The sequence below is a fragment of the Diceros bicornis genome, chromosome 14, assembly GCF_020826845.1.
Source record: "Diceros bicornis minor isolate mBicDic1 chromosome 14, mDicBic1.mat.cur, whole genome shotgun sequence".
Taxonomy (NCBI): domain Eukaryota; kingdom Metazoa; phylum Chordata; class Mammalia; order Perissodactyla; family Rhinocerotidae; genus Diceros; species Diceros bicornis.
In genome coordinates, this window is record NC_080753.1 from 40,515,350 (window position 1) to 40,587,438 (window position 72,089).

At 39.2% G+C, this 72,089-nt stretch overlaps 6 non-coding genes across 6 annotated transcripts; 5 read left to right on the forward strand and 1 right to left on the reverse strand.

Annotated features, from left to right (window-relative positions):
- Nucleotides 1–3,946: 3,946 nt before the first annotated feature.
- TRNAI-UAU (transfer RNA isoleucine (anticodon UAU)) lies at nucleotides 3,947–4,040 on the reverse strand. Its single transcript has 2 exons — nucleotides 4,003–4,040; nucleotides 3,947–3,982 (listed from the first exon to the last, which is right to left on the reverse strand). It is a non-coding gene; the product is annotated as a tRNA-Ile (tRNA).
- A 17,399-nt stretch (nucleotides 4,041–21,439) lies between these two features.
- Nucleotides 21,440–21,512, forward strand: TRNAR-ACG (transfer RNA arginine (anticodon ACG)). Its single transcript has one exon. It is a non-coding gene; the product is annotated as a tRNA-Arg (tRNA).
- Nucleotides 21,513–26,055: 4,543 nt separating this feature from the next.
- On the forward strand, nucleotides 26,056–26,128 carry TRNAV-AAC (transfer RNA valine (anticodon AAC)). Its single transcript has one exon. It is a non-coding gene; the product is annotated as a tRNA-Val (tRNA).
- A 15,935-nt stretch (nucleotides 26,129–42,063) lies between these two features.
- Nucleotides 42,064–42,136, forward strand: TRNAA-AGC (transfer RNA alanine (anticodon AGC)). The gene has a single exon. It is a non-coding gene; the product is annotated as a tRNA-Ala (tRNA).
- A 4,002-nt stretch (nucleotides 42,137–46,138) lies between these two features.
- On the forward strand, nucleotides 46,139–46,211 carry TRNAM-CAU (transfer RNA methionine (anticodon CAU)). The gene has a single exon. It is a non-coding gene; the product is annotated as a tRNA-Met (tRNA).
- A 14,261-nt stretch (nucleotides 46,212–60,472) lies between these two features.
- TRNAM-CAU (transfer RNA methionine (anticodon CAU)) lies at nucleotides 60,473–60,545 on the forward strand. The gene has a single exon. It is a non-coding gene; the product is annotated as a tRNA-Met (tRNA).
- The last annotated feature ends 11,544 nt before the right edge of the window (nucleotides 60,546–72,089 follow it).

Consider the following 72,089-nt stretch of genomic DNA (forward strand, 5'->3'; position numbering starts at 1 on the left):
GGAGAAGCCAAAGGAATAGAAAAACTCACCAACAAAAAATTAGTCAAAGGTCAAGTACTGTTGAGTTCAAGTTAGAAAAAAATGTGAACGTGTCAGTGGGATTTCTGTGAGGAGGTCACTTGAGTAGCCTTAGTAAGAGCAGTTTTAGTAAAATTGTGGGTGGATGTCAAATTATAGTGGGTTGAGAACCGGAAGGAATGAAGAGGCTTTAATTCAGATTTCTCCTTCTGGAAGTAAACTTTAAAGGAAAAGGGAAAAAAAGTATGTTATGTTGAGAGTGGCAGTGTGGATCTTAGATCAAGCAGTGTTGGTGTGTGTGTCCATTTAAAGATGGCATATTTTAAGGTTAAGTCATCAATGGGGAGTTGGGATTTGGAGGTGCAGATGAAGAGTTTAATCTTTAAAAGAGAGAGAGACATCTTCCCTGGAAAGAACAGGCAAATAGTGAAAATTGGGAACTGATGCAGATGAATTATGAATGTGTATAGAGAGGAGGGAGGTGATGTGAATCAGAGAAGGTTCTAGTTTCTCTGTGAAATAGAAGGTAAGATCACCTGGTGAGAATGAAGGCATTATTGTGGAGTTGGGTACTAAATAGACTGGGGAAATTTTGCAAAAACTGCTCTGGGTAGATGGGAGTTACCAGGCCTAAGATTGCCCACAGGCTTTGAGGTTATAGAGCACAAAATTGCAAAAGGTGTGAAATTAGCCTTGCTTCCCTTTGATCCTCTAGGTCAGGTGCAGAGCGTGTGCTCTAGGGGTGAAAACTGGAAAAACATGGACAGAGTGACATGATGCTTTACATATTTGCTATTCTTTTTGTAATGACCTTGTGATCACGCCTCAAGAACTGAATTGTGAACTCCTCTTAAGATGTCTGTAATACTTCAACAAAGACAAAGTGAAAGAGTTAGCAATTACCGCATAACAAACTACCTTCAAAGCTCAAAGGCACCCAGCAATTAGCATTTATTTCATACAGGCTGGTTGGAGAAGTGAGCTGATCTAGGCCAGGTTCAGCTGGGTGGTTCTGTTTCAACTGTAGGAAGCAGGAGCAGCCAAAGAGCTTTTTCCTGTATATCGTTCATCCTCCTCCTCAGACCAGTGAGTTGTTGGGGCTTGTTCTTCTTATGACAATGGCAGAGGTATAAGAAGGCAAGTGGAAATAGGCAAGGCCTCTTATGGTCCAGGCTAGGGATAAGTACACTGTCACTTCTACCCTATTCCATTGGCCAAAGCAAGTTGAGTGGCCAAAACCAAAATCAAGGGACCATGTGTTTTTGTTATCTATTGCTGCATAGTAAACCACCTCAAAGGTAGTGGCTGAAATACCACACCCACATGTAGTGGCTTAAAACAATAATGCTTATTTATTTGCTTATGATTTTACAATTTGGGTAGGGATTGACAGAGATGGTTTTTCTCTGCTTCCTGTGGTGTCTGCTAGGGTTGGAATATCTGTGATGGCTTTTTCATTCGCATGTTTGCTGTCTCAGTTGGAATGGTTAGAATAGCTGGGGGTTGGCCAGGATTGTCTCAATGTAGTCTTTCCATGTGGTTAGCCTGAGCCTCCTCACAGCATCACAGTCTCTAGGTGTTTGGACTTCTTACGTAGGCTCAGGCTTCTCCCTGAATGCGAACTGGAAGCTGACATGCTTTCTTAATGCCTGGGCCCACAAGTCCTGGAATGTAACTTTTACTTCATTGCATTGCTCAAAGAAGTTACAAGTCCAGTCCAAACTCAAGGGGAAGAGAAATAGATTCCTATTATAGATGAGGAAGTTCCAATGTCACATCGTATAGGAGAATGAGAGATATTTCAGAAGTACAATCTACTGTAGACGAAGACAGACTCTACCCTCAATAAGGGTGTGGATACAGGGAGGGACCAACAAGTCAATCAACTGCAGTGTAACATAAATGTGTATATTAAAATGATTCTAGCGTCAGGCCATTGCCATGGTATCACAGTCTGGAGGATGGTCAGCTTGGTGTCATAAATATAAACCAAAAGTGCAAAACTAAAACTACTTAAGTTTTCTTTATCTTTGATAAACACCAGAGGCTCTGCTAATTAGCATAATGGAATATTAGAAACTGGTTTTCCTTAGTGAAATTTTCCCTAGTTAATTAGAATATTAGAAATGTGGTCTCACTGGGTAAATTAGTTGTGCTTAAGAACTGTAAGTTAAATATTTAAGAGAGCTCTCGAGTTGTGTATCACTAAATTGGTTTAAACCAGTTCACAACCGTTCTTTATGGAAAAGGTCACTTACCATTTTAAAACACCATCTACATTTTAAAACAAAATTATTGAGCAGATACTCAATAATATTCTCATTTGAATGAGGGCAGAGACAAAAGAATTGAATTAAGATGCTAGCTATGTTAAGAAAAATTATCCAAATCTTGAAAATAAGGTAAAAGATTATAGAATGTGCTTTCAAAATCATACTAAAGCATTGCTTAACAAGCTCACTTAAGGGGCAACTGATTCTCTGGTTAACGCAACTTTTTATTTTTGTCACTATTTACTATTGATTAGGGCATAGACTCTGTAAAGTTGAAGGTTATTCTGTAGAAGATTGATAAGTTGCAAATAATTTTTGCCCAGTAGAAATACAACTAGTTTCTGTCTTTTAGAAAAAAATAACCCCAAAGATTATAGTTTTTATTGCCCTGTAAGACATTAGCTAGTTTTTTACTCAAATTTGCAATCTTATTTGAGCATTCTTTTTTCCCACTGACTATACATTTACCAGTCTCTTCTATTGTCATTTGAACTGGTTTACCATACTGTTGGTTTCCTCATTAATAACTTACATAAATCTTTGACAATTAATCACTATATATATACATATATTTGAAGATTATACTTTGACAGCTCTTAGCAAGATCTATGAAGTGAGAAAGTGTCCACTTTTATTATTACCTGGAGCTTTCCTGGATGGGACCTCCCTACCCTTCCCAGGGAGACCACTCTGTGAACGGACAATGTCCAGATAAATGTGGGACAGATTTAGGAGTCCAGATCTCAAGAGAGTTCTCTGGACCCAGCTGCATTCCACGCACCTTCTGTGACCTGTCACAGGTGGGACACATGTGCTCTCATGTTTGGGATAATCTTTACAGCTAGGAAAAGTACTCCAAATTACTGATAGTTCAGTTCACCCTCTTAGGGCAGAGTGGGGAGGCATGTGATAAGATCTATGACCAGGCAGACTCCTTGTGTCATTGTGGAGGGGGGCAAGCATATTTTTAAGTCAAAATCATACCTGCTTCCTGTCTACCTCACACACAACAATATGCTTTTCCTGTAATGTTGTTCTACGGATTTCTGGTTTCTGGGCATCATTATCACTCATCCTTTCCAGGCCCAGACAGTTGGATCATTGGGGATGTCAGGTTCTGTTTCTCACTTGGTAAAAGCTGCTAGATCTTCCATGGTTGTTGGTTTTTCAGGGTAAAATTAAGCGGAGGAAAACACAAGAGGTGATGCTATTTTCAGAAATCAGTATTTTATTTTTCCCCCAAGCAGGAGATTTAATCAGGCAGGAGCCCCATACAAGTTCCCACTTTTGAGTTGCCTCTAATGGAGGTCAATGCTTATCATCTCAGGAAACTTAGCACTTTCTGCGTTTGTGTCAGGGGCTCCCCAAGGAACGATGATCATAAGAGCACAGTGCGAAGGGGAGCGTCAGGAGATGTTCTTTATTTGAGACCGGCTTGCAGGACAAGGTGGAGATAAAGAGTTGGAGAAGATAATCCACTACAGCACAACAGATTCAGCCTGTAGTTGCTTGACGTTGCTTGGTTCCAAAAACAGTAAGGAGACTGGGAAGAATAAATGCTGTAGAAGAAATTCAAGCACATCAAAGATGGTGGAGTAAAGGCACCAGGCAGAGAGGGTCTCTTTCAAGAGATGCTGTCTCCGATTGGAAAACAATGCTCCAGGTGAGGATCGAACTCACAACCTCGGCATTACTCGCACACATACTGCCATATAAGTACCGCGCGCTAACCGATTGCGCCACTGGAGCACACATTTCCCGCTTCCGGTCACTTATGACACGGTCTACACGGGAACATCCAACGTCTTTGTTCTGGTCGCGACGGCCCAGGTGCCTTCCGCTCTCTCGAAGTCCCGGGGCTGCATCTTGTGCATAAAGGCGAACTGGGTTCAGCTGTGGACCTCACCGGGCCACCAGTACTGAAGGCGCGAACTGTGTTCTGCTAGCAGAAACGTAGGCGGATGTTTCCAAGGCGACCGGGGAAAGTGCAGACGCCTGGAAGATTCCGACTGCCTCGGGCGTTCCCAGGAGGACCTTCGGTGGGCCGAGTGGGCGGGCCAGCCTCCTGCTGCTGCGTGGGTCCCCGAGCCTTTCCATTTGCCTCTCTCCAGGATGCTTCTCGCGGCGTCTGCGGGAGGCTTGCTGTCTGCGCTCTGGGAAGGGGTGAGGGTGGCAGGACCACGAAGCCCTTTCGAGTGGGATTTACCAAAGCTATTCCCTTTCCTTATCTCCTCTTCTCCCCTAACAAACACGTTAGACACCAAAGGATGCAAACAGTTATTGAGAGGAAGTAGTGCTGGGCTGTATTTTCTGCAGCTAAGTGGTCTCAGAAGCAGTCGATGGAATGGGGGACAGCAGCGTTTTTTCTTTCCTCGAGCATCTTTGCCTGGGACCTGAAAGTCGAAACTATACAAGGGAAAACAACTGAAACAGGCCCAAGATCGAGTCTCTGAAATTCTGGGTGTATCTATGCTGGGTTAAACTAGGCTTTTACAAATATCTAGCTAGGTTAAAAACCTCATGCTTGGGAGAGTTTTGGGATGCGAGAGGGTGGAGAGGAGCTATCTCTAGAAGTGGATGTGTGTGTGTGTTTACACGGAGTGTCGGGGTCTCTCTTTTGGGTGGGCGGGGTGGACGAGAGATTATGTACAATTAGCTGGTTTTTCTATCCCAAACAGTTTCTTTTCTTAATTCCCTCTTTTTTATTACAATTTGCCATATATACGTGTATATATGTAAAAAAAAAAAATCCTGTAATGTAAGACAGAAAAATGTTGTCATATATGAAAAGTACCGTGTACATGAAGTTCAAAGGAGGAAACAGAGCCCCTGAAGTCTTCTTGAAGCCTCTGGTATTTGCCCCTGGAGGAAGACTATCTTCCAACTCGGATAAAAGATCACCACCCAACTAAAGAGCACCAAGTAAATGACCCACTATCTTTAACAAGACTGATAAAGGGGATTGTCGCACACGAGGAAAACTGTACTGAAGCTGCTAACTCGAAGAATTATTTTCTATAGATACACAGACCCTGAGAAAATCCTAGTCACAAATCTTCTGATGTGTGAAATGTGTAGGGCACTCAGCCTTCGTACATCTTTCCTCAACCGTAACCCAGGTTCCTGACACAATTAAGCCCTAATGCGTCCACTGTATGTAATGAATTCACTTCTTTCCTAGAATGGAACTAGTCAGGTACCATCCATTGAGGAAATAGTGACTCAAGTCATAACCTGTTTTCTGTGGGTCAGCTGTAGATCCCTGGTTGAGAAAGGTTTGGAATCTATCTTGCGGACTCCACTCCAAGTGTCCCGAACTACGCCCAAGCTTCCGGGGCGATCAAGCTGAGAGGCTAAAACAGTTGTTCTCAACGTATAGTCACCACACATCAGCAGTATCTGGGCGGGGACGGGCAATGTGATTTAACAAGCCCTCCAAGTGATTCTGATGCACGCTAAAGTTAGAAAACCACTGGGCTAGACTGTACTCACTAGAAGTGACGGGCACTCCGTCCAGACCAGCCGGCCGGCCGGGGAAGGCCAAGCCGCGGGGGAAATTGCCTGGCGGCGGAAGGGGAACCACTGATGTTACAAACCCTCCCGATTTCCTAAAGCGTCCGCCCCGGAGCTGGGGGAGTCTCGGGGTTCTAATGGCTCAGAGGACCAGATGTTGGCGAAGCACTTGCGCTTTTCCCGGCCAGGTTCATTTTTTCTCCTCTGGAAGTTGGAAAGTATTGTGCCCTGATTGTGATTTGTGATCCTGAATCCGCGATAAAGTCCGCCGTAGAGGCGAAGGGACTCGGAGTAAAATATGCAGATCTCCCCAGCGGCGGAAAGCACCGTACTGCCCTCGGACCCGGGAAAGGGGCCAAAGTCGGGTGTCTGTTCCTGAGGCTTGGATGAGGAGTCAGCCACTGCTTCTACTCGTTACTGGGGGCAGCAAATCCTATTCTGGGCAGGGGCCTCCTTCTGCCGGTTGGCCACTGGCCAGACTTACAGGAGTCCAATGCCGAACCTGCCCCTCTTCCTTTTCCTTTTTTTTTTTTTAAATTTAAATCTCAGTCTCGTAGTCTTCCAGTCACCCCTAAAAATCGTATTTGCGTAAGAATCCAACAAGTAAGCCCCTTAGAGATCGTTTAGCTCAGTTTTTCTTATCCCTGTCTGCACATTAGAATAACCAGTTTGTGGTCATGCTAAATCTGACCCTTGCAAAAGGTCATATTGGCCAGATCTTTCCATGGCAAAGGTAACACCTTTTGTAATTAATAAGTAAATCTGAAGTGATACTTTGAGATCTTTTAATAGTATTTTTGTTTGATAAAAATAGAATAAAGTATAAAATGCATTGGCACTATATATACATACACACACAAATACACACACATACTCATACATCTATTAGGTCACAATGTAAAACACATTTCTTTCTGTAGGTTGCATTCAAAGTGTTCCATCTGGTGTTGGATTGTATATTTATAGCCCTTGAGGCTAGAGTGAGATGTATCAAGTCTGGTTCTGAAAGGAGAGTTTCTGGGCCTGTTTGCACTAGACTATCTTGGAGTTTTATCTTGTTGGGGCACTCTGCTCAGCTCTATGTTAACTAAGAGAATTGAATAAAACCCAGTTTTCTCTCTGTGATCCTAAGTCTACTTCTTATGTCAGTTTTCTCACTAAATTATCTGTCCCTGATGGTCTCTAGGTTGTCACCTGTGTGGTTCAAAGGGAAGTGCCCAGAGGTGAACACCAGTGAGCATGGCAAAGGAAACAGTAAGCATCCCGCTATGGTCAGTAGAAACTCAAACATCGTTGGACTTTTTGGAATCTTGTCCTCTATAAGATATTGATGAGAGAAGTGTCTTTTGGAAAAGGACTTGAGAAGATGGTAAATTATACCATCCAGTGTGGATATGTCCCTTCAGTAGTTGTATCACATTTTTCTGAAACTTATTTCTATATATATATATTTTTTGCTCTGGTCCCATCTCTTTACTCCCTTCTGTGATGAAATTTCTTCTTCAACTTAACAAAAAATCTTTATTTTTTATTACAAAAGTAATATGTGTTAATTCACATTTTAGATAAGCAAAAAGAATAAAATAAAAATCAAATGACTGACTGGCTCTCTGATAACTCGGGTCCCTTTAATACTTGCCTAAAAATCACCTTTAATCACCTAAAAGGCATTAAACAGCATCTGAGAAGTGTAATTTGGATGCTGAAATATACTAATTCTCTGCTATTTCAATATTTTACAGAGGCAGTAGGTGAGAATATTTGAGATCAGGATTGTCCGAGAAAAGATTATAGTATGATCTTAGAAAATATTATTAATCTCCCCATTGCAGGCTCTCTCAGAGTATGTGAGCATCTAGAATTCCTGTGAGCTTCCAGGGCAGGTTATTTCTGACTGATTTCTGCTTGGATGAAACAGAGTGATTTTCTTATATTCCTCCTGACTACTCCCCTTCACCAGCTTTCCTGGCTATGAAGATGCAATCATGTGTACCTTTTCAAAAACCCAGACCAAGAACTAATCCTAAGATCTCAATACAGATATCTGCTATGTGGAAGTTTCCCTGCAAAAGCAGAGGGCAGCTAGATTACATTCTAGGCCAGATATTTATTTTCTAGACTCTTTCCACCTTGGCGTGTATCTCTGAGTATCCTGTGGGAGGTCTGTCTGAACTTTCCAAATATCCTCATTTTGGATATTATTTTTAACATTCATCTTGCTCCTTTCAAGTACAGGGAAGGTAGCTCTTTTGAGATAAATTTCCATTATCACCTTTGAATTTATTCAATAATGTTTTATTGAGCATTCTGAATGATTGAGTGAGTTTGGGAATATCCAGTTCACATTTGTCTATGAATCATATCAGTAGTCAAGATAGTATTTAAGAAGCAGGTACTTAATCAATTTGTATTGTGTGTTGTTTAGGTAAAGGGTATTTATACAGTCACGGTTTTGTTTGTTTCATTTGTTTTTAGAATGAGGCTTTGAGTACGTGGAGTCATGTTTGTTGGCAGTGCTCATTAAGCATAGTTGTAGTGTAACAAGCATTTCTTGATAGAGGATGGGTTACTTGGATCTATGAGCTACTGTGTTCAAAGCATAATTAATTGAGTTATTCTAAAGTGATTATACAAAAGAACAACCAATCTAGAATTCTGTACCAACCTGGTGAAATTATCCTTCAAAAGTGAAGGAAAAGTAAAGAGTTTCTCAGACAAATGAAAATTGATGAAATTTATAGACAGTAGATCTGCTTTGCAATGAATATTAAAAGAAGTTATTCAGAGATAAGGAAAATATGAGTCAGAACCTTGTATCAACATAAAAGAAAGGAAGGGTGTTAGAGAAGGAATAAATTACGGTAAATTAAAACCTTTTATTTCTCTTATTCTTAATTAATCTAACAGGTAACAGTTTGTTCAAAATAATAATAGCAACAATGTATTCAGTGCTTATAGGTTAAGGATAAGTGAAGTGAATGACAACAATGTTGTAAAGGACAGGCGGGAGGAATTAAGTATACTTTGTTATAAAGTACTTGTACTACTTGTCTAGTGGTGTAGTATTATTTAAAAATGGACTTGGATTACTTGTAAATGTTTATTATAAAAACAAAGGCAACCACTAAAAAAAAGAAGTATAATTGATATATCCTAAGAGAGGATAAAAATTGAATCATACAAAATAATTAAAACGAGGGAAGGCAGAAAAAGAGTGGAAGACAAAAAAAAAGAAAACAAACAAACAAAAACCAAAGAACAAGGGCAATAAATAGAAATCAGTAAGAAATATGGTAGATATTAATCCAACATGTAGACCAAAAATAAATGGGTGGAAGAAAATATACTATGCTAACACTAATCAAAAGAAGCAGGAGTAGCTATATTAATTTTAGATAGAGCAAACCTTAAAGCAAGGAAAACTATCAGGGATAAATAAGAGCATTACATAGTGATAAAGTGGTCAATTCTCCAAGAAGACATAATGATCCTTAATGTGTATGCACCTAACAATAGAGCATCAAAATACATGAAACAAAAACTGGTAGAATTGCAAAGAGAATTAGGTGAATCCATTGTCATAGTTGGAGACTTCAACACCCCTCTATCAGAAATGGAGAAATCCAGCAGGTGGAAAATCAATGAGGACACAGGTGAACTCAGCAACACCATCAATCAACTGGATATACATCTACAGATTACTTCATCCGACATCAACAGAATATACATTCTTCTCAAGCTCACATGGAATATTCACCAAGATAGACCATATTGTGAGTCATAACACAAACCTTAGAAAATTTAAAAGAATAGAAATCATACAATGTCTGCTCTAAACCACAGTGGAATTAAACTAGAAATCAATAACAGAAAGCTGGAAAACTCCAAAACACTTGAAGATTAAACAGCACATTTCTAAATAACACATGGGTGAAAGAAGAAATCTCAAGAGAAATTTTAAAACATTTTGAACTAAATGAAAATAAAAACAAAACTCACCAAAATTTGTGGGATGCAGTGAAAGCAGTGCTGAGAGGGAAATTTATAGCAATGAATACATATATTAGAAAAGAAGAAAAATCTAGAGTCAATCATCTAAGCTTCCACTTAAGGAAACTAGAAAAACAAGAATAAATTAAACCTAATGTAAGCAAAAGAAAAAAAATAATAAAAACTAGAGCATAAACCAATGAAATTGAAAAGAGGAAATCAATAGAGAAAAATCAACAAAACCAAAAGCTTGTTCTTTGAAAAGATCAATAAAATTGGCAAAACTCTAGCTAGTTGAAGAAAAAAAGAGAGAAGACGCAAACTACTAATATCAGAAATGAAAATGGAGACATCGTTCTTGATCCCATGGATATTAAAAGAATAATGGAATAAAGGAATATTAGGGATAATAAAAGAATATTATGAGCAACTCTACGCTCACAAATATGATAACTTAGATGAAATGGGCTAATTCCTTGAAAGATGAAATGCACCGAAACTTACACAAGGAGAACTATATATTCTGAATAGGCCTATATCTATTAAAGAAATTGAATCAACAATTAATAACTTGCCAAAACAGGAACCCTGTGCCCAGATGGGTTCGCTGGTGGAACATATAAGGGAGAAATTATACCAATTCTCTACAATCTCTTCCAGCAAATAGAAGCAGAAGGAATACTTTCTAACTCATTCTATGTGGCCAGCATTACCCTAATACCAAAACCAGGCACAGGTATTAAAAGAAATGAAAACTACAGACCAACTATATCTCATGTACACAGATGCGAAAGTCCTGAATAAAAATATTAGCAAATTGAGTCCAACAATGTATGAAAAGAATTGTGCACCATGACCCAAGTGGGATTTATTCCAGGTATGCAAGGCTGGTCCAGCATTCAAAAATCACTTAATATAATCCCTCATACCAATAGGCTAAAGAAGAAAAATCACATAATCATATCAATAGATACAGAAAAAGCACAGGAAAAATCTAAGAAGATTACAGCATCTTGTTTTTGCTTAATCTTGATGAAAAAAAAAAATTGTAGTTCTTCCAGCTGTGTAGAAGAGACAGAACAGTGACGTTAAACACGATTTACGTCAGTGAATGAGTCATCGTTTCCTTTTTTCAAAATTTAATCCTTCCCTCCTCCTGCATACACATCTCAAGTACCCCTTCCCTCAGTGCTGTTTAAGCCCTCAGTGCTTGCCAAGATAGAGTGTCTTGGTTAAGGGTATTCAAGCATTGTTCTTGCAGGCTATTTGTGCTGAAAACGTTTTTATTGCTTGTGTTCCCTTGTAATGACTTTATACTCATTATCGTATTACATTTGACTTTGATAGTAACTAGCCTATAGGAAAAGAAAAACTCGATCTGCTGACAGTCTTATTTCTCATTATAAATTAACAAAATGTCATTCTTATAATTGACTTCTGGTGCAGCATTCCTGTGGGCATAGAATGCATAGGTCAGCCAAATTTAGTGTTGAAAACCTCTTGACAATTTTATTTTTCATTGCAAATTAATAGATTTGTAATTGATTTGTATCTATGAGCTTTATTAATGTACCCCTAGAGACAGACTTACTCAGTGATTTGATAAAATCATATGTCAGAGCTTATGAGAGAGAACCAGAAATGGCATCACTAAGGGAATTGTCTAGGGAGCATTGCTCTTCCCCAGGGGGCATCGTCTCTGTCTCATTGAACAATACCAATAATTCCTATCTCCAAGGATTACTGCAGGGCTTAATTTAAATAAAAGGGTATATATAAAACACCTGGCATGATTCTGATTAAATAACATTTCTTTATTATTATCCATGTCATTCTTTCCTTCCTTGTAAGCTAGCTAGCTACCTGAGAATCCCTATTATCAGAGGTTGTGTAGTCAGCACGAAATGAGAGTAAGAGGACTCTCATGACTCATGGTGCCAAGTTTTAATAAATGAATACATCTACTCCTACAAAAGAGATCTCCCTTGTAAGTAATAGGTTATTTTATTTCCATAACCTAAGAAATTCAACCTGTTGACAGTCATGTCTCTTACTTACTTAGCATCTTGTCTACGGAGGAGACAACCATATTTTCAGGTTAAACTTATTATCTTTGCTTTGATGCATTTTACCTTGATTATGTATTCTCAGAGAACAATATTTTTCCAAATATTTGAGAAACACCTTCCTTGTTTTTCCTCTGTATTGCCCGGGAGTACAATGCATCATTTGTTATAAAATGAGGTACACCTCTAACTGAATATTTTTCGAGTTCATTGCATGTAATATTTGGATTACTTCAGAAAGCAGTATTTGAATCTAGAATCCATTTGTATCATTGGCAAGTTGTGGCACAGCTGACTTTTAAATATCCTGAATCCAGGCAATAAATATGGTTTCAAATATGTACAATGATAAGTCATCCTAGCCTGTGTGCTTCTAGATTTGAAACTTGGGCAAGAATACAAACTACTTAGTGTATAAGTTTTTAGACTGCTCTAAGTGATTCTTTAATACATTTAGTCTCATTCCAGTTACTTCTTTAAGTTACTTAGTTTTCTTAATGTGATATTAGGGATCTCTGTGGAGTGATGCTTAATATCAAATTTTGGTATAATGTTTAAAAATGGAGCAAAGGATTCAAATTTCCAATAATAATTATGATGATGATTTAAAGTAGTATTTATATGGGGCTTCTTTTTTTAAGTACTTTTGCATTTATTTTCTCTACGAAGTTCTATAGCAGTCCTATAGGAAATATTTTTATCGAAATAATGCATTGACATTCCTTGATCGCTTACTGTGATTAATAAAATGATGAGTGTAAATAAACAGTCAATCCCTTATAGAATGTATATCTGAGAGACCCTGAAAAGTCATATAGTTTAAAAATTATCAGTGAGCACAATTGAATGTAACAGAGAACAGGGAGCATTTTCAATCATGTAAGCAGAGGTTTGCAAAAGAAAGAGAAACTAACTTCTAGCCCTTTAGGTGACCGAAATGTCAAATGTATATTTTTTAAACTTCTTATTATGGAAATTTTCAAATATATGGAAACTTATATAATGAGATAATGAACTCCCATGTAATCTGTCTTACACTCAGTAACATTTTGCCAATCTTGTTTCCTTTATCTTTCCACTACTTTTTTGTGTGGGGTTGGGGGGTAGAGGAAAGTGTGGGAGTATTTTAAAGTAAAACCTAAACATATCATTTCACCCTAAATTCTTCAGTTTTCACATCTTAGAGATAACAACTCTTTTTATTTTATTTCACTTTATTTTATTTATAGAAGTACAATATCATTATCACATTCAGTAAATTTAGCAGTAATCCCTTACTATAAGAAGAGACTTGGCCAAAAGTAAGTTGTGAAAATAGGATTTGAATCCAGGTTCTCTGGCTCCAGCTTCTCCTACTTGATTCCTTTTCCAAGCCATTAAAAAAATTGATTGTGTTTTTAATTCGAGGATTGAGGGGTTGTATATAAGGGAGGGAGGAAGTGACCACTGTTGACAGTGAACAGCTTGCTTGCTAAATATATTTACAGTTTCCCTTTATTCCTTTTTTGACACCAGCAAAAATCTATTTGCCCATCTGCTTTGTTTTCCTGGGTCAGTTCAAAGCTCAGGAGAAAATATGGTGCTTTTCTTTTTTTTTTTTTTTTTAATTTTTTGTTTACTGCAGTAACATTGGTTTATAACATTGTAAAAATTTCAGATATACATCATTATACTTCTATTTCTGCATAGATTACATCATGTTCACCACCAAAATACTAATTACAACCCATCATCACACACATGTACCGAATTAACCTTTTCACCCTCCTCCCTCCCCTCTTCCCCTCTGGTAACCACCAATCCAATACACAATGGAATACTACTCAGCCATAAGAAACGATGAAATCCAGCCATTTGTGACAACGTGGATGGACATTGAGGGTATAATGCAAAGTGAAATAAGTCAGAGGGAGAAGGTCAAATACCATACGATTTCCTTCATTAAGTAGTAGATAATAACAACAATAAACAAACACATAGGGACAGAGATTGGATTGGTGGTGCTTTTCTTAATGGGGCTCTCACCAACCTTGAGACTTAAAGATATTGCCTTGCAATATCTATTCTTCTCAAGTCTCAGGGATGGGTTTCCATGTGCATGTGATTGTCGAAAGCAATCTTTACTTTGTTGAATTACCTCTGATTTCCTGCCATGAATGTCCCTTCTTTCCCCAGCCAATGGCATTATCATGCTATCCTCTTTTAATAGTACAACTGGTGGGCACATACATCTACAGTGCTAAGCTGGAAATGTATTATTGCTGCATACTCTAACATCTTAGTTAGTCCTAGAAATATGTTGGTATAGTACATACCTAATGGAAATAGTCAATTGAGAGAAACTGACAGATATGCCAACACTCTGTCATAGGGATGAGCCTTTTGTTCCTAGATCAGTCATTCATTCATTCCACAAATATTTATGTAGCACCTGCCTTGCGTTGTCAGACAATATTTTAGGTGCTCAGAATACATAAGTGAATACAATAGATAAAGATAATCCCTGCCTTCCCAGAGCTTACATTTAATTAACTTCTAAATAGAGGTTCTTAGCAACCCTTTGCTTTCTCATCACATTATTTTCATTTGTTTGTTAATTCCTCCATCAACAAACATGCAGAGTGTCCACCATTGGCCAAGCAGTGTGCTAGACTATAAAGTTGGGGTCAGAAGGCATTACATGTCTTAACATCATTCTGATGAAGGATCTGAAGGGTGCAGTATGATCCACTGTACCTTTAACACAAAACTGGTTTCCACTTACATCTTCCCAGTTATTTCCCTGATTATCCCGTATTCTCTCTCAAGTGTCCTTCAATCTTGTACAGGCATACAGTACTCCTGCCTATTGAGTATTAGAAGGTAGAGCTAAGGGCACAAGCCATAACTTTTGAGGCACACATGTGCCAAGAGAAACAAATGGATTGCTGGGTGAAAGGGTATAGGAGATGTCATGTTTTTAAAAAATAGGGGCAACAGTGTAGGATCTCACATTTTTATTGGAAGATAGAGTTCACGTACTTATGATGTCACTAAGAATGTTCTGGCCAATGGGGACACAGGAGGAGACTACAAGGTTCTACTCTTGAAAAGAAGGCTAGAATGGACCTCAGTGTAAAAAGGCGCTATAGAAAACAGAGTGTAATCAGGAGATGAAAGCTGAAAGAGAAGAGTTAAAAGAAATAAGAGAAAAGGTAAATTGGGATCATTAACAGTAAGAGAAGGAAAAAAAGGGGGCTGTGATTCAAGGGGAGTGATGATGAGGAGGAATGTTGAGGCTGCAGAGTATCAGAAAATAACTTACTTCTCTGACATCACCAAGGAACGTATTTGGTATATCCTATGTTGTTGTTTTTTTTTCCCTTTCTGTTAACAGATATGCACTGAAATCCTCCTACATGTAAAGCACTATGTTAAATGTGGTGGGATGTTAAGTCAGGGCTATTGTCCTCTAGGACCTTCTAATCTGGGAGGTGAGACAAGGTACCCAGACACCTAGCAAAGCATAGTAACAATACAAGTTGTGGACGATTGTGTACAGGTGGTTCAGATAAGATGTGAAGATCAAGGAGAAAGATCTCAGTCCTTGCTGGTGAGGGACACAGGGTCAGTCTGTGGCCTGGAGAGGATTTGGTTACAGGATGAGGAGGAGGGAGAGCCCTGCAAGCTGAGTATGAGAAAAGGCAAGGAGGTTGAATTTGTATGGGTATTTAAGAATGGGGGGAGAAATCCCAAAGGAACTGAGGAAATCTAACTCATTTACCTTTTTTTTGTTGTTGTTCCTGCAGTCAGCACCCTTTTGTACGAAATGTGGGATAATTAGACTATATCGCGTTCTTATCCTCACCTGCACTTTCACGGGTTCTGCCCTTCTATGGTGGGCCTTCAGCCTCTCCACCTGGGTAAAGATAGAAATCCCAGGCAGTTCCCAAGTCCTGTTCAGTGCTCTCTTCGCAATCTGCACTGGTGAGGTCACATGTTGGATGCCTCTATCAAAATCAAGTAAGTCCTGGTCTTGAAAGGGAGGGCCCTTCTCCAACCCTGTCCCTTCCAGGAATTGTCAGCTTTTTTTTCTGCCCCAGCACACCTGAAGGAGGCAATTACACTCCTTCCAGTAATAGTGGCTCATTTCAGAATCTATAAGGATCAGGCCTCTATAGGGATACCAACCCAGCCAGAATCAGTATTCCAGATCTTTTTGTAGGTTACTTCTTCATCCATCCCTAAGCTTCCCACCAGTTGCCATTGGTTCCTACCTTAAAATCTCTGCACTGTTTCTTTAGTATTCTACGGATTCAGCCCCAGGATGGAAGGGGGCCCTAGAGGGAGCTTCTGGCCTTTCTCCCCTCTCCTTCCCTAATTCAGACTACTTCATGTTTGGTCGAATTTTCATGATCAGCGCCCTTCTTCTCTCCTTCTTCCTGAGCTTTATACTCCTGGCCTTCCCTCATGCCCTTCCTGATACCTGGAAACAGTACTTTGTCTTCACAATCACCTTCTTCATAATAGGTAAGGGATGGGAGGAAGAGGATTCCCTCAATTGTTCTGGTTCTGGGTTGGAGTGGTGGTCAATTGGGCATAGCCTCTTAGAAACTATTCAGGGACTGCTAAGGAAAATGATAATCCAATGAAAATAAAAGGAAAAGAGTAGGGGGAGCTAAAGGGACAACTTAAGGTCTTGGGAATTAGCCCTAAGGCCATAGACTAAGATAACCAGATGGCTTGTTGCCCTTTTGTTCCTGAGTAACAGGTATCTGCGTGTTCCTTGCATTACTACTGCACTCTCTGCATATTTTGAAAGTAATTCACTTACACAAGGAAGCGAAAATCACCTTTCTCTACCCAACATTTATCCTTTTGTTCAGCGCCACACTATTTTTCATATCTGGTGAGTGTTCTTGGAGCTTTGTGAGTTCTTAGGGTAGATCCTGAATTCAGAACAATCACATCTATGGATTTCAACTATTTCCTTTGAATACTGTTAGTTTCTGCCATGGATTTGGTGTAGTGATGTCTCATTTGCTCATTGCATCTGCTCCTATTCTACAAGGTTAGAATTTTGCCTTCATAGAAGATATAGAATTCATTTCTCCTATACATTCTGTAAGAACCGTGTCTTGGAGATGAGAGAGAATCTGTAAGACAGATTGTAGTAGGGCGAGGGGTAGGTGGAGTAAAGAAATGGTATTGACAGAGTAATCTGTCCTTTAGGTTCCTCATTTGTTAAGCCTGTTTAAAAACTGTAAATTTCTTAACAAATATCAAATGTTGTAGGTATTTTCATGTTCAACATCATCATTCTTTCCTCAGGAATTCTCTGCTTCTTCAGCTCCCATCATTGTTGGCTTCGGTGTGTTTTACTGCAACCAATCCAAGTGAAACCTCAGCAAATATCAGTGGCCAGTGGGAACAGTAACAATCACAGAGAGGAAACCAGGTAGAGGTGGTTGGCCTAACCTCACTGGCGGTGAGAAGACTGCCTTTAGCAGAGACATCATGTCTAGCCTGTAATTCAAGACTTCACAGCTAGACGCATGCTCTTGTTCAATTACTGTGTAAGACTGGAAAGAGTTGGCCTGTTACTAATCATTGTTCAGATATAGATTAGGATTCCAGGAACTTAGGTTTTCACAAGAGAGTAGACATAGTTGGGGTGCGGGGGTTGGGGGATGAGTGTGTTTTAGCTCCTGGGCACTCGGAATGAAAAACTTCTCACCTTGAGGATTCCCTAGGCCCACTCCACCCTCTCACTGGTATTCCTGGTCTCCTGGCAGTAGTTTTCAAACAGTAACAAAGCTCTCCACCTACCAAGCCTGAGTTTTGATAAAAATTCCCTGCCCCCTGGGAATTTCAAGTGTAGTATCTTTTCACTATTGTATTTTTCGGGACTCTTTATTGAAGGTAACAAAAGCTTATCCAAACTACCTTAAACATCAACAGAAGAGTGAGTTTATTGGAAAGATGCAGGGGTAGCTCATAGACTCAAAGGAAGTTCTGGTAGAATCAAGAAAAAAAACTCTGGAGAGTAGAACCTGGAGATCATTTCTTTCAGGTTACTATTTTTTTTTTTCCACTATTCAATGAAGGTTAATGGAATTTCCTGGTCCATAAATGTAATCACTATCCCAAATTCCCCTTACTCATCACTTCCAATGAATCATCAAAACCTGTCTTTTCCACCTCAGCCAGATCTCTGTTCCCCCCTCTGAGCCCTCTTCATACCCAGTGGGCCAGACCAGGTGTTTGTCATCCCTGCCCAGACTGTGGGGTCTCAAAATGTGGCTTCTCCCCCATTGCGGTCTACCTCTACAGTGCTGCCCAACTCAACTTGATCTTTCTAAACACAGAACTGAGAATGTTCTCCTTAAAAACCTATTTTGCCTTTTTCTTGCCTTTAGGATAAATTCCCTATTTTGATAAATAAAGTTATTTGCAAGTAGGCACCAACCTATCTTTCAAAATATTTTAATTTTTTTATTGTGATGCATGTCATACATGAAAAAAGTATTAAAATGTATATATACAGTTGGAAGGATAAGAAATGAATCACCAGGTCTAGAAAAAATAATATTGCCAGTATTAGAAGCCCCTAGTGTGCCCCATCGACCTGCATTTCAAGCCACTTTTCCTGCTCCTCCAGCTCCTCTTCTCCCTGCCAGCTGAAACCATAATTCTACCACATGAAACTGCTTTCCTTAAAATATGCTAGGCATCATTTGTAACTTTAGTTTTGCACATCCTGAACCCCCTGGCCCTTTATTTTCTTCTTCACAAGGCCAAATTTGTTTTTCCTTCAAGATTAAGCTCAAATGTTATGTCATGGAGAGCTTCCCCTGACTTTCCCTCCAGAGTTAATTGCTCTACTTCTGTGCTGCTAGTGCATTTTTTTCTTTATTTATGGGGTAGCACTTCTGTTTCATTGGAATTATGAGTTTAGATTTGTCTCTCTGGCTAGATGTTAGTTCCTTGAGGAATGAGGATTAAGCTTTATCTTTGAATCATTAGGGTTTCACATTTTGCTTGGTAAATGGATATTCAATAAATGACTTTTGAGTTATTGAGGTTAAGCTTTAGAAGATTGGGAAGGAGTTGGACATTGTTATCAATGACGGCTACAGTTTGATTGCCTAAATATCTGCCAGGACTCTACCTGCACTATGCCATTTAATCTCACAATAAACTTGCAAAGTATCATCCCCATTTTGCAGATAAAGCAACAGAGTAACTGAAAAGTTATGTGATTTGTCCAAATTCACATAGCTAGTAAAAGGCAGAGTCAAATTTTTAACCTCGGTCTGTCTCTAAGGCTGCCCTTTCTTTCCATATCGAGTTTCTTCAACACGAACAATGATAAGAATAGAGAGTAAAAGTTAAGACAAAATGTTAAACTATGGTTATGCTGTGGATGAACAGATCATGATGATGAACGAAATTAAAAATATCAACTGTTATTAAAGAAACTGCAAATATATGCCTGGGTACCAATGAGAGTTATGTATTTCATCGACAAATTTAGGTAGCATAAGTTACTGATTTCCAGAGTTAGAAATTTGACTCCTGCCCTGTCCTGGAGAGGTGGATGGAGGCAGCTATGTCAGGTTGAGCTTCAGATCTCTGCACTGTGATGCACATTTCAGCCTCTGACACCTCAGATTCAGAAACTGTAGTGTCACTTTACTAAGCAATCATAAATATCTCTGATGTATGGCATTATTAATGGCCAAATCCATACAATTCTGAATTCTAACTCAATATGTAATCATGTACAATTAACGCCATGTACAATTAATGTACTTGTAGCTAATACAAGTACTGAATACAAGCTGTAGGTCAAATTACTTCTATGATGGTTAGATGTGGAAATCTAGCTATGGTCAAATGTGGGTTAATGTAAAGAACAGAGCTCTCAACTCTCAAAAATGCTAGAAAATTTACTTATTTCATTTTATTTCAAATATACGGATGGAGTAGGCGATAGCAGCTAATACTGTTTGCCTATCCCACTACCAATCACCAACACCACTTTCCGCATTCCTCCTTTTCAACAGAAAAATGATTTTATTCACATAACCTTCTCTATACTACCTTGATTTAGAAGAGGTGGACCCCATTCTCAGCTCCAGAGGCAGAATTATGATTGATATAATTCATCATTGTGGTTCCACTCTTGGCAGTAATTGGATTAGGTAAGAGTATGTGATACAAATCTAGCCAATGTGAGGGGAAATCTACTGGGGAGCATATAGGAGAAGTCATCCTCAACAAGAGATACAAGAAAGAGGTCTGTTTGTTTTTCTTCTGGGCTTTATCTTGAGATTGTGAGAGTTTTAGGTACTGCAGGGGAAACAGCTGGAGTATGAGATCCATATGCTAAGAATGAACAGATTACCAAGATTCAAAATATCTGGGTCCTGATGACATCATGGAGCTGCTGAATTAACCAGGCATGTAGCCTCCCTACCCTCTGGACTTGTTATGTGTGATAATAAATCGACTTTGTTTAAGCCAATTGAGTGTTGTTTCATTTGCTGTGGAGCTATTGCTGCAAGTTTCCTGTAACTGGGGAGGGATCTTTGGGCTAGATATCCTACAAGTTTTGTAAGCACTGTGTTCTAAATCCTCCTGATTACTGGCATTATGAAAAACTCAAATAATGAAAATATCGATCTAGTATGCACTTGGTTCACTAATCTTTTGTTTTCATATCAGCAGACTAGACAATCTCTTCATTTAGGAGGCCTACTTCTCAGCCACTATTCCTGTCTAGCCCTACTATCTGACTGTCACTGGCTTCAGATTTAATGGACACATGCCCAGCCCCAACCCCTGAGCACATAAACAGTTACTGTGAGCCTCAAAGCCATATTCAGGAAACTAGAATACCGCTGCTGTGTATAGCACTCCACTGCTCTCACATTTAAACATCTGGGTTGGGATAGCATGGAATCACAGATTTGTGATGGCTACCTATACCATAAGTTAAACCTTTTCCTGATACTTGCATGCATTTTTCTCACTCAACTTTTCATTCAAGCATGCAGACTTTTAATGTAAAATTAGTAATTGTACACACCAAAGGTGCTCCTCATGAGAGATATACAATTGAGTGGGAAAGGCCACTGAGCAAACAGCTGTTTACAACAGTGTGCTAAATGCCACAATTGAGGGGTGTGCTCTGCACCCTAGGAGTACAGGAAAGAACACAACCCAAACTCAGAAAGAATTAATAGCCCAATTGGGTTTGCAAATGTTTCTGTTATTCTATTTGTTCATCCTGGTCCCTGATTCCTGGTTTCCTTCTGTTCTTGAACAGCAAAGACCTAAAAATTCCCTCCATAATTTGCTGCTTGCAGGTCCCTCACTACAAGGTCAAGGACCTGAGGCTGGCAGTATATTGAACTAATGAGGCTTCAAGGTAGACCAGGAATCTTTACATTCTCTCAGCTGGGAAACTGGAGAGTGGACAAATGGGAAAGAGGCCAAGTGCATTTCAGCCACATCAAGAAATTCTATGGTATAAAAATGCAAGAATCTCATAAAAGCTAATTAACAATGGTTCCAAGAATGCTAATATGAGTAGGGCCAGTAGCGCAATGGATAACGCGTCTGACTACGGATCAGAAGATTCCAGGTTCGACTCCTGGCTGGCTCGAGGTCACTCCTAGTTTTCTGGGGATATGGCATGGTGTGCTGTGTTATTTATAACCCACATGTATCAAAAAAAATCCTTGTGAAACTTTTATTTTGAGGAGATCTTCATAAAACTTGTGTTATAACTTGTTCCATCACCACACACCTAAGAAGGATTGAGGGAAGGAGAGGGAAGCTGGAAAAGATTTACAAAGGAATGAAACAAGAATCTGGCACAAATCTACTAATAATATCTTCGATACCAGCCCATTTTGCATGAAAATCTCCCATTTGAGACTGCTTGGCTCTTTGTTAATGCTCTCTTGAGAATTAACATAATCATCAGCGAATCCTGCTTAATTTCCCCTAATGTTCAGCTGGAAAATTCACACCGAAACAAGCTACAGCTATTTCATAACCAGCAGAGGAGAGAAGCTTAAGTAGGCAGGGCAGAACGCACGGGGATCACCGGTCAGGTTTAAAAAACAGCCACGAGTGAGGAGAAGCAGCTCCTAAGCGATGAGACCTTCACACAGTAATGGGGACGATCTGGATCTTCTTTCTATCAGGTAACCGCTGGATGGGGTGGGGATCAGGTGGGAGGAGGCAGCAGCACAAAATTCAGCTGGCTGAGTTTTACCCCGCAGCTATCTGCAGAACATCAACCCAACGCCGCGCAGACCTCGCCGCTTCACGGGTCCGCGGCTCAAAGGGACAAGTCCCTGGGGTCACTCCCCTGAGCCCTCGTCCTCACGGAAGGAGACACTCCTCGTGAGGGTCACGGACGCACAACCGGGCAGGTCGGCTGGCAGAAGGACAGAGGACAGAATCCTGGAGCAGTAAATGGAAGAGTTCTTCTATCCTAGTCTGCCGAGACCGACGCTGAAAGAGCGCGGGAGGCGGCTGAGAGAATTCTGAAGACAGAAAAGAGAAAAGAAGGAGCAGGGAAGAGCGGCTCCTTTCATCACGGCTGTGTTGCAGCCTTGTGAGATAATGTAGCTCAAACTTTTTCTTTACAAGTTTGGAAGATGAGATACATTCCTGGAGTCAAAAGACAGACGCCACCAACACCACCACCCAGGTGGCCTCACACATGACAACCACTATTAATAGCACTTGTGTGTCCCGTGTAAGAGAAAAGTATTTACGAATTTGCATTGGCACTCCTTTCCTACTTGCAAACTCATTGGTGCCAGACCTTTGGTTGTAGTTATGCTTCATTATGGGGGATTTCTAACAAGGTAATTGCTACCTGTATGACCCAGATTACTAACATGGTACTCTGTTAGCAGCATGCTGTAACCAACAGAACTACAAAAAAAACTAACACATCAATCAAATCTCTCAAGAGTTTCTCTAAATGGTAAACAATAATTCATATTCCAGAGTTACTTCTTTTCCCCTTCCAATTCCTTAGGAAGACAAGAAGACTTTCTCATCTCCTCTTTAGTTTTAGCCTGAAACTTTGGTCACTATGAAACTCTGCATTGGGAAAGTTCAAATGTCCTCTGTGTAGTGTGATGACCTCAGTTAAAATGCAATCTACCCTGCTACCTCTGTAGCTTGACCTGTTTCTAGACCTACTTCCTGCTGTATTTGTCTCTGTGGTACCTAGATGACCTTCCCAGGCTGACTGAAAACAAAATTTCCTCATCTTCCTCTCCCAAACTGTCAAGTTGATCAAAGGCAAGCAAACATGCACATTCAGCCCCTTTGCTCCTGGATTCTTCCCCATTCCCAATCTCCACTCCACGCATTTTTCAGAAAGGGAAGTATTTTGATTCTCCTAAAATTTGCATCCTAGTTCTGATTACAGTCCCAAACCTGCTATTGATAAAAGGGACTGTGGAAGTATGTTTTCTTAACGTCTCTCTTGGTTGCATTTTCTTCTTGAAACAGAAAAGTCAGTTGATATTTTGTACACAGAAAAATAAACTCACTTTGAACACCCACATTAGGATCTTCAGATTGAGAGAGGAAAGCTCCACCAATCACCCTGCCAGATGAGGTTGTTGTATTCAACTTCAAAACTAAGACTTAATTCCTCTTCTCATGTGCCATGCTGCTTTATGGAATGCCATTTCTCCATGTGCAGAAGCACTGGTTCATTCAGTGCTCAGAAAGGAAAAGCAGAGAAGGTTTTCTTTATATATCTTCTGAGTAGAACAAAACCTAGCTTCCCATTAAAGCCTTAGATTCAGTTTCCAGGGGCGTGGGGCAGAAAATGAAAGCAATAGATTCCAGACTGCCATACTCACATTCCCACTGATGGTGCTGCAGCCACGATGCAGAATATTAACCACTATATGATGATGGTAGACCACTGGGAAAAGCTGATTACTTCTATTTCTTACAAATTAGGCATGGCAACTGCCTTTTCAATAAACCAATAAGAGCTCAGACAGGCATACTGCACGGCTGCAAAGCAGAAATGATTCTTCAAAAACTTCGTAGGTGGACTAATCTTGCTTCCTTTCAACTGTGCCCAATTATCTTGTCCATCCCAGAAAACCAGAGGGCCTCACAGCTTGCCACGTTTCCTCAGTTTAAGAATTGTTTCTCCTTGAATTTACCCTATGAAAGAACACAGCAGAGAGGAAAGCTTTTCCCCTCCTTATCACTAATGTCTGAACAGGCAGTAGCCAAAAGTAAATAACATCATCCAAACTATAGGTACTGGGGGGATCTAGACTGTTGAACTTTCAAGAAGCTTATACTCTAGAGATGAAAAATAAAACAATAATTTAATATACTTTTCAATACAGAAATTTATATAAAGGATGGAGAGACAGGTAAGGCATTGATTCAGCTAGAGATGTCAGGGCAGGGATCTCTGAGACAGTGACATTTGAGTTTTGGCCTCAGTGATGAAGATTCAGCTGTATTAGGTCTGGAGCAAGAGTGGGAGAGTTCAGAGGCTGACAGCTGGGGCCAGGGCCTCTGTGGGCAACAGGAAGAGGAATGAATGGAGGAACCCAGTTACCAGCTCCATAGCAGAGCCAAATATGAAAATTTTCTTTTCCTCCATCCTCAAGACTGTACATCATAGTCCCAAAGAAGTCTTGGGTTTCTGAAGGTCCACTCCATTTCCAAAGGACTCTTGTTGTCAGAACCTCATGTCAGATGCTTGGTGTCTCTGAGGCTTAGGCACAAGGTGAAGCAAAGCAAAAGCTGTCAGCATGGGGTGAAATGCAAGGACCGTCCTGCTGCTCAGCCCAGTGGGCATCATGGCCTTCCTGCCCTTCCTCTCTTGCTCAAATTCTCACCAGATTCCGAGAACTTGTGGGGAAGGAATTACTTTACAGCATTTTCTGCTGGGCTCTCACTGCATGATTGGGTCAATCTCTAGCTGACTGTGTACCTAGAGGAAAAATCTGTCTCGGGGTTCGGGTGTGGCCCTGAAAAATATCCTCATTGAATCTGTTTATAATTTAGCAGGCAATCTGAAGGAATTTGCCCTGGATGTCATTTCATTGAAAGGTAGAGGCAGTACTATACTACAATTGTGAGGCCTAAGGCATGTGGTGACAACCACATTTGACTGCCTGCTGCCACACATACTGTTTCTGATCTCCCTGCAGGAATTTTCTCTAAGAATTCTGTTTGGTGTTAGAACCTTAGATTTCCTCACTTTTTGATTTTCTATAATCATCTCCCAAGTGCTGCCCTATGTAGAGGCCTCAGACTCACAAATTCTTACCTGTATGTGACATATCCAGGTATCAGGCTTTGGCCTTTATTATTTCCCAGGCTAAACCTCCACATAAATTTCAGTCTCAATGAGCAGAAAGCCCTTCCTGTCCCACTGAAATCAGCTTCTCATGGTCCAGAGACTAGGGAATGGATTTTCCCTGTGATCCGCTGGAACCACCACGCATCTCCCAGACAAAAATGCCCAGCCCAGACTGGCTGGGACCATCTTCCTCACTGAGGTTCAGCTCCTGTCAGGGTTTTTTAACCTCAGCTCTTCCTCGGTTTCCTTCACCTTTTACAGCCCTTAGCTTGGGGTGTTAAGTGATCATTTCCATCCTTGTCCCATATGTGCCCATAAAGAAAAAACAGAAAGATTCAACGTCTGTTGTTATCTAGATTTGAACTTGCTGTCCTGGGTGAAAGCACTGGGGTCGTCGTCTGGAGAGTGGAGATCGCTACCACAAGTAAGGGAAAGGATAGCACAGAAGTGGAGAGAAGGCTGGCTTAGCTGCCGCTACCTCTCTTGAGCAGTGTGTTCGCTCTGCCATTACATCTAAATGGCCCCCAACAGTTTCACATGCCCTTTCATTTTTAATTCAAGTAGATTAAACAAATATCCCCCCTCCCAAAAGGAATTCCTATAACCATGCCTGCATTTTTCACCCTGTGTTCTTGCCTCCTCTTCATCCCTCAAGGTTCATTTTTTATTCCTTCACTCTGACATAATCTTGCATCTTAACCCCCTTTCTGTAAAAGACAGTTGTGTTTTTTACTGTTCCCTCATATAGCATAGGTTGTGACTGCTACATGACACATATTAACAGTGATTGAACATGTATCTCAGAAATAAGAAAAGGCACGTAGGCCAAAGAGTTTCTGTAGTGTAGTGGTCATCATGCTTGCCTAACACACAAGAGGTCCTTGGTTCAAAACCAAGTGGAAACAGCTGGTGCTTTTTGCCTTTCACAACCCCACCGCCTGCTCTAAGCTGCCAGACCTGCAAGGAGCAAGAGATAATCCCGCCTTTCCTAAAAGCAAGATCATCAATCTGTATAGCTGTGCCACATTATTAGCCAGGACGTTCTGAGTGAATCCTTCCCAGCTGGGAAGCGCTCTCTTCTCTTCCAGCAAATGTGCAACATGATGTTTTGGCGGAACCAGAGCTTTCTCGTGGTGACTTTCTCCCCCATTACCTTTTCTCCCCCATTACCTTTTCTCCCCGTTTCCCTGGCAGAGGAATAGGTGACCACCGTGCTGTTGCCCTGGGCCCTCTTTGAGAAGATGTGCTTAGTTGAATGCTGGTTCTGCATTAATGGCCTTGTCTTTATGTTCTGGGCCACTAGAAATAGTGAATAATGAAATGGAGGCTGGCACATCTGCTCCTGAAAGAAAATCTAGAGGAAAAAAAACCAACATGTGGCAGGTGGGAAGTTAGTTCAAGTGGTAGAGTCCTTGCTTAGCATGTGAGGTGTAACAGGATTGATGCCCATGTTCTCCAGCTCTCACTGTTATGATCTTGGTTCTCCGGGTGACAATCTCAAACCTTCTGACCCCTTTTGAAGAAAATATGGAATATTTTGAAAACTAGTAATTTGAATGCTTCACTGGTTAATGAATTATGGATGTGGCAAGACAGAGTTGGCAATGGCCTCACAAGCAGGCTGGAGATAAGTCTACCATCTTATAAGTTGTTTTCTCTTTACTCAGAGGAACTGTGATACCAAGACGGGGTGCCAAGGGTGGGGGTAGGGGGCGGGTGTGCATACCCAAATTCTCTTTTTCCCCCGTTTCCTCCTGCAGCTTGGCCCTAAATGCAACACAATACTGGAAAGTGCATGCTGAAGTGGGGTAATTAAAGCCCCAGTTTTCTGGCCAGGGAACTGTAAAGTGGAGTACCAAGTAACCTGAAAGTACCACTGAGGTTTTGGAAAGCAAATCCGTCAAGTGGTTTGTGAACGTTTTGGGCACAACCTTGCTTTGTGTATACGTGGCTCTGCCCTAAACAATATACTATAGACTTTGAGAACTGAACTAAGTGGTAAGACACTACCCAAGTCCACATTGCCTACTGGGTTACAAACGCCCCAGAAAGGTCTGAATACCATTGCAAAGGCTTTGAAAATGGAACTAACATTGAAACCACAATACAAAGAAGGCTGTTGAGTACTTGCAAGTTGAACAAACCCAGTGTATTGCCTGCAAAAACAAAAGTAGTAAGATTATCCAAAAGGATTTAAAGAAGAAATAAATTGTCATAACAATACTCAAAATAGCCAGAATATAATTCAAAATTATCCAGCATATAAAGAACCAGGAAATTCTAATTCTTGTGGGAAAAGACAATCAATAGACGCCAATGACAAGATGACACAGATGTTGGATCATCTGACAAATATTTTAAAGCAGTTGTAATAATGCTCCAAAGAAGTAAGAACAAACACTCTTGAAATGAATGGAAAGCTAGGAAGTCTCAGCAAATAAGTGCAAGATAAAAAGAAGACCAAGTTCTAATTTTAAAACTGATTATTGCATAAACAACAACAACAATGCCTCCTCACTGGATGGGCTCAATACCAGAACAGAAAAGAGAGAAGAAAGAGCCAGTGAACTTGAAAAGACAATAGTAATAACCCAATCAGAACAATAGAAAGAAAAGTGTTTTAAAAAGTGAACAGAGCCTCAGGAAACAATATGAAAGTAATAAAAGATCTAACATTCACAACTTTAGAGTACCAGAAGAAGGAGGAAAGTGGGTTAAAAAATTATTTGAAGAGTTAACGGCTAAAAATTTCCCAAATTTGGCAAAAGACAGAATATACAAATTCAAGAATTTCAGCACACTTCAAGCGGAATAAACTCAAAGAAATCCACATGTGACTTACCAAAATCAAACTAGTAAAGAAAAAGAAAAAATATTGAAAACAGCGAGAGGAAAATGAGGGGACCAATGATTTGAATGTTTGTGTATTTCTCATCAGGAACCATTGAGGCCAGAAGAAATGGAGTAACATTTTTAAATGCTGAAAGAAAAGAACTGTCAACCCAGAATTCTATGTACAGCAAAAATAGGCTTTAGGCATGAAGTTCAAATAAATACATTTCCATTTAAAGGTAAAGTGAGAATTACTAGTGGAAATTATTTACACAGAATGGAAATAATACCTGAAGGAAACTTGGAATATCAGGAATGAAAAAACAACAGAAATGATAAACATCGGGATAAATATAATAGACTATTATTTGTCTCTCAAGTCCTTTAAACTATGTTTGATGATTGAAATAAGAACTTATAACATTGTCTGATGGATTTTCATAGTATGTAGGTATTTTATATGCATAAAATAAAGGGGTTAGGGTAAAAGGACCTAAATGGTGATAAGGTTTCTATATTCCACTTGAATTATAAAATATTTATTGTAAATATACTGTGAAAATTTAAGTATTTATATGGAAATCCCCAGAGCAAGTACTAAAAAAACCTATACATATAGACATAATAAAAAACACAGTACATAAATTAATACAGAATACTAAAAAAGTCTAAATCAGCCAAAAGAAGCCAAGAAGGGGGGAATATAAGAATGAAAATAGAAGAAACAAAAGAGTAGACATATTCAAAAATATCAATATTTACCTTAGAGGTAAATAGTCTAAACACACCAATTAAAAGTCACAAATTGTCAGAATAATTAAATATAAACAATGACCAACTGTATGCTGACCATAAGAAACTCACTTCAAATATAATGATAGAAGTAGGTTAAAAATCAGAGAATAGGGGCCTGCCTGGTGGCACAAGCGGTTAAGTGTGAGCATTCTGCTTCAGCAGCCTGGGGTTCATGGGTTCAGATCCCAGGCGCACACCGATGCACTGCTTGTCATGCCATGCTGTGGTGGCGTCCCATATAAAGTAGAGGAAGATGGGCACAGAAGTTAGCTCAGGGCCAATCTTCCTCAGCAAAAAAGAGGAGGATCAGCATAGGATGTTAGCTCAGGGCTGATCTCCCTTAAAAAAAAAAAAAAGAGAATAGGAAAAGACACACCATGCAATCGCTTATCAAAAGAAATCTTAAGTGAATATATCAGTATCAGCCAAAGTAGACTTCAAAGCAAGGAAATTTACCAGAGGTAGTGAAAGATGTTACACAAATTATAAAGGGTCAATTGACCAAGAAGACATAACGATCCTAAAGGTGTATGCCCCTAGCCACAGAGCTTTAAAACTCACGAAGCAAAAGCTGATAGAACTGAAAAGAGAAATAGACAAATCCCCAATTATAGCTGGAGAGTTCCACAGATCTCTCTCAGTAATTGATAGACCTAGTAGACAAAAATCAGTGAGGATATTGAAGAACTGAGCAGCAGGATATTGAAGAACTGAGCAGCAGGTAATGTTGGTTCATCAGTGATCAGAACCAGACAATGCTCAAAACAGTAAAGGGAAGAAAAGGAGGGTCATGATTCCGCTGTGCTCAGCAATGGGACAGTCGTTGAATTTTACCCTTCACTGGCTGCCTTTCTTCTCCTTCAACTTGAGCTAAAACCCTTCAGTCACCAAGAATCCTATGGGTGATGCTCTTGGAGACTGTGAGAATGGGATACTCCTTCAGCAACCCAACGTATACTTAGGTCAGTGGTGCATGAACTTGAAATAGGATGAAAAATTTCTCACATTTAGGTTCTGTTGTGACTCTCTGTTAACTGAGCTGATTTTCCAGCTGTCCACAGATGCTCTTTCCTCAGCTGCCAGCTGCTTGACTCAGATTTCTTCTACTGTTTTTTGGGGGGGGGGGGGGGATAAAATACACTTAACATAAAATTTACCACCTTAACTAGGTTTAAGTGCACAGTTCAGTGGTATTAAATACATTCACATTGTTGTGCAACCATCACTATCATTCATCTCCATAATTCTTTTCATCTTATAAAACTGAAACTCTATACCCATTAAACACCACTAAACCCAAAAAAACGCCATTTTCGCCTCCCCTCTGACCCCTGGCAACCACCATTATACTTTTTGTCTTTATGATTTTGACTACTCTAAGTACCTCTTAGAGTATTTAGATAAGTGGAATCACCCAGTATTTGTCTTTTTGTGACTGGTTTATTTTATTAAGCATAATGTCCCCAAGTTTCATCGATGATGTAGCACATTGCAGAATTTCCTTCTTTTTAAAGGCTGAATAATATCCCATTGTATGTATATACCACATTTTGCTTATCCGTTCATCCATTGATGGACACTTGGGGTGTTTTCACATTTTAACTATTGTGAATAATGCTACTGTGAACATGGGTGTATAAATATTTCTTCAAGACCCTGCTTTCAATTCTTTTGGGTACATACCCAGAGGTGGACTTGCTGGATCATATAATAACTCTATTTTTAACTTTTTGAGGAAGTGCCTTACTGTTTTCCACAGCTGCTGTGCCATTTTGCATTTCTACCAATAGTGCAGGAGGGTTCCAATTTCTATACATCCTTATTATTTTTTTTGATAGTAGCACTTATTATTTTCTTTTTTTTGATAGTAGCAATCCTAGTGGGTGGGAGGTGATATCTTTTTGTAGAGTTAATTTGCCTTTCCCTAATGATTAGTGATGTTGAGCATCTTTTTGTGGGCTTATTGGCCATTTGTATATCTTCTCTGGAGAAATGTCTACTCAAGTCCTTTCCTATATTTGAATCAGATTCTTTTTTATTGTTGAATTTTAGGAGTTCTCTATATATTCTGGATATTATTCCCTTATCAGATATACGATTTGCAAATATTTTCTTCCATTCTGTGGGTTGCCTTTTTACTGTGTTGGTAGTATCTTTTGATGCACAGAAACTTTAAAATTTTCATAAACCTCAATTTGTCTATTTTTTCTTTTGTTACCTGTGCCTTTGGTGTCATATCCAAGAAATCATTGCCAAAATCAATGTCGTGAAGCTTTGTCCTATGTTTTCTTCTAAGAGTTTTACTGTTTAAGTCTTACATTTAAGTCCTTGATCTATTTTGAGTTAATTTTTGTATACGATGTTAGGTAAGGGTCTAACTTCATTCTTTTGCACGTGGCTTTCCAGTTTTCCCGGCACACACACTCATGCACCAAACAATCCAGTCAAACAGGTATGTACCCCTACAGAGGAATTCTTTCATTCATGCCTGTTCCTTCCACCCTATGTGCATCCCTCCTCATCTGCATCCTTCAAGGTCCATTTATTATTCCTTTATTCTAATATGATCTTACCTCTTAATCCTCATGGTTCTTGTCTGTAATACTTTTGTGATTTTTGCTGTTCCTTCATATGGTGTGAATAGGTGAGTTTTATATGTTACACCTTAATAGGAATTGAATACACATCTCAGATATAAGAAAAAAGGCACTCAAGTTTGAGAGTTTCTGTAGTGTAGTCCTTATCTCACTTGCCTAAAGCACAAGAGATCCTAGTTTCAAAACTGAGTGGAAACAGCTGGTGATTTTCGCCTTCCAGAACGCAGGAGCGGCTGCCTCACAGCCTCCTCCTAGGCGGACCCAGCTGCAAGGAGCAAGTGATAATCTCACCTTTTTTTTTTTTTTCAAGAAAAGGGCCATATATCATCCTGAGATAGGTGTGCCATATTAGCTGTTCTGGGCGGGACTTCCCAGCTGAGACGTTTCTGTCCCGGAAAATCTGAAACGTGTAATTCAGACGGCGCCCGAGTTTACCCATGGAAACTTTCTTGTCGTTACGTTTTCTACTCCTTTCCCTTGCGGAGGAATAGGTGGCCATTGTGCTCATCACTCGATCTGTCTTTGAGAAGTTGCGCTTTTAATCCAGTCCTGATTCCGCGTTAATGGCCTTGACTTTCCTTGTGCTCTGGACCGCCAGAAGTAGTGAATAATGAAGACCGGCACATCAACCGCAGAAAGAAAAATTGGAGGGGAAAAAAAGCACCTAACAGCTGGGGGATTAGCTCAAGTGGTAGAGCGCTCGCTTTGCATGTGAGACGTAGTGGGATCGACGCCCACATTCTCCAGACTCTACTATTTTGACTTCGGTGCTCTAGGGAGCAACCTCAAATCTTCTGAACCCTTGAAGAAAACGAGAAAATATCGAACATTTTGAGCGCAGTGGTGATTTGGCTGTTTCTTTGGATTTTGGCATATGGGCATGGACATGACAGGCTGGTGACGGCTCTACCAAAATTCAGTATATAGATCTGTCAATTTATCATTCATTCTATTTCTTCAGGGGAGTTGTGATCCCAAAAAGGTGAGGCATACCAAATTGCAGTTTTTCTCCGTGTGTCCTCCCGCAGCTTTATTTGGCCCTAAATTTGACACTGTCTTGGAAAGTGCAAAACGTATAAACCAGATTCAAGAAGTTCAGCAAACCTTAAGCAGGATAAACCCAAAGAAATTCACATCCAGACATCACAATCAAACTGCTAAAAATTAAAGAAAAGAAAAAAATTTGAAAGCTGCCAGAGGAAATTGAGGGAGAAACTACAATATATATGTTTGTGGATTTCTTATCAGAAACTATAAAAGCTAGAAAGAAATGGAATAATATTTTTTAAATGCTGAAAGAAAATAATTGTCAATCTGAAATTTTATGTATAACAAAAATATCCTTCAGACATAAAGGTGAAACAAAAATATTCTCATTTGAAGGTAGACTGAAAAATTTCATTGGCAGAACAGCTAAAAAAGGATCAGCAAAGACTTTAGACTGAAGAAAAATGATAACAGAAGGAAATTTGGAACTTCAGGAATCATGGCAGAATAGGAAATATCTGGGTAAATATAACAGACTATTATTCCCTGGAGTTCATTATGCTTGATGATGGAAAGCAAAAATTGTAACATTGACTGAATTTTCATTGTATCCAGATATACTATATACATAACACAAAGGGGCTAGAGTAAAAGGAACTAAATGGTGATGTTTTCTATATTCAGCTTGAATGGTATAATATTGATTCTAAAATAAATTGAAAAATGTTAAGTATGTATATGGTAATACATATAACGATTGTTGTTACTTACCCAGACAAATTGCTAAATAACCATACACATAGATATAGTAAAAAAAAGAAAAAGAAAAACCACAACAGATAAATTAATATAGAGTATTAAATATGTTTTTAAAAGCCTTCAAAAGGAAGTAGGAAGACAGAAATAGAAGAATGAAAAGCAGAAGTAACAAACCATAAACAAAGTATAAAATGATAGATCTATGTACAAACATATCCAAAATAACATTAAATGTAAATGGTCTAAACACATGAATTACATACTACAGATTGTCAGAATGTATTGAAAAACCATGGCTCAAATATGTGCTGAATATAAGAAACTCAGCTCAAACACTGTATATATAATGATTTAGGTAGAGTAAAAGATTGGGAAAGTTAAATGACTCACCCACTAAGAATAAAAACTGAATTGGACATGTCAATATCAGACAAAGCAGATTTCAAACCAAAGAATATTTCCACATATACAGAGAGATGGTATATAATTATAAAATGTCTGTTAACCAAAGAGATGTAACTGTCCTAAATGGGTATGCCTCTGCCACAGAGCTCTAAAACTCATAAACAAAAGCTGATAAACCTGAAGAGAAAAATCCACAATTACAGTTGTAGATGTCAACACTTCTCTCTCATTAATTGATCGATCTAGAATATAACAAATGGGAAACACATTGAGGAACTAAACAACATCATTCACCTATGGATCTAATTGACCTTATAGGGCAAAATCATGAGGTAGGTAGCAAGAAAGGCGAAAGCTTGAGAGAAAAGCAAGATCAGATGAAAACTAAGAAATCAAGAATGGTCAGAGAGCAGAAAAGTGACATGAATGAAACTGATATTTTAGAAAGAAGTATTTAGCTATAAATGCCAGGGAGACTGAAAGTGGTGAAAATGGAAGTGGATGATCCCTTGTTCATATTTATCCTTCCATCTCTTGAAGTCTGGGGCCATCAGATTCCTTCTGACTCACTTGAGCTACTGTAGTACCTGGCACCGAGCAGCTCTCCAATGAATATGTACTGAACGAATGGAAGAGAAGTGATAGATTCAAAAGAGTTGCACAAGAACACTGTTCTGTATTTGGCAAGTCATGGCTGTGGTGTTTGAAGGAGAAGAATGAGTCAAAGTTGACTTGGAGCCTAAGTCTAAAAGGCCAGTGGAGAGGAGGTTGGGAATTAGATATTTGGTATATGAATGAGTGGGCTATTATAGAGAAAAACAGGCAGAGAGATCACAAGCTGGAACAGAGAAGGAGCTCACGTTTTGGAATCTAAATACCTGCCTCTTGGTTCAGATTTTTCCATTTAGCAGCTCTGCGACCTTATGAACTACTTAACTTACCTGAGCCTCCATTATACTGCAATGTGCAGATTATGATGCATAGTTTTGTTGTCAAAATTCAATTGGACTATATGAGATAATCTCCACAAATCTCTTAGTATAATTAATGCATGTAAGTCTAAAGAAAAAACCCAGGGAGACTTTTGTTAAGTTCAGTTTGTGGTTTTTGTAGAGACAATGTCCCCAGTCCTGCACTTGCAAGTAGAGACATAGAGTAAGACAAAATTAGGGACTGTAGACAAATTTGAGGACTATTTATTTGCTCCTTCATTCATTCACTCAGTTCGTCAGTTAGTCAGTGAACTAATACGTATTAACTGCGCACTTCCTATGTTTCTTTTCAACAAAGGAGACCATGGAAGCTGTAGGATCTACTGAGATCTCAGACGGCAGGAAAAACTACATAATTGGAACACAAGAGCAAAGACAGGCACTATTGTCCCCAGTCTTGCAGCCCAGTTGGTTATATCTTTGAGTGAATATCGGAAAGGCATGGACTCCATCGCTCTTGGATGTGAAATTCTTCAGTTGCAGCAGTGGTCTCCATAGAGAGATTTTCAAGTAGTACTCATTGTATTCTTTAAAAGTTAAGAACTGATCAAGCCACAGTGTTTGGAAAATAATACTTCATATTTCCCCGTAAATGTGAACTAGCTCTAGAGGCTGCCTTCTTGGTGCAATTGGCAGCGCATCAGTCTCATTAATCTGAAGGTCCTGAGTTCAAACTTCATAAAAGGCAGGATTTTCTCGTGTTTCCACAGTCGGCCTGCCTTAATGATATATTGATAAAAACAAAGGTTACCTCAGGTGCGCTAATAAAACAACACAAAGTAAACTGCCAGATAAGGATTTGAAGACTCATCCAATATTTGCTGAGGAGCATGAAATCAGTTTTGCACTTTGTTGGGCTTCATGATGCTTTGACTAAAACGAGCAGAGAAGATAGTTACATTACACCAGAAACTACTCTTTCTCTACATCAAATGGAAGAAGCAGGAGAAATTTCTCTTCTAACTTCATGCTCCAAAGATCGCCCAAACACAATTAACGGGTGAAAGGAGTGTAAAATCATTGATTGTTTTGATCACCCAACAAATATTTCTTGAGCACATATCTTATTAGCGGACTGTTCTGAGTGCAGTAAATCCAAGAGTGATTAAAACGGAAAAATTCCTTTCTTCATAGAGCTACATCCCACTTGAAAGGAGTGGGAGAAATAGACAAGAAGCAAAGAAGAAAAATGCATAATAAACTAGGTAATAAGGTTTCCTGTGGAGTAATTGTTAGGCAGTAAAGGGGGTCTGGAGTGTGGAGGTGGAATGTTCAGCTTTCAGAGGAAGAGTCAGGAAAGACATCACCTTGAAGATACCTTCTAGTCTCTCCTTCCTTCTTGCATGCTGAGATCCTTGTGCACTAAGGTTTTCCAACACTGTCACTAGAGTAATTTTTACCTATGAAGGCAACTGGGGGTTATGAGAGCTGTTTGCACATCAGGCAGGTGGGCTTAGTTGGATGAATTGTGGTACCTGAGAAATCCTTTATATGTTTCTTCACATGGAAAGTAAGAAGTGAGGGATTCTCTAGGTGCATTCACAGCATGTGGAGCAGGGTCAGAGCAATAGTGACTGATTAGTAAGGATTAGATTTTGCTTTGGTTTCCTTTCCCTGTGGAATGCTGCACTGCACTGCAATGCTTACACTGTGCTTGTATCATAGATGCTCATTAGAAGCATAAAGAATGGATTTATAGATTGAGGTTAGACCCCAACAAGGTTCTCTTCTTGGAAAAAGCAGACTTTCTCTAAGGTTTCACATAGTCCTTGGGTAAGGAAAGAGCCCTTAACAAGCTTGAAAATTTAAGTGTTCTCTGGGACAAGTAGGAAGCCCCACTGTTGAAGAGCATAATTTGAGGATATATCAGTGTCTCAGTGCACAGGTGAGTGCTCAGGTGGTCAGGGTAGTTAAGCATTGAATCTGACTGGAAAGTCCATTGTAGAGAGAAACAACTTGGTTTCATACCCACAGTTTGAAAGTTATATGCACCAGTGTTGTTCTCTACTGACCTCAGGAAAGAAAGGATAAAAGAAACTTATCCTGTCTTGCATGACGGAGGAAAGCCTTTTCCCATTATTTCTGACTCAAAATCTCAAAATTTCTGACAGATAGTTAGAATGAGAAGGGATTAGGACCCCTAGAGCATCAGTGTTTTTATTGTTGATCTTTCCTGACCATTCCTTAATTTCTTTAAAATTAAATGCTGAGTAAAAGCCCTGATTTCCAGTTTTCAATGGTCTCTTAGAAATTCTTCCTCCTCCTAATCCTACCTTATTTTTGTCCCAGAATCCTAGCGTCTTCCTATACCAAACTACATTCCTCTGAAAGATAGGAGGAGCGATCAAGTCCTGTGACCTGGACCACATTGGGAGGGGATAATGGTGCAGATATGAGTCCCAGAGAGGCTGCCTCACCACCTCTTCCTAGGTGGTCATATTTCCAAAATCAGGTAAGAATTGCAACCTCATTTTTATGGTGAGATACACGACCCATAATTCCAACCGTGTCCCCACTCAGCTGTGAACTTCACTTGCCTTCTGGCAATTCAAGATAGTGAAACTGTTTCACAGCTAGATTCTTCCCATGGCCACATACTATAGGTCTCCCTTTCCCCACATTCCCTGACAAAAATAGAAGTTTTTCACTGTGCTTTTGCTGAATTCACGTTTGATATGCTCTGCCCTCAGTTGGGTGCTCTTCAGTGGCAGTGAAGTAACCCTGTGAGACAGGGTTAGACCCATACAATTGGTTAGGGCACATGTCTAGAATGACCACAGGTCAAAAGAGCTTTAGAGCGTGGAAATTAGGTCAAATGCCTTCTATGCACTTGCAGCTAGTGGTAAAGACACCTGTTTTCTCCAATTTTGCTCTTTCATTTCTTCTTGAGAGGCACCTTCAATCCTCAGAACTTCTCTCCTAAACTCAACTCCAGGAAATACTGTGCCTCTTTAAAAAATGGTACTTTATTCATTTCTGGGTTTTCTTTTCTTATTTCACACACAATCAGCTCAGGCCCAGTCTTTGACCAATACTCCTGTCATTGGGCAATAGATGAGGAAGGAAACTTAAAAAATGTCATGGAGAAAGTAAATGTCATTTGTACTGAGCTGTGGTGGGCATTTTCACCTCAAGAGTCACAACTTTTGGCTAGTGGGAGGGTGGACCTCCCATCCCTGTTCTCTGGACAGAGTCACTCTGGTAAAAAGAAGGCCTCTCTACTACTTTGCAATTGAGATTTCTGGGGTCATTTAGCCTGGGAATAAACAAGGAAGGCAGGTGAGGGACACCTAGAGAGATAAAATGTTCAAAACAATTTGTGTGTCTGAGGTCTCTGGGTAGCATGGATCTGGGAGTGGATCATAAAGACCCAGACAGTCAGAAAAAAGAAGACTGTGAAACCAAAGGAATTCTTAGAGAAAACTAATCAAAGGAGACCAGGAGCAGGATCTTGTGCAGCCTTTTCTTAAAGAGATTGCTTACCCATCTGCTGGGACCCAAACCTCACAGTATCTGTAGCAATAGTGCCGTTCAAAACCTTCAGAAATGTCTACAAAATTATGAAACAACCAGATGGTGTTTAATTTCCACACCTAGAACCCAACATAAAATTTTTCCTCTGTGCAGAGGCAGCTGAAATTTGGTTAAAATATGGAAAAAGTCCCAGCAGGTAATGTTGGCTATGTATGTCATCCCCTTTTGTGATCAGAACCTGGTGAGGCCCAAAAACATGAAGGGAAGAGAAAGAGGGTCATGATTCTGTCATGCCGAGCTGTGGACCAGTCTTTGCATTTCTCTCCTCACTGAAAGACTTTCGTCTCCTTCAGTCTGAGCTAAAGCTCCTTCACATGCAAAGAGTCCTATGGATGATGCTCTTGGAGACTCTGTGAATGGGTGGTCCTTTAGCAAATCCAAAATTTAGTTAGACTAGTGGTGCATGGTCTAGAAATGAGATGAAAAATTTCTTACCTTTTGGCTGTGCTGTGAGTATCTGGTAACCGGGCTCCATGTTGCCTAGTTTTCCAGCTATCTCCATAAGCCCTTTCTTCACCTGCCAGCTCCTGAATAATATCTCTTCTAATCTTCACTCAGATTTAGTAAGGTGTCTACTCCTTGGCACTCAGTCCCTAAGTCAAATGTCACTTTGCTACAGTGACCACCTCCCTAGCTAAAGCCATGTACCCAGTATCTATTACATCAACTTATTCTATCTTCCTTATAATCACTATGTGCTTTAGAAAGTATCTTATGAAGTTTCTCTTTTTAAATTTTCTCTCTTTCCTCTAGAATGTAAAGTTCCTCTGGCTCAGATCACCGTTTTGATCTCACTATGTCCTCAGTACCAAGGGTTAATCCATAAAATATAGTTTCTAACTTAAAATGGAGATATGGTAAGGATAGGGAATTGGCAGATCAAATACAAATTAATCATTCAATAAACCAACCTATAACAAAAATATTAATCTCTGCATCAGCCAATTTATTTTTCTCTATCTTTGTGTCTTATTCAAGGTTTTCAATTTTACTGATGAGTGGAAAATTTATTTATAATAAATATTTTTCATTTTCCTAAACAGAATTTTCTATTTTCTAATTAGTGAATAACAAATAAAGATGTAAGGGACCACAGACACTTAAGATTTCCCTTATAACCCAGTCACAGCTAATAAATATTTGGACATTGGGTGAAAACTAGAACAGAATTCACAGCCTGGTTCCTTTTGCATGCATTTTCTTTTAACCATTTCTTTCTGCATAGATTCTTAATTTCCATTTTCTTTATATTCTCTAACAGTGAAGCCTTAAAATGGTCCCTCTGCCTTCTGCCTCTTCTGTATGGTACCAGGATACAGAGTGCTGGAGAATCTGACTAACAGAGGATTCTTACATTAGGTAAACCACAAATCTTTAACATTCTGTGAGCTTGGAAGCTGGAGGGAGGAAGAAGAGACAGTATATACATCCAGAGTGGTGACAGTGCAGACTTTCAGGATAAAACATACTTGAAAACACTTTGTTCTTTGTGGGATCGGTGACTAAATTGGTAACATATCTGATTTGGGGTTGTAGAATTCCAACTCTGCCTCCTTGATTTTCTCTTAGGGAGTGGAAGGGAGATGATGTGCTGTTTCATTTCTTATTTACATGTTACCAAATTGACCCATGGAGATCTATTTCTGAAAGTTAGCTTGTCCAGAGTTTGCTCTCTGAAGGTCAAACTGTGCTGTGTCACTGCTTCCCTTAAAGGCTGGATGAAAGGAGGCAGTTGCAAATATAACTATAAATATCCATACAGATACAAATACTCTACTTGAATCCTTGGAAAAAGCCATTTTGCCTGGAAAATAATATCTTATTTGAAAGGAATATATTCCCTTCCTTCACCTTTCATTTTATGTTTCATGAATCTTGTTACTGCAAAGTAATTGAGCAAAAAAAAATCAGCGGGTGGCAACTGACCTTCACTAAAATCTCCCATCAGATCTTGAAAGCAGTTTCCTGAAAGGCAAACAATACTCCACATACAAGGATTCTTTGAGCACCATGTGCTAGAAATTGTACTAAAAGTTTATTGATTTTATGCAAGTTGTTTGATTTAGCTTTGCAGCTAACCTAAATATCATTTTTCCCATTTTAATGAAACTGAAGCTCAGAAGAGTTGAAAGAATTTTCTCAGGTCACAAGGCTGTAAGGAGCAAAACCAGATATGGAAAGTTGATTTTTTTCTAAATTAAAAATGTGAGCGTTTCCTTTAACTGTGCATAGTCTCACCATCTGTTTATCTCCATGTCAGTTCATTCATTCATCATTCATATTACAAATACTTATAAATGAGTGGATTTATTCTTTCATTCATCAGACATTAACTCAAAATCTCTTCTGTGTCTGCCAACTGGGGTTCAAGACTTCTAAAGCCTTTGACTCCTTTTTCTCCCTCAAATCTCTACAACAGTGTCTTGACAAATACTGTACATCTTCCCTGCACAATCTCTCCAGCATCTTTCTCTTTCTTCTCATTCATCTATCCCTTCATCCTTTTTGTGATGTTTATGGAAGATGTATCCTGTGCCAGGCTGTGTATTGGGCACTGGAGATGCAGAAAGACTCATGCTACTGCTAATCTCAGGAGCTAACAGGATACACCTCAATCCTTTAATATCTTTATAACTTCTTTTCCTTTCTCTCCAATTCTAGTTTACCATTTCCAACCTCTTTGGCATTCAAAATTAAAACACTTTCCTAAAATTTTACTTTGATTATGTAAGACATTTGCCCGGAATTTTTTCAAAGGTTCTTAAGCAAGCCTCCACAATGATCTCCCCAACATATCTCCTTGTGTCCAGGCTTTCCAATCACTATTTCCCTCCATGTCTATTTTACACCCACATACATACCACTACAATTGAAAAGGTATATTTCTTAACACAGGAATTTCTACATCCATGCCTCTTCCTTCCACAATATGTTCACTCGACATCTGCCCCCCTCAATGTCTATTTTTTATTTCTTCACTCTGATATGATCTCACCTCTTATTTCCTTTGGCTCTTGTCTATAATATTTTGTATTTTTTGCTGTTCTCTCATATGGTGTGGATGTGTAATAACAACATGATGTGCCTTAGCAAGAAACGAATACATATCTCAAGATGGGGTTAAAACGCAAATGGATGGACATTTAGGGTATTATGCAAAGTGAAATAAGTCAGAGAGAGAAGGTCCAATACCGTATGATTTCCCTCGTTAAGTAGTAGATAATAACAACAACAAACAAACATATAGAGACAGAGATTGGATTGGTGGTTACCAGAGGGGAAGGGGGGAGGGAGGAGGATGAAGGGGATAATTCCGCACATGTGTGTGGTGATGGGTTGTAATTAGTATTTGGGTGGTGAACATGATGTAATCTATGCAGAAATAGAAGTAAAAAAATAAATAAATAAAAACGCGAGTTTTGTAGTGTAGTGGTCATCACGCTGGGTTTGAAACATAGCGAAATAGCGAGTGATTTTTATGCCTTCTGGAATTCAGGAGAAATCACTCCACCGCCTCCTTCTGGGAGGCCCCACCTAAAAGGAACGAGTAATAAAGCCACTTCTGTTGTTTTTATTTTGCTTTCTTTTTAAGAAACAGGAAATCATCCTGAGACAACTGTGCTACATTAGCCCCGCTGTTCTAGGTGAGTCCTCCCAACTGGGACGTGTTCTTTTATGTCTCGGAAAATTTACGGACATGGTGCTGGCGCTACAGTTTTCCCGTGGCGACTTTTTCCTCCTTTCCCTCGCAGAGGAATAGATAGCCACCACGCTCTTGTCCCGGATCATCTTTGAGAAGATGCACCATTAGTGGAGTCCTGGATTCGCATTAATGGCTTTGACATACCTGAGCTTTGGGTCGCCCCAAAGAATGAATAAAGAAGTAGAGACTAGCACACTGCAAAACGGAAGAAGAGGGAGGAATGACACAGCAGTTGTGGGGAATTAGCTCAAGTGGTAGAGCGCTCGCTTAGCATGTGAGAGGTAGTGGGATCGATGCCCACATTCTCCAGGTTTTACTGGCTTCCACCTCGGATCTCCAGGGGACAACCTCAAATCTTCCAACCTACTGAAAGAAACGACAAAATAGTAGATACTTTGAACGCAGTAGGGATTTGGATGCTGCTCTCATTTATGACCTATGGGTGAATGGATCTCCAGGGGACAACCTCAAATCTTCCAACCTACTGAAAGAAACGACAAAATAGTAGATACTTTGAACGCAGTAGGGATTTGGATGCTGCTCTCATTTATGACCTATGGGTGAATATGGCAGGTTTGTTCTTCCTCTTACTGGCCTTCAGTATGGAGATCTACTCTCAATTTATAATTTGTTTTCTGTTTCTCCAGAGGAGCTGTGATCTCCAGGAACATACCCAATTATTTTTATTTATCCTTTTTTCTCCCGCAACTAGGCTCTAAATGTGGCACAGTCCTGAGAAATGCAGAGCAGAGTAGGGTAAATAATGCCCCAGCTTTCTTGTCAGCGGACTGAAACTCCCAGCCCCAGGTAACCAGAGAATATCAGAAAAGATACTGTGGAAAGTAAACACATAAAGCTGTTTGTGAACTCCTGGAGGCATCAGCGAATTGTGAAGAAGTGGCTCTGATCCTAAACGACATACCATAGACTTTGAGAACTGAAGTAAGTGACAGCCCACTGCCCAAGTCCACACTGGCTGCCGGGTTGCACACACTCTAGTGATCTCCAAATAGTATCGTAAAGGCTTTGAAAATGCAATGGACTTTGAAACCACAACACGTAGAAGTACTTGAAACTTGAACATAAGGCAGACAAGTGCCTGTATAAACAAAAATGGCAGTATTCTCCGTAAGATTTGAACGAGACACAAAGTCTTATAACATAATAAAAAAAAATGGCTAGGTTATAATCCAAAATTATTCAGCATTTGAAGAAGCAAGAAAATGCTAATTCACTTGGAAAGAGAAATAACAGATAGCAACACTGATATGACACAGATGTGATCATCTGACAATACTTTAAAACAATGATTATTTAATGTTCTGAGAATTAGGGGCAAGAACTCTTCGGAACAAATAGAATGTTAGAAAGTCTTAGCAAATAATGGAAAGATATAAATCCAAATTGAAACTTCAGAACTGAAAAATGTATTAAGCACAATTATAAACAACACTAGATTATCTCAATAGCAGAAGGAGATGACTGAGAAAAAGTCAGCAAATGTGAAGATAGAACGATATTAACTACCCAATCTAAATGACAGAGAGAAAAGTGTATTTTAAAAGATGGAAAGAGCCTCAGGGACAAATAGGAAAATACACATCTTATATTCACATTACTAGAGACCCAAAGAAAAAGAGAAAGAGGCCCTTGAAAAAGAAAAAAAAAAAAAAACCAACATTTGAAATATTAATGTCTGAAAACTTTCCAAATTTGGCAAAAGACATAAACCAGATTCAAGAAGTTCAGCAAATCTCAAGCAGGATAAACCCAAATAAATGCACGCTCAAACATATCACTTAAATAGTTCGTAAAAAAAGAAAAAATAAATTCTTGAAAACAGCCAGAGGAAACCAAAAGGGAAACTACAATCTGAATGATTGTGGATTTCTCATCAGAAACCACGGGAGGCCATAAAGGAATGACATAACCTTTAGTAAATGCTGAAAGAGAAGACCTGTTAACACAGAATGCTAAGTATAACAAAAGGTGAAAGAAATACATTCTCATTTGAAGGTAAACTGAGAGAATCCATTGCTAGTAGAAGTGCTGCTATTGAGACAAGAAAAATGATACCGGAAGGAAACTTAGAATACCATGAATGAAGGAACAATAGCAGGGATAGGGAATATGTGGGTAAATATCATAGACTACTATTCTTCTCATGATCTCTTTAAAGTATGTTTGATGATTGAAAGTGAAAGTTATAACATTGATGGAGTTTTCATTGTATCTAGAAATGCTATATACATAACATAAAGGGGTTATGGTAAAGGGACTAAACGGTAGTGAGCTTTGCATATTCAACGTGAATGATAATTTATTGATTCTAAGTATACTGTGAAATGTTGTGTGCATCTAGTAATCACGAGACCACATACTAACAACGTTTAAATGAGCCAAAAGAAGGCAGAAAAAGAAAAAAAGAAATATGAAAAACAAAGGGAACAAACCATTAATAATTAAATAGTACATCTACATGCAAACTTATCAATAATAAAATTAAATGTAAATAATCTAAAAATATCAATCATCAGAAATTGTCAGAATGTATTAAAAATAAATATTCTGACTATAAGAAACTCATCTTAAATATAGTTATATGTGAGATTAAAAGTTACATACAACATTAAAAGTTACATATAATTGAAAACAAAGAATGGAAAAAGATACACCACACAAGTATTAATAAAAAAAAGCTGAAGTGGATATATTAACATAAAACAAAATAGATTTCACAGCAAAGAAAATTTCTATGTATAAAGAGAGATGGTACATAATTATAAGGTTTCAGTTCACAAAAGAAATAACTGTCCTAAATGTGTATGTCTCTGGACACAAAGCTTCAAAACTCATTTTAAAAAGCTGATAAATCTGAAAAGAAAAATAGAAAAATCCACAGTTACAGGTGCAGATGTCAACACTCCTCTCTCATTAACTGATAGATCTAGTAGGTAACAAATGGAAAACAACACTGAAGAACTAAACACCACCATCCATCTATGGATCTAATTGACCTTATAGAGCAAACTCACAATGTAGGTAGAAAGAAGGGCCAAAGATTGAGAGAAAAGTAAGATCATATCAAAACTAAGAAATCAAGAATGGTCAGAGTAGAAGCAGAAGAGTGAGATGAATGAAACTGATATTTTAGAAAGAGGTATTTTGCTGTAAAGGCCAGGGAGACTGAAAGTGATGAAACTGGAAGTGGATGATCCCTTGTCCATATTTATCCTTCCATCTGTTGATGTCTGAGGCCATCAGATTCCTTCTGAATCACCTGAGCCTACTACAGTGCCTGGCCCAGAGCAGCTCTCCAATCAATGTACATTGAATGAATGGAAGGGAAGTGATAGATTCAAAAAAGTTGCACAAGAACTTGGAAAGTCATGGATGTGGTGTTTGAAGGAGGAGAAAGAGTCAAACTCAACTTGGAAGTCTAAGCCCAAAAGACTGGCACAGCGGAGGTCGGGAATTAGGTATTTAGTATATGAATGAGCAGGCTACTGTGGAGGAGAACAGGCAGAGAGATCATGAGCTGGAGCAGAGAAGGGGCTCACTGTTTGGAATCTAGAAATCTGCTTATCAATGCAGGCTTTGCCACCTAGCAGCTCTGGGACCTTAGGAAAATTACTTAACTTACCCGAGCCTCCATTATACTGGAAAGTACAGATTATGATACATGGTTTTGTTGCCAAAATTTGATTGGACTATATGAGATAATCTCCACAAATCTCTTGTATAATTAATGATACATTAGGCTAAAAAAATCCAGGAGGACTTTTATCAAGTTCAGTTTGTGGTTTTTATAGGGAAAGTGTCTCCAGTCCTGTAGATGCAAGTAGAGACATAAAGTTAAACCAAATTATGGACTGTAGACGAATCTGAGGGCTATTTAATCCCTTATTCGTTCTTTCATTCATTCAGTCGGTCAGTCAGTCTGTGAACTAATACATGTTAACTGGGCACTTCGTGTGTTTCTTTTCAACAAAGAAGACGATGGAAGCTGTAGGACCAACTGAGATCTCTGAGGGCAGGATAAAACCACATCATTAGAACACAAGAGCAAAAAGACGGGCACTATATCCCCAGTCCCGCAGCCCAGATGGTCCTATTGTTCAGTATATACCGAAAAGATGTGGACTCCGCGCCTTTTGGGGGCGTGGAATACTTCCGGTGCAGCACTGGTTCCTACGGAGTTCTTTTGAAGTAGCATTGATAGTATTCTTTAAAAGTTGGGAATTGATAAAGCTTGGTTACTTAGAAAATAATATTTCATATTTTCCTGTAATTATGGAGAGCACTCAAGCTGCCCTCTTAGCGCAGTTGGCAGCGCGTCAGTCTCATAATCTGAAGGTCCTGAGTTCAAGCCTCAGAGAGGGCAGAGTAATTTTTTATTCTGTGTTTTCACAGTGGCCTCGCATAATGTCATGTTGGTAAAAAGAAAGCAGAGGTCAAGTGCACTAAGAAAAGAAACACAAAGTAAAATTAGTAGATGTGCCAGATAGAGATTTGAAGTGATCCAATATTTTGTGAGAATGGTAAACTCAGGTTTGTACTTTTTTGGGCTTCAGTGCTTTGAGTAAAATGAGTGGAGAAGAAATGTACATTATTCAGAAACTACAAGCTATACCATATTTTTGCTCTTCCTCTCCATCGAGGGAAGAATCAGAAGAAATTTCTCTTCCAACTTTGTTCTCTGAAGGTTGCCCAGAGTTAAGTAGGCAGAGGAAGTGTAAAATCATTGATTCTTTTAATCCTCCAACAAATGTTTCTTGAGCACACATCTTATTATTAGACTGTTCTGGGTACAGTAATTCAACAATGATTAAAACACAAAATTCTCTCCCTCCTGGAGCTATGTCCTAGTTGGAAGGAGTGGGAAAAATAGACAAGAATCAAATAAGAAAAATGCATAATAGCTAAGTGATAATGTTTACTGTCAGGTAATCATTTGGCGGTAAAGGGAGTCTGGAGTGTGGAGGTGGAATGTTCAGCTTTCAGGGGAAAAGTCAGGAATGTGGTCACCTTGAAGTTACCTTCTAGTATCTCATTCTTTCTGGTTTGATGAGGTCCTTGTTCCCAAAGGTTGTCTAACACTGTCACTAGAGTGATTTTTACCTATCAAGGCAACTGGGGGTTATGAGGACTTTTTGCACACAAGGCAGGAGGGCTTAGTTGGATGAATAGTGGTACCTGATAAATCCTTGACATGTTTGTTCATATGGAAAATGAGAACTAAGGGATTGTCCATGTGGAACAGAGTTACTTTAAAAAGAACTGAGTAGTAAGCATTAAATACTGTTCTGGTTGCCTTTTCTGTGTAGAATGCTGGCCGCCTCACAGAGAGCTGTACCATAGATGTTTATTAGTAGTATAACAAATGGATTTGCAGAGGAGATTAGAATCCACCAGGGTTCTCTTCTAGGGAAAAATAGCCTTCCTTCTAAAGTTTTACATAGTTCCTGGGTAAGAAAAGAACCCTAAACAAGCTTGAAAAATTGAGTGTTCTCCAGGAAAAGTAGGAAGTCCTGGTGTAGAAGAGCATAATCTGAGCACATAGCAGAGTCTCAGCACACGGGTGAGTACGCAGGAGGTCAAATGGTTGAATAGTGAATCTGACCAGAATATCCATTGTAGAGAGAAACAACTTGGTGTCATATCCACCATTTGAAAGGCATATGCACCAGAGTTGTTGTCTATTGACCTCAAAAATGAAAGGAAGGAAAGAAACTTATCATGTCTTTCATGATGGAGGAAAACCTTTTCCCATTATTTCTGACTCACAATCTCCAAATTTCTGATAGATTGTTAAAATAAGAAGGGATTCTGACCCCTAGAGCATCAATGTTTTTATTGTTTATCTTTCCTGACCATTCCTTAATTTCTTTAAAATTAAGTGCTGAGTAAACATTCTGATTTCCAGTTTCCAATGGTCTCTTAAAAATTCTTCCTCCTCATAATCCTACCTTATTCTTGTCCCAGGATCCTAGTGTCTTCCTATGCCAATGCTACCTTTCCCTGGAAGATAGGAGGAGGGATCAAGTCCTACCCAGCGACCTGGTCCACATTGGGAGGGGATAATGACACAGATGTGAGGCTGAGAGAGGCTGCTCCACCTTGTCCTCCTAGGTGACATTATTTCCAAAATCAGGTAACAATTGTATTTATGGTAAGATACAGGATATGTGGAATAGTCTCAGAATTCCAAGTGGGAACCCCACCCAGCTGGGACATTTACTTGCCTTCTGGCAATTCAAGATAGTGAAACTGTTTCAGAGCTTGTTGCTCCCATGGTGACATATTATAGGTCTCCCTTTCTCCACATCATGACTGAAACAGTAGTTTTTCACTGTCCTGTTGCTACGTTCATGTTTAAGATGCTCTGTTCTCAGTCGGATCCTCTTCAGGGGCAGTGAAGTAACCCTGTGGGACAGAGTTAGACCCATAAAATTGGTTAGGGCGCTTGTCTAGAGTGACCACAGGTCAACAAGAGAGTTAGAGCATGGGAATTAGGTCAAATGTTAGAACAGCTTCCTCGCACTCCAAGCTAGTGGAAAAGATACCTGTTTTCTCCAGTTTTGCTCTTCATTTCTTCTTGAGAGGCACCTGCAATCCTCAGATCTTCTCTCCTGAGCTCAACTCCAGGAAATATTGGACCTCTTTAAAAAATGGCAATTCATACATTTCTGGTTCTTTTCCTATTTTAACCACAAGTCAGCTCAGGTCCAGTCTTGGACCAATACTCCCTGTCTATGGGCTAAGGACAAGGAAGAAAGACCTGACAAATGTTGTGGAGAGAGTAAGCATCATCTCTATGGGGCTGTGCTGGGGCATTTTCTTCCCAAGATTCACAGTTTTGGTCTACTTGGAGGATGGACACCCCATCCCTGTTTTCTGAACACAGAGACCCTGAAGAAAAAATTGCCTCTCCACTACCATGTAATTGAGATTTCTGGGGTCATTTAGTCTCGGAATAAACAAGGAAGTCAGGTGAGGGACACCTAGGGAGACAAGAGGTACAATACAACTTGTGGGTCTGCCATCTCAGAGATACATGAATCTTGAAGGAGATCACAAAGTCTCAACTGTCAAACAAAAGAATATTGTGAAACCAGGACAATTCTTAGAGAAAACTCCTGAAAGAAGGATAAAAGTAAGATCTTTGTGAGGTTCTTCCTTAAGGAGATTCCTTACCCATCTGCTGGGACCAACCATCACAGTACCTGTAAGGACAATGCTGTTCAAAACCTTCAGAGGTGCCTGCAAAATTATGAAACAACCAAGTGGTATTTAATTTACACACATAGAACCCCAGATATAACTTTTCCTCTTTGCAGAGACAGCTGAAATCTGATTAAATTTTGACAAAAAATCCTAACAGGTAACGTTGGAAAGGTGTTTCATCCCCATTAGTGATCCGAACCTGATGAGGCTGAAAAACATGAAGGGAAGAGAAAGAGGGTCATGATTCTGCCATGCTGAGTGTGGAACAGTCCTTGCATTTTTCTCTTCTCTGAAAGACTTTCCTCTCCTTCATTCTGAGCTAAGGCACCTTCAGATGCAAAAGAGTCCTATGGATCATGCTATTCGAGACTCTGTGAATGGGTGGTCCTTCGGCAAATCCAACATTTGGTTAGGACAGTTGTGCATGGTTTTCAAATGAGATGAAAAATTTCTTACATTTTGTCTCTGCTTTGTGTATCTGGTAACTGGGCTCCATGTTGGCTAGTTCTCTAGCTGTCTCCAGAGGCCCTTTCTGCCAGCTCCTGAATAATATCTCTTCTAATCTTGACTCAGACTTAGTAAGGTGTCTGCTTCTTGGCACTTAGTCCCAAAATCAAATGTCCCTTTGCTACAGAGACCACCTCCCTAGCTAAAGCCATGTACTCAGTATCTATCACATCAACTTATGCCATCTTCCTCATTTTCGCAATGTGCTTTAGAAAGTGTCTTGTGAAGTTTTTCTTTTTGAATTTTGTCTCTCTCCTCTAGAAAATGAGATTCTTTAGGCTCAACTCATTGTTTTGACCTCACTGCCTCAAGTTAAGCCATACAATATGGTTTCTAACTTACCATGCAGCTAATAGGTAACGAGAGGGAATATCAGATCAAATATAAATTAATAGTTCAATAAACCATCCTATCACACTTGCAAAATCTTCATCTCTGCATCTGTCAATTCATTTTTCTCTTTCTTTGTGCTTTGTCCAATGTTTTGAATTTTACTAATGAATGGCAATTTGTTTGCCATTAAAAATATAATAAAAATAAAAATAATTTTATCTTTCCCAAACAGAATTTTCTATTTAGGAAATAGCATAAGTGTAAAGAGCACAAATGTTTAGGACTTCCCTTATAACCCAGACACAGCTGTTACTCATTTGAACGTTGGGTGAAAACTAGAGCAGAATTCACAGCCTGGTTCCTTTTACATGCATTTTCTTTTAACCATTTTCTTCCATGTGGATCCTTAATTTCCAGTTTCTTTCTATTCTCTAACAGGGAAACCTGAAAATGGTCCCTTATATTCTACTTCTTCAAGAGAGTACCAGGATGCAGAGGGCTGGAGGATTTGACTAATGAGGCTTGTCAGGATTTTTACACTAAGTAGAGCAGAAATCTTTAACATTCTGTGAGCTTGGAAGCTGGAGGGAGAAAGGGGAGACAATAGTCACATCCAGAATGGTGACAGTGTAGACAGAGCTGTAGCCCTTACAGGATAATTTATCCTTGAAAACACTCTATTCTTTGTGGACTTAGTGACAAAATGGTGACATAGTTGATTATGGATTGTAGGATTCCAACTTTGTCTCCTAGATTTTCTCTTGGGGAGTGGAAAGCAGATGATGTAATGTTTCATTTCTTATTTACATATTACCAAAATGACCCACAGAAATGGATTTCTGAAGGTTAGCTTGTCCAGAGCTTCCTCTCTCAAGATAAGACTGTCCTGCTGCTTCCCCTTAAAGGTTCCATGAAGGGAGGCATCTGCAGGCTAGAGAGCTATAGTGGTTCCTGGGAGATTCTCTCTTTCCATTTTCTGTCCTCTGAGCCTGTGAGAGAAGGATGACAACAACTGGGGCCTTGGAATACAGGCTAGAAAGATTGAAAAGGAGTGAAAAAAGAATCTAGACACAAATACTCTGCTTGGAACCTTGGATAAAGTCATTTTGCCTGGAAAATCATATCTTATTTGCAATGAGCATATTCTATTCCTCCAGTTTTATTTCTGTGTTTCAAGAAGACTGTTACTACAAACTAAATGAGCAAATCAGCAGATGACAAAAGACCTTCACTAAATTTTCTCCTCACACCTTGAGAGCAGTTTCCTGAAAGGCAAACTATACTCCACATACAAGAATTCTTTCAGCACCATATGCTAGAAATTGTCTAAGAGTTTATTAATATTATGCAAGTTGTTTGATTTAGCTTTGCAGCTAACCTGAATATAATTTTTCCCATTTTACAGATGAAACTGAAGCTCAGAGGAACTGAAACATTTTTCTCAGGTCAAAAGGGTGTTATAAGCAAAACCAGATACGGAAAGCTGATTTTTTCTAAGTTAAAAATGTGAGCTTTTCCTTTAACTGAGTTCATAGTCTCACCATCTGTTTTTCTCCATACCAGTTTATTCGTTCATTTTTATAACAAATAATTCTAAATGAGTTAATCTATTCTTCTTTTCATCAGATATTAATTCAAAAATCTCTTGTGTCTGCCACCCAGGTTTAAGACTTCTAAGTGCCTTTGACTCCTTTTTCTCCCTCAAATCTCTACACCCAGTGTCTTGACAAATGCTGTAGAACGTTCCTGAAAAACATATCCAGGATCTTTCTCTTTCTTGTTATTCATCGTCCTTTGCCCACTTTTTGATGTTTCTGGAAGATATATCCTGTGCCAGGCTGTGTATTGGGCACTGGAGATGCAGACTCATGCTACTGCTAATCTCAGGAGTTAACAAGATATACCTCAATCTTTTAATATCTTTATAACTTCTTTTCTTTTCTCTCCAATTCGGATTTACCCATTTCCAAACTCTTTGGCATTCAAAATTAAAAAGGTTTCCTAAAATTTTACTTTGATCATGTAAGCTATTTGCCTGGAATTTTTCAAATGTTCTTAAGCCTCCACAATATTCTCCTCATCATATCTTCATGTGTCCAGGCTTCTCAATTACTATTTCCCTCCATGTCTATTTTTCACACAGACACACACACACGCACTCATGCCCGCATGTACACACACACACAGTCTCACTCCTCTAATTGAACAGGAATTCCTATATCTTATGTTCACTCCATACAATGTTCACTTCTCATCGGCACTCTTCAATGTCCTTTTTTTATTCCTTCACTCTGATATGATCTTGTCTCTTATTTCCTATGGCTCTTGTCTCTAATTTTTTGTATTTTTTGCTGTTCTTATACGGTGTACATATGTAATCGCTCAATGACGTGCTTTGCAAGGGTGGAAGATTTACCTCTAGAGGTAGACTGAAGCATGAGTTTCTGTAGTGTAGTGGTCATCACGCTTGCCTAACACAGGAGAAGTCCTTGGTTTGAAACTGAATGGAAACAGGGAGTGCTTCCTTATGCCTTCCAGAATTCAGGAGAAATCACTCCACAGCTCTCTTCTTCTAGAAGGCCCCACGTAAAAGGGACTAGTGATAGTCCCACTCATATCGTTTTTTGGTTTTGTTTTTAAAAACAGATACTCATCTGGAGATTGCTGTGCTACATTAGCGAGGCAGTTCTGGGTGAGTCCTCGCGACTGAAACGTGGTCTCTTCTGTCCCAGAAAATTTGAAATGGGAAATGCTGGCGTTGCTAGAGTTTTCCCATGGCTATTTTCTCCTCCTTTCCATCGCAAAGGAATGGGTAGCCACCGTGCTGTTGCCCCGGGTCATCTTTGAGAAGATGCACTCTTAGTGGAGTCCTGGATTTCTATTAATGGCCTTGATATTTCCTGTATTTTGGGCTGCCCAGAAGACCAGAAGAGTGAATAAAATAGTGGAGACTGGTACACTGAAAAACTGAAGGAGGAGAAAGAAAGAAAGGAAAAAAACAAGGCTATGGAGGCAATAGGGAAAAAGGCAGGGGAGGCCAGTTGGGAATTAGTTCAGGTGGTAGAGTGCTTGCTTAGCATGTAAGAGGTGGTGAGATCGATGCCCACATTCTCCAGGTTATACTATTTAGACCTCCGATCTCCAGAATATCAGGGAATTTGGGCCCTTGGCTCCTTTATGGGCAAGGATGAGACAGCGCTGCTCTGGCTCTTACTGGCCTTCTGTATGGGGATCTATTCTCAGCTTCTAATTTGTTTTCTGTTTCTTCAGATGACCTGTGATCTCCAGGAACATACCTAATTGCTCTTTTTCTCCCTTTTTCTTCTGTAGGTTGGCCCTAAATGCGGCACAGTCCTGAGAAATGCAGGGCAGAGCAGGGTATATAACACACTAGCTTTCCTGTCAGTGGACTGAAACTGGGAGGTCCACTTAACCAGAAAATATTGGAAAAGACACTGTGAAAAGCAAACGCATCAAGTTGTTTGTGAACTCCTGGATGCACCTGTGAATGTGAAGAAGTGGCTTTGATCCTAAACACCAAACCATAGACTTTGAAAACTGGAGTAAGTGACCAAGTCCACACTGGCCACTGGGTTGCACACACTCCAGAGATCTCCAGATAGTATGCTAAAGGCTTTGAAAATGGAATGGACTTTGAAACTACAACACATAGAAACCTGATCAGTACTTGGAACTCAGAGCTTCAAAACTCATCAACAGGGGCCGGCCAGGTGGCGCAAGCAGTTAAGCGGAGCGCTCAGCTGTGGTGGCCTGGGGTTCGCAGGCCCGGATCCTGGGTGTGCACCGACGCACTGCTTTATCAAGCCATGCTGTGGCAGCATCCCATATAAAGTAGAGGAAGATGGGCACGATGTTAGCTCAGGGCCAATCTTCCTCAGGAAAAAAAAAAAACAAGAGGATTGGCATTGGGTGTTAGCTTAGGGCTGATATTCCTCAGAAAATAAATAAATAAATAAATAAACTCATAAACAAAAGCTGATAAACCAGAAAATAAAAATAGAAAAACCACAATTGTAGTTTCAGATATGAGCACTTCTCATTAATTGATAGATCTAGTAGATAACAAATCACAAACATATTGAGAAACTAAACACCACCACCCACCCATGGATCTAATTGACCTTACAGAGCAAAATCACAATGTAGGTAGAAGGAAGGGCCAAAGATTGAGAGAAAAACAAGATCATATCAAAACTAAGAAATCAAGAATGTAAGAAGCAGAAGAGTGACATGAATGAAACTGATAATTTAGAAAGAGGTGTTTAGCTGTCAACGCCAGGGATAGTGAAAGTGATGAAACTTGAAGTGGATGGTCCCTTGTCCATATTTATACTTCTATCTCTTTAAGTCTAGGGCCATCAGATTCCTTCTGAGTCACCTGAGCTACTGTAGTGCCTGGCACAGAGCAGCTCTCCAGTGAGTATGTACTGAATGAATGGAAGGAAGTGATAGATTCAAAAGAGTTGCACAAGAACACTGTTCAGTGTTTGGCAAGTCATGGGTGTGATGTTTGAAGGAGGACAATGAGTTAAAGTTGACTTGGTAGTCTAAGTCCAAAAAGCCGGCCCGGGAAGGTTGGGAATTAGATATTTGGCATATGGATGAATTGGCTACTGCGGTGAAGAAGAGGCAGAGAGCTAATGAGCTGGATCAGAGAAGGAGCTCACGTTTTGAATCTGAAAATCTTCTCTATTCAGGCTTTGCCACTTAGTGGCTCTGGGACCTTAGGAACATTACTTAACATATCTGAGCCTTCATTATACTGGAAAGTGTTTATTATTATACATAGTTTTGTTGCCTAAATTCAATTGGATTATATGAGATAATCTCCATAAATCTCTTGTACAGTTAATGACACATAAGGCTGAAAAATACTTATAAATTCAGTTGTGTTTTTTGTAGAGAGAATGTTTCCAGTCATATGGATGCAAATGGAGACATAGAGTAAGACAGAAAAGTATGGACTGGAGACATACTGAAGGACTATTCACTCAGTTAGTTGTGAACTGGGCACCTCCTATGTTTCTTTTGAACAAAGAGTATCATGAAAAGTACTAAGAGTGACTGAGATCTCTGAAGGAAAAGCTAGATCATTGGAACACAAGAGGGGAAAAGAGCAGCAAAAGACAGATACTATTGTCTCTGTTCCTGCAGGCCAGAGGGTCAGACTGCTGGGTGAATACTGGAAAGATGTGACTCCACCCTTCCTGGGTGTGAAATCCTTTCTGTGCAGCACTGGCTTATATGGGGTGATTTTCAGGTAGCATTGATTGTGTTCTTTAAGTGCTGGAAATTGATAAGGCAGTTGCACTTGGAGAATAAGATTTGATATTTTACTTTGAATGTGCGCAGGTCAGAAGGGATTCTTCTCTTAGTGCAGTTAGCAGCACATCAGTCTCATAACCAGGAGGTCTGGAGCTCTAATCTTGAAGAGGGTTCATGTCTAACATGATATTGGTTTATGTAGCACATTAAAAAAAAAAAAAAAAGATTGAAAATGGAACACAGAGTAAAAACAGCAAAAAAAAAAAAAAGAAAGATCAAAGCAAACAAACAAACAAATCCCACCATCACTAAACCATTTGTAGTTTGGCCCTTTCCCCACTGAGAATGGTTAAATCACCTCCCAGTGTTTTGACAAAATAGGTGGTGAAGAAAGTTAGACTACACTGGAAACTGCAAGCTATATTATATCATCAATCTTCCTCTCCATCTGATGAAGGAAGCAGGGGAAATTTCTCTTCCAGCTTCATGTTTTGAGTCACCTAATCTGCAGTTGTAGGCTACAGGAAGTGAAAGTCATTCATTCATTTATTCATCTAACAAATCTTTCTTGAGCACATATCCTGTTTGGGGCTGTGCTTCAAGAGTGAAAAAAACACAAAAATTCCCTCCCTTGTGGACCTCTATCCCAGTTGGAGGAACTGGGAGGAAAGAGACAAAAATCAAAAAAGAAAAATGCATGATAAGCTAGGTGATAATGTTTACTGTAGGGGAATCATTCAGTAGTAAAGGAGGTTGGGAGTGTGCAGATGACATGTTTATCTTTCAAGGTAAGAATCAGGAAAATTGTCACCTTGAAGATATTATTTAGTCTCTCCTTCCTCCTTTCTTACTGGGATCCTTGTGCCCAAAGTTTTTCTAATGCTTTAACTAGAGTAATTTTTACCAATCAGGGCAACTAGGGGTTATGAGAGCTTTTTACAAATAGGAATAGTTGAGTTAGTTGGATAAATGATGTTACTTAAGAACTGGGGTAGTAAATCCTTTACAATTTTCTTTACATGGAAAATGAGAACTGTAGGATTTTCTGGGTGGATTCACAGTACCTGGAGCAGGGTCAGAGCAATGCCTACTATTTGTTATTGTTTTTGTTTTGTTTTTAAGAAACAGATAATCATTCCAAGATAGCTGTGTGTGTTAGGCAGGCCATTCTGGGTGAGTCCTCCCGAGAGAACATGTTCTCTTCTGTCTGGAAAATTTGAAATGGGAAATGCTGGCAGCACTAGAGTTTTTCCATGCGACTTTCTCCTTTCCCTCGCAGAGGAATAGGTAGCCGCCAGGCTCTCGCCCCTGGTCATCTTTGAGAAGGTGCAGCATTAGTCGAGTCCCAGGAAGGGGTAAAAATAGGGAGGTAGTGGGGAATTAGCTCAGGTGGTAGAGCGCTTGCTTAGCATGTGGGAGGTGGTGGGATTGATGCCCACATTCTCCAGTTCTTATTATTTCCACTTTAGATCTCCAGGTGACAACCTCGAATCTCCCAACCTATTGAAAGAAACGACAAAATATTAGATACTTTGAACACAGTAGGAAATTGGACGCTTCTCTCATTTATGACCTGTGGGCAAAATGATGAGTTGCTCTGCCTCTTAGTGGCCTTCAGTATGGAGGTCTACTTTCAATTTATACTTTGTTTTCTCTTTCTTCAGAGGAGCTGTGATCACAAGGAACATACCCAAATGCTCTTTTTCTCCCTCTTTCTCCTGCAGCTAGGCCCCGAAAGTGGCAAGTCCTGAGAAGTACAAGACAGAGCAGGGAAAATAACACCCGAGCTTTCTTGTCACTTTCAGTGGACTGAAATATCGAGTCCCAGATAATCAGAAAATATTGGGAAAGATACTGTGGAGAGCAAACACATAAAGTTTTTTGTGAACTCCTGGACACACCTGCGAATTGTGAAGAAGTGACTCTGATCCTAAACCACAAGCCATAGATTTAAAACTGAAGTAAGTGATAGCCCACTGCCCAAGTCCACACTGGCCACTGGGTTGCACACACTCTAGAGATCTCCAAATAGTATCGTAAAGGCTTTGAAAATGCAACAAACATTGAAACCACAACACGTAGAAGTACTTGAAACTTGAACACAAGTCAGACAAGTGCCTGTATAAACAAAAATGGCAATATTCTCCGTAAGATTTGAACGAGACACAAAGTCTTATAACATAATAAAAAAAATGGCTAGGTTATAATCCAAAATTATTCAGCATTTGAAGAAGCAAGAAAATCTTAATTCACTTGGAAAAGAGAATCAACAGACACCAACACTGATATGACACAGATGTAATCATCTGACAATACTTTAAAACAATGATTATTTAATGTTCTGAGAATTAGGGGCAAGAACTCTTTGGAATAAATAGAATGTTAGAAAGTCTTAGCAAATAATGGAAAGATATAAATCCAAATTGAAACTTCAGAACTGAAAAATGTATTAAGCAAAATTATAAACAACAACACTAGATTGTCTCAACAGCAGAAGGAGATGACTGAGAAAAAGTCAGTAAATGTGAAGATAGAACGATACTAACTACCCAATCTAAATGACAGAGAGAAAAGTGTGTTTTAAAAGATGGAAAGAGCCTCAGGGACAAATAGGAAAATAAGCATCTTATATTCACATCACTAGAGACCCAAAGAAAAAGAGAAAGAGGCCCTTGAAAAAGAAAAAAAAAACCAACATTTGAAATATTAATGTCTGAAAACTTTCCAAATTTGGCAAAAGACATAAACCAGATTCAAGAAGTTCAGCAAATCTCAAGCAGGATAGACCCGAATAAATGCACACTCAAACATGTCACTTAAATAGTTGGAAACAAAAGAAAAAATAAATTCTTGAAAACGGCCAGAGGAAAACAAAAGGGAAACTACAATCTGAATGATTGTGGATTTCTCATCAGAAACCACGGGAGGCCATAAAGGAATGACATAACCTTTAGTAAATGCTGAAAGAGAAGACCTGTTAACACAGAATGCTAAGTATAACAAAAGGTGAAAGAAATACATTCTCATTTGAAGGCAAACAGATGAGAATCCATTGCTAGTAGAAGTGCTGCTATTGAGACAAGAAAAATGATACCGGAAGGAAACTTAGAATACCATGAATGAAGGAACAATAGCAGGGATAGGAAATATGTGGGTAAATATAATAGACTACTATTCTTCTCATGATCTCTTTAAAGTATGTTTTATGATTGAAAGTGAAAATTATAACAGTGATGGAGTTTTCATTGTATCTGGAAGTACTATATACATAACATAAAGGGGTTATGGTAAAGGGACTAAATGGTGGTGAGCTTTGTATATTCAACATGAATGATAATTGATTGATTCTAAGTACACTGTGAAATGTTGTGTGCATCTAGTAATCATGAGATCACATACTAACAATGTTTAAATAAGCCAAAAGAAGGTAGAAAAAGAAAAAAAGAAGTATGAAAAACAAAGGGAACAAACCATTAATAATTAAATAGTACATCTACATGCAAACTTATCAATAATAAAATTAAATGTAAATACTCTAAAAACATCAATTAATCATCAGAAGTTGTCAGAATGTATTAAAAAAATATTCTGACTATAAGAAACTCATCTTAAATATAGTTATATGTGAGATTAAAAGTTACATACAACATTAAAAGTTACATATAATTGAAAACAAAGAATGGAAAAAGATACACCACACAAGTATTAATCAAAAAAAACTGAAGTGGATATATTAACATAAAACAAAATAGATTTCACAGCAAAGAAAATTTCTATGTATAAAGAGAGATGGTACATAATTATAAGGTGTCAGTTCACGAAAGAAATATCTGTCCTAAATGTGTATGTCTCTGGACACAAAGCTTCAAAACTCATTTTAAAAAGCTGATAAATCTGAAAAGAAAAATAGAAAAATCCACAATTACAGGTGCAGATGTCAACACTCCTCTCTCATTAACTGATAGATCTTATAGATAACAAATGGGAAACAACATTGAAGAGCTAAACAACACTATCCCTCCATGGATCTAATTGATCTTATAGAGCAAACTCACAATGTAGGTACAAAGAAGGGCCAAAGATTGAGAGATAAGACAGATTATATTGCAACTAAGAAATCAAGAATGGTCAGAGTGTGGAAAAGTGACATGAATGAAACTGATATTTTAGAAAGAAGTATTTAGATGTAAATGTAAGGGAGACTGAAAGTGATGAAACTGGAAGTGGACGGTCCCTTGTCCATATTTACCCTTCCATCCCTTGAAATCTGGGGCCATCAGATTCCTTCTGAATCATCTGTGCCTACTACAGCACCTGGCACAGAGCAGCTCTCCAGTGAATATATACTGAGTGAGTGGAAGGGAAGTGAAAAATTCAAAAGAGTAGCACAAGACCACTGTTCAATATTTTGCAAGTTGTGGATGTGGTGTCTGAAGGAGGAAAATGTGTCAAGGTTTATTTGGATGTCTAAGCCTAAAAGACTGGCACAGAGGAGGTTGGGAATTAGATATTTGGTATATGGATGAGTGCTACCTGGACAAGAACAGGCAGAGAGATCCTGAGCTAGAGCACAAAAAGTGCTCAAGTTTTGGAATCTAAAAATCTGCTTCTCAATTAAGGCTTTGCCACCCAGCAGCGCTGGACCTTAGGAACATTACTTAACAGATCTGACCTTCCATTATACTGGATAGTGTAGATTATGATACATAGTTTTGTTGCCTAAATTCAGTTGGACTATATGAGACAATCTCCGCAAATATCTCAGTATAATTAATGGCACAGCAGGCTAAAAGAATCAGGGGAGACTTTTATTACATTCATTTGTGGTTTTTGTAGGGAAAATGTCTCCAGTCCTGTAGATGCAAGTAGAGATATAGAGTAAGACAGAAGTATGGACTATAGACAGACTTGAAGACTATTTAATTGCTCATTCATTCAGTCAGTCAGTTGGTCAGTCATTGCACTGTGCACTGTGCACTTCTTGTGTTTCTTTTCAACAAAGGAGATCATGGAAGCTGTAAGATCGACTGAGATCCCATTGCCAGGAGGAAACCACATCATTGAAAACAAGAGCAAAAAAGACAAGCACTATTGTCCCCACTTCTGCAGCCCAGATGGTCCTATTGTTCAGTGAATACCGAAAAGTGAAATACTTCTGGTGCAGCATTGATTTCTATGGAGTTATTTTCAAGTAATATTGATTGTATTTTTAAAAGTTGGGATTTGATAAAGCATGGGTATTTAGAAAACAATATTTCATTTTTTCCTTTAATTGTGAAGAACCCTCAAGCTGCCCTCTTAGCGCAGTTGGCAGCGCATCAGTCTCATAATCTGAAGGTCCTGAGTTCAAGCCTCAGAGAGGGCAGAATATTGTTTTTCTGTGTTTCCACAGTGGCCTGGCATAATGTTATCTTAGTAAAAAGTCAAGTGCACTAAAAAAAGAAACACAAAGTAAAATTAGTAAATGTGCCATATAAAGACTTGAAGGCTCATCCATTTGTTTGCTGAGGATGGTGAAATCAGATTTGTACTTTGTTGGGCTTCCTGTTGCTTTAAATTAAATGAGTCGAAAAGAAATTTACATTAGTCAGAAACTACAAGCAATACTATATTTTTGCTCTTTCTTTTCATCCGACGGAAGAATCAGGAGAAATTTGTCTTCCAATTTTCTTCTTTGAAGGTTTCCCAGCCACAGTTAAGGGTGGAGAGGAAGAGTAAAATCACTGATTCTTTTAATTATCCAACATATATTTCTTGAGCACATATCTTATTAATAGACTCTTCTGGGTGCAGTAATCCAAGAGTGATTAAAACGCAAATAATCCCTTCCTCATGGAGCTATGTCCCAGGTGAAAGGAGTAGGAGAAATAGACAAGAAGCAAATAAGAATAACGCATAATAAGCTAGATGATAATGTTTACTGTGGGGTAATCATTTGGCAGTAAATGGGGTCTGGAGTGTGGAGGTGGAACGTTCAGTTTTCAGGAGAAGAGTCAGGATAGTGGTCACCTTGAAGATACATAGTAGTCTCTGTTTTCTTCTTGCTTGCTGAGATCTTTGTACCCAAAGGTTTTCTAAAACTGTCGCTAGAGTAATTTTTACCTATCAAGGCAACTGGGGGTTATGAGAGCTTTTTGCACACAAGGCAGGTGGGCTTAGTTGGATGAACAGTGCTACCTGATGAATGAGTCACAAGTTTCTTCATATGGAAAATGAGAAGTGAGGAAATCTCCATGTAGAACAGAGTCAGAGTAGTAGGAACTGAGTAGTAAACATTAGCTACTGTTCTGGTTGCCTTTTCCCCGTGGAATGCTGCACCCTCACACCGAGCTTGTATCGTAGATGCTTATGAGAAGCGTGATGAATGGATTTACAGATGAGGTTAGAATCTACCAAGGTTCTCTTCTAGGAAAGTAGCTTTCCTTCTAAGGTTTCACATAGTACCTGGGTAAGAAAAGAACCCTGAACGAGCTTGAAAAATTGAGTGTTTGCTGGGAAAAGCAGGAAGCCCTGCTGTAGAAAAGCATAATCTGAGCATATAGCAGTTACAGTACACAGATGAGTGCTCAGGAGGTTGAAATGGCTAAGCAGTGAATCTGACAGAATGTCCATTGTAGAGAGAAACAACTTGGTGTGATATCCACCATTTCAAAGGCATATGCACCAGAGTTGTTGTCTATTGACCTCAAAAATGAAAGGAAGGAAAGAAACTTATCATGTATTTCATGACGGAGAAAAGCCTTTTCCCATAATTTCTGACTCAAAATCTCAAATTTTCTGATACATAGTTAGAATGAGAAGGGATTCTGACCCCTAGTTCATCAGTGTTTTTGTTGTTGATCTTTCCTGGCCATTCCTTAATTTCTTTAAAATGAAATGCTGAGTAAACATCCTGATTTCCAGTTTCCAATGTTCTCAAAAAGTCTCCCTTCTCCTAACCCTACCTTATTCTTGTCCCAGGATCCTAGTGTCTTCCTGTGCCAATGCTACCTTTCTCTGGAAGATAGGAGGAGGGATCAAGTCATACCCAGCACCCTAGGCCACATTGGGAGGGGGTGATGGGACAGACGTGAGGCCCAGAGAGGCTGCTCTATCTGGTCCTCCTAGGTGGCATTATTTCCGAAATCAGGTAACAATCACAACCTTGTTTTTATAGTGAGATACTGGACATGTGGAAGAGTCTCAGAATTCCGACTGGGAACCTCACCCAGCTGGGACCTTTACTTCTCTTCTGGCAATTCAAGATAGTGAAACTGTTTCAGAGCTTGATGCTCCCATGGTGACATACTATAGGTCTCCTTTTCCCCACACCCTGACTGAAACAGTAGTTTTTCACTGTGCTTTTGCTAAGTTCATGTTTAAGATGCTCTACCCTTAGTCGGAGCCTCTTCGGTGGTGGTGAAGCAACCCTGTGGGACAGGGTTAGACCCATAAAATTGGTTAGGGCACATGTATAGAATGACCACAGGTCAAAAAGAGGTTAGAGCATGTGAATGACCTCAAACGTTAGAACGCCTTCCTTGCAATCCAAGCTAGTGGTAAAGACACTCGTTTTCTCCAGTTTTGCTCCTTCATTTCTTCTCGAGAGACACCTGCAATCCTCAGAGCTTTACTCCTGATCTCAACTCCAGGAAATATTGGACTTCTTTAAAAAATGTCAATTTATACATTTCTGATTCTTTTCTTATTTCAACAACAAGTCAGCTCAGGCCCAGTATTTGACGAATACTCCCTGTCAATGGGCTATAGACAAGGAAGAAAGACCTGAAAAACGCTGTGGAGAGAGCGTCATCTATACTGGGCTGTGCTGGGCATTTTCTTCTCAAGATTCACAGTTTTTGGCTATTGGGAGAGTGGACCCCTCACCCCTAATTTCTGACCAGAGAGGCTCTGGTGACAAACAGACCTCTCCACTACTTTGTAATGGAGATTTCTGGGGTTGTTTAGCCTGAGAATAAACAAGGAAGCCTGCTGAGGGACACCTAGAGAGACAAGACGTACAAGACAATTTGTGGGTCTGACATCTCAGAGAAGCAGGAGACTCAAAAGAGATCATAAAGTCTCAGATGATCAGAATAAAGAATATTGTGAAACCAGGGGAATTCTTAGAGAAAACTCCTGAAAGAAGAATAAAGGTAAGATCTTTGTGAGGGTCTTGCTTGAGGAGGTTCTTTATCCATCTGCCGGGACCTATCCCTCACAGTACCTATAATGCCAGAGCAGATCAAAACCTTCAGAGGTGGCTACAAAAGTGTGAAACAATCAGGTGGTTTTTAATTTCCACACATAGAACCCAAGATAGAATTTTCCTCTTCGCAGAAGCAGCTAAAATCTAATTAAATTTTGGAAAAAATCCCAACAGGTAATGTTGGAAAGATATTTAATCACCATTTGTGATCAGAACCTGATGAGGCCAAAAACATGTGGAGAAGGGAAACAGGGTCATGATTCTGCCATGCTGAGTGTGGAACAGTCCTTGCATTTTGCTCTTCACTGAAAGACTTTCCTCTCCTTCAATCTGAGCTAAACCTCCTTCAAATGCAAAGAGTCCTAAAGATGATGCTCTTGGAGACTCTGTGAATGGGTGGTCCTTCAGCAAACCCAACATTTGCTTAGGACAGTGGTGCATGGTCTTGAAATGAGATAAAAATTTTCTTACATTTTGGCTCTGCTGTGGATATATGATAGTAACTGGGCTCTGTGTGGGCTAGTTTTCCAGCTGTCTCCAGAGGCCCTTTCTATCAGCTTCTGAATAACATTTCTTCTAATCTTGACTCAGACTTAGTAAGGTGTCTAATTCTCGGCACTCAGTCCCCAAATCAAATGTCCCTTTGCTACAGAGACCACCTCCCTAGCTAAAGCAATATACTCGGTATCTATCACTTCAACTTACTCCATCTTTCTCATAATCACTATGTGCTTTAGAAAGTGTCTTATGAAGTTTTTCTTTTTAAATTTTCTATCTCTCCTCTAGACTGTGAGATTCTTTAGGCTCAAATCACTGTTTTGACCTCACTATAACCTCATTGCCTCAAGTTAAGCCATACAGTATGGTTTCTAACTTACAATGCAGGTAATAGGTAATGAGAGGGAATAGCAGATCAAATACGAGTTAGTAATTCAATAAACCATCCTATCACACTTGCAAAATGTTTATCTCTGCATCTGTCAATTCATTTTTCTCTTTCTTTGTGCCTTATCCAATATTTTGCATTTTACTGATTAATGGCAATTTATTTATAATATATAATTTTTATTTTCTCCAAACATAATTTTATATTTTATCATTAGGGAATAATAAAGGTGTAAAGACCACAAATGTTTAGGACTTCCCTTATAACCCAGTCACAGCTGATAGTCATTTGAACGTTAGGTGAAAACTAGAACAGAATTCACAGCCTGGTTCCTTTTGCATGCATTTTCTTTTGACCATTTTCTTTTGCATGAATCCCTAATTTCCAGTTTCTTAGTGTTGTGTAACAATGAAGCCCTGAAATGGTCCCTTATCTTCTGATTCCTCAGGAAAGTACCAGAACACAGAGGGCTGGAGGATTGACTTGCAAGGATTCTTACACTAGGTAGAACAGAAACCTTTCACATTCTGTGAGCTTGGAAGCTGGAGGGAGAAAGAGGAGACAGTAGTCACATCCAGATGGTGACAGTGTAGACAGAAGTGTAGCCCTTTCAGGACAAAGTATCCTTGAAAATACTCTATTGTTTGTGGCACCAGTGACAAAATGGTAACATATCTGATTATGGGTTGTAGGATTCCAACTTTGCCTCCTTGATTTTCTCTTAGGGAGTGGAAGGGAGATGAGGTGCTGTTTCATTTCCTGTTACGTGTTACCAAAACCACCCACAGAAATGGATTTCTGAAGGTTAGCTTGTCCAGAGCTTGCTCTCTGAAGATCCGACTGTGCTGCTGATTCCCCTTAAAGGCTAGATGAAAGGAGCCATCTGCAGTGTGGAAAAGCACCACAGTGGTTCCTAGGAGATTCTCTCTTTCCATTTGCTATCTTTCTGAGCTGGTGAGAGAAGGATGACAACAAATGGGGCCTTGGAATACAGGCTAGAAAGATTGAAAAGGAATGAAAAAAAAATCTAGACACAAATACTCTACTTTGATCCTTAGACAAAGACGTTTTGCCTGGAAAATCATATCTCATTTGCAATGAATATATTCTATTCTTCCAGTTTTATTTTTGCGTTTCAAGAAGTCTGCAACTGCAAACTAAATGAGCAAATCAGCAGGTGTCAAGATGCCTTCACTAAATTTTCTCATCGCATCTTGAGATTTTCTCATCGCATCTTGAGAGCAGTTTCCTGAAAGGCAAACTATACTCCACTTTCAAGAACTCTTTGAGCACCGTATGATAGGAATTGTACTAAGAGTTTATTAATTTTATGCAAATAGTTTGATTTAGCTTTGCAGCTAACATGAAAATAAATTTTCCCATTTTACAAATGAAACTGAAGCCCAGAGGAACTGAAACATTTTCTCAGGTCACAAGGCTATAAAAAGCAAAACCAGTTACGGAAAGTTGATTTTTTGTAAATTAAAAATACCAGCTTTTCCTTTAACTGAGTTCATAGTTTCACCATCTGTTTTTCTCCTCACTGGTTTATTTATTCATTCACTCATTCATTCATGTAACAAATACTTATAAACAAGAGATTTATTTTTCTCTTCAGCAGATATTAATTCAAAAATCTCTTCTGGGTCTGCTATCCAGGTTTAGGATTTCTGAATGTCTTTGACTCATTTTTCTCCCTCAAATCTCTACACCCAGTCTCTTGAAAAATGCTCTAGATCTTTCCCGCAAAACCTCTCCAGAATCTTTCTCTTTCTTCTCATTCACCTATTCCTTTACGTGTTCTGTGATGCTTATGAAAGATGTATCCTGTGCCAGGCTTTGTACGGAGAACTGGAGATGTAGAAAGACTCATTCTACTGCTAATCTCAGGAGCTAACAGGATATATCTCAATCTTTTAATATCTTTATAACTTCTTTTCCTTTCTTTCCAACTCTAGTTTACTCATTTCCAAACTCTTTGACATTCAAAATTAAAACTCTTTCCTAAAATTTTACTTTGATTATATAAGCCATTTGCCTGGAATTTTTTTCAAAGGTTCTTAGACCTTCACAATATTCTCCCCAACATATCTTCATGTGTCCAGGCTTTTCAATTAGTGTTTCCCTCCATGTCTATTTTTCACACACATTCGCATGCATGCACATACACGCACACATACACACACACACCACTCCAATTGAACAGGAATTCCTATATCTTATGTTCACTCCATCCTATGTTCACTCCTCTTCTGCATCCCTCAAAGTCCATTTTTTATTCCTTCACTCTGATATGATCTCGGCTCTTATTTCCTATGTTTCTTGTCTGTAATACTTTGTATTTATTGCTGTTCTTATGTGGTGTGCATACGTAATCCCTAAGTGACACGCCTTTGTAAGGATGGAACGTTTACCTCTAGAGGTAGACTAAAGTGTGAGTTTCTGTAGTGTAGTGGTCATCAAGCTCGCCTAACATGCAAGAAGGCCTCAGTTTGAAACCAAGCGGAAACAGGGAGTGCTTGCTTATGCCTTCCAGAATTCAAGAGAAATCACCCCACCTCCTTCTTCTAGGAGGCCCCACGTAAAAAGAACTAGTGATAATCCCATTCGTGTTCTTTTTTGGTTTTGTTTTTAAAAACAGATAATCATCCAGAGATGGCTGTGCTATATTAGCGATGCTGTCTGGATGAGTCCTCTCAACTGAGACATGCTATCTTCTGTCCGGGAAAATTTGAAATGGGAAATGCTGGCGGCGCTAGAGTTTTCCCATGGAGACTTTCTCCTCCGTTCTCTTGCAGAGGAATAGATAGCCACCGCGCTCTTGCTCCGAGTCATCTTGGAGAAGATGTACCCTTAGTGGAGTCCTGGATTTGTATTAATGGCTTTGACATTTCTTGAATTTTGGGCCGTGCAAAAGAGTAAATAAAAAAGTGGAGGATGGTACACTGAAAAACTGAAGGTGGAGGAAAAAAATGTCTCAAGAGGCAGTAGGAAAAACACACAGTAGTTGGTGAAGAATTAGCTCAGGTGCTAGAGCGTTAACTTAGCATGTGAGAGGTGGTGGGATCGATACCCACATCCTCTGGGCTTTATTATTTCGACCTCCGATCTCCAAAATATTAGGGAATTTGCACTTTTCTGTCGTTTATGACCACCTATAGGCGAGGAAGACACATGGTTGCTCTGGCTTTTACTGGCATTCAGTATGCTGACCTACTCTCAAATTATCATTTGTTTTCTGTTTCTTAGAGGAGCTGTGATCCCAAGGGACATACTCAATTGCTCTTTTTCTCCCTTTTTCTTCTGCAGGTTGGCCCTAAATACCGCACAGTCATGAGAAGCGCGGGGCAGAGCAGGGTAAATAAAACCCTAGCTTTTTTGTCAGTAGACTGAAACAGGGAGCTCCAGGTAATCAGAAAATATTGCAAAAGACGCTGTGAAAAGCAGACGCGTCAAGTTGTTGGTGAACTTCTGGATGCATCTGTGAATTGTGAATAAGTAGCTCTGATCCTAAACAACACACCATAGACTTTGAAAACAGGTAAGTGACAGCCCAGTGACCAAGTCCACACTGGCCACTGGGTTGTACACACTCCAGAGATCTCCAGATAGTATGGTAAAGGCTTTGAAAATGGAATGGACTTTGAGACTACAACACACAGAAGGCTGACTGGCACTTGGAACTTAGTGCTTCAGAAGTCATAAACAAAAGCTGGTAAACATGAAAATAAAAATAGAAAAATCCACAATTATAGTTGCAGACATCAATACTTCTCATTAATTGACAGATATAGTAGATAACAAATCAGCAAACACATTGAGGAACTAAACACCACCACTCACTCATGGATCTAATTGACCTTATAGAGCAAAATCACAATGTAGGTAGAAAGAAGGGCCAAAGTTTGATAGAAAAGCAAGATCATATCACAACTAAGAAATCAAGAATGGTCAGAGTACAGAAGAGTGACATGAATGAAACTGATATTTTAGAAAGACGTATTTGGCTGTAAATGCCAGGGAGACTGAAAGTGGTGAAACTGGAAGTGGATGGTCCTTTGTCCATATTTATGCTTCCATCTCTTGAAGTCTGGGGCCATCAGATTCCTTCTGAATCACCTGAACCTACTGCAGTACCTGGCACAGAGCAGCTCTCCAATGAATGTGTACTGAATGAATGGAAGGGAAGTGACAGATTCAAAAGAGTTGCACAAGAACATTGTTCTTATTTGGCAAGTCACGGATGTGTGTTTGAAGGAGGACAATGAGCCAAGTTGACTTGGAAGTCTAAACCCAAAAGGCCATCAGAGAGGAGGTTAGGAATTAGATATTTGGTATAGGAATGAGTGGGCTACTGTGGAGAGAAAAAGGCAGAGAGGATCAAGAGCTGGAACGTTTCTCTGTAGAATTCTGGCTTCTTACACTGAGCTTTTATGGTAGATATTCATCAAGGGCTGAAAGAATGGATTTACAGATTGAGGTTAGAATCCACCATGGTTCTCTTCTCGGAAAGAATAGACTTTCTAAGTTTCCCCATCGTCCTTGGGTGGGAAAAAGGCCCTAAAGTGGCCTGAGGAATTGAATGCTCTCTGGGAAACGCAGGAAGCCCTGCTGTGGAAAGGCTTAATCTGAGCATATAGAAGACTCTCAGTATACAGATGTGTGCTCGGAAGATACGGATGGTTAAGCATCGAATTTGACCGTAATGGAAAGTCCATAGTACAGAGAAACAATATGTAAATTTGTGGTTTCAAACCCCTAATTTGAATGGGCCAGAACTCTTGCCTATTGACCTTAGGAAGGAAAAGAAGAAAGGAAACATGTTCCTTTCAGGATGGAAAAAAGCCTTTTCCTGTTATTTTAGACTCTAGATTCACATGGATAAATAGCATTTCTATTCAACATTGTACTGAAGGTTCTCGCCAAGGCAATTAGTCAATAAAATGAAATTCTAAAAATCCAGATTGGAATGGAAGAAGTAAAACTCTCATTTTGCAGATGACACGATCTTTTATATAGAAAATCCTAAAGAATCCACTAAAAAATACTAGACCTGATAAATGAGTTCAGAAAATTTCAAGAACAATATAAAACCATTGATTGTATTTCTATACACTAGCAATGAGCTATTTGAAATAAATTAAGAAAACGATTTAGTTTACAATATTCCTTATTCAAAAAATAAAACAGGTTGGAATACATTTAGAAAAAAAATGCAGAACTTATACTCTTACAACTACATATCATTTTTGAAAGAAATTAAAGAAGACCTAGAAATTTGGAAAAACATGTCATGTTCATTGATAGTAAGACTTACTATTGTTAAGATGGCACTACTCCCTGAGTTAATCAATAGATTCAATGCAATCTCTATCAAAATCCCAACTGGTTGCTTTTTTTTTTTTTTTTTTTTTGTAGAAAATGACAAGCTGATCCTAAAATTCATATGGGAGAGCTAGGTACTCACAGTAGCCAAAATAATCTTTAAAAGGAATACCAAAACCGGAGAATTCAAATGTCTGAATTCAGACTTATAATAAAGCAAGAGTAATGAAGACAATATGGTATTGCCATCAGAATTGATGCATAGATCAACGGAATAGAATTAAGTGTCCAGAAATAAACCCTTAAATTTACAGTCCATTGATTCTGAAAAGAATGTGAAGACAATTCAATTGGGAAAGAACAATCTTTTCAACAAATGGTGCTGAGACAACTGGATATCCACATGCAAAAGAATGTAGTTGCACTCCTTCCTCACACCATATACAGAAATTAATTAAAAATGTATCAAAGACAAGCCTAAGAGAGAAAATAAGCAAGGAATAAGAATAAAACTAAGAATATAAGAATAAAATATGGGGGCAAATCTTATGGGAAGCGAAAGTTGGTGTTTTCTTTTTAATAATAGCCAAATTTATGGCATTTTGATTTAAAATGCATTACATCATTATATAATACTAATGTCATTGTTCTCTTTATCGCTATCACTCAATTGGAGCTGTAGTTTGTTATTTCTGTTATAGCTGGATCTGGAATACTGGCTATGGCCTCATTTGCATTACTGAAATGAGTAGGGCAATTTACTAAATAATTATCCCCTTATTTCCTAGATGGAGATAGAATAAAATATAGCAAGTACTGTTTTTCATCTGCTCAACAATGACGATCACCATTATTTCCACTCACCTTTCCAAGAACAAAAAAAAAAAGATTTTATTCAGCACTTGGACTTCTTTCCACAACCGTCTTCTTCAGGGAAGGTGGATCCCAACCTCAGAGTCAGAAGTTAAACCTATACACTATACACTTCTCAATTCTCTTGCAAGTGATTGGTTTAGGCAAGGGCATGTAACATAAATGGAGCCAATGAGATACAAAGATACATCTTGGGGAGAACATTTAAGAAAGGCTTTCTTCAATGGTATAAAGTGACACGCACACATACATAGTTTCCACATCTCTGTCTCTAGACTTTGCCTTGCGATTGTGAGACCAGGAGTTACTTCAGGGGAAGCAGTTATAGTATGAGGCCCATTTGTTGAGGATGGAGTCATTAAGTTAACCAACCCTGTAGCTTCCCTTCCCTGTGTAATTATTATTGGATGCAACCATAAATCTCACTTATTGTAAAAGGCCAATGACTATTGTGTGTTTGCGTGTCTGCTTAAAACTAAAATTTCACAAATAGTATTTTTGTGAACATTAATTATAAATTGTGCCAATCATTTGAATTTTGAAAACCTCAAAACTAATTACTTCAATGCTATAGAAAATATGGGTTTCAGGTGCACTTGGCTCATTGTTTTATTCACTACAGATCAGTGGAGTGGTGCTCTCCCATCTCTCAGCCTCAGCTCAGTTCAACCTTCCAGACTTTGCCTGACTATTGGATCTATTGGGCATGCTTTGTCCTGATCCTGGCACCACCATCCTGATATTGGGGCCATAAAGAACCATTCTGAATGAGCCTCAGGAAATATATTCAGAGAAATGGGACCAGTCACCATATATTGTAGTCTACCCTTCATTCGACCTAAATATACTGTGTTGAGATAGCACGGATCCCACAGACCCGTGAGGTCCATTTGAAGCACAAGGTACACTCTTTCTTTCATGCCTGTACACATTTCTCTCACTGTTCGATCATTCATGCAGACTTAAAAATACTTAGCACTAGGCAATAAGCATCCTGCCCCCAAGACGCTTACAATCTAATGGGGAAGATGGCTGAGCAACAAACATTCACAACTTGGTAAATGCCACCAAGTAGATATATTCCAGATCCCTGAGAGTGCTGGGAGGAACACAACCTGATTTCAGAAAACTGGGAGAATCAACAGGGAGAAGATGTCTCCCAGAAAATGGTTTTGGGTCTAACAAGCAGTTGAACAAGCAAAGTGCAGTGAAGTTTTCGGCCCTCTGCATGGGACATTTTCTAGAATTGAGTATCTCCAGAGTCAAGTATGAGAACAGAAAAGGGAGGAAATAGGAATGAAGAATGGGGCAGAGGCAAGGGCCTGAGTTGCTCTGAAAGGCTTTACTTACCCTGCTCATGCGAAGGACAGCCCTGCAGAAAGATGCATAACTAGAAAAATCCATCTCAGGAGCTAGTCATGGCTGAGAAATATTTGGACACTTTGGAAAATGTAAAAAGATGAAAAGCCCAGGTCCTCATGCCGGTGTTTTCATTTCCATTTTTCATGTTGCTCCCTGATTCCAGTTTCCTTCTGGAATCTCAGGGCTATTATGTTCCATTCATCATGTGATCCTCCCACAACACAACACCAGAAGCACAAAACCGCAGTTATCTGCTCTATATCCCGGCAAAAGAT